General features: G+C 32.9%; 2 protein-coding genes and 1 non-coding gene across 3 annotated transcripts; 1 reads left to right on the top strand and 2 right to left on the bottom strand.

Annotated features, from left to right (window-relative positions):
- Positions 1-13841: 13841 nt before the first annotated feature.
- Positions 13842-15527, top strand: LOC131604324 (protein FAR1-RELATED SEQUENCE 5-like). Its single transcript, XM_058876770.1, has one exon. It carries the CDS (start codon positions 13842-13844, stop codon positions 15525-15527), a length of 1686 nt encoding a protein of 561 aa, XP_058732753.1.
- Positions 15528-25272: 9745 nt separating this feature from the next.
- Positions 25273-59221, bottom strand: LOC131604323 (protein DETOXIFICATION 53-like). The gene is made up of 3 exons (XM_058876769.1): positions 59147-59221; positions 32710-32937; positions 25273-26730 (listed from the first exon to the last, which is right to left on the bottom strand). Exons 1-3 carry the CDS (start codon positions 59219-59221, stop codon positions 25321-25323), a joined length of 1713 nt encoding a protein of 570 aa, XP_058732752.1. The 3' UTR covers positions 25273-25320.
- On the bottom strand, positions 41701-41843 carry LOC131608514 (small nucleolar RNA snoR135). The gene has a single exon (XR_009285769.1). It is a non-coding gene; the product is annotated as a small nucleolar RNA snoR135 (small nucleolar RNA).
- Positions 59222-72089: the final 12868 nt, after the last annotated feature.

Genomic DNA, 72089 nt, shown 5'->3' with positions numbered 1-72089 from the left:
CTGTGTCGATGGCGCCGTATCGTATGTCGGCATCTGAACTAGCAGAGTTGAAGAGTCAGCTAGAAGAGTTACTGGAAAAAGAATTCATTCTTCCTAGTGTGTCGCCGTGGGGTGCGCCGGTGTTGTTGGTAAAGAAGAAAGAAGGTTCTATGAGATTGTGTGTGGATTATAGACAGCTGAATATTGTTACTATCAAGAATCGGTATCCATTACCGAGGATTGATGATTTGATGGATCAATTGGTTGGTGCGAGTGTGTTCAGCAAAATTGACTTGAGGTCGGGATATCATCAGATTCGGGTGAAGACGGACGATATTCACAAAACGGCATTTAGAACAAGGTATGGTCATTACGAGTATACAGTGATGCCATTTGGAGTAACTAATGCGCCAGGTGTTTTCATGGAGTATATGAATAGGATCTTTCATCCTTACCTGGATCAGTTTGTGGTGGTATTTATCGATGATATTCTAATATATTCTAAGAGTGAAGAAGAACATGCAAAGCATCTAAGGGTGGTATTAGAACTACTGAAGGAAAAGAAACTTTATGCGAAACTGTCAAAGTGTGAGTTCTGGCTAAGTGAAGTAAGCTTTCTTGGGTCTTTAATTTCTAAAGATGGTATTGCCGTTGACCCAACGAAAGTAGAAGCAGTGTCTCAATGGGAAGCTCCGAAGTCAGTTTCTGAAATCCGTAGTTTCCTTGGTCTTGCGGGTTACTATAGAAAGTTCATTGAAGGTTTTTCAAAGTTAGCGTTGCCGTTAACTAAGTTGACTAGGAAGGGTCAAGCATTCATCTGGGATTCGAAATGTGAAGAAGGATTCCAAGAGTTGAAGAAGAGGTCGACTAGTGCGCCGATCTTGATTTTGCCGAATCCGGCGGAATCTTTTGTTGTATATTGTGATGCTTCGTTGTTGGGATTAGGAGGTGTACTAATGCAGAATCAACAGGTAGTCGCTTATGCGTCGAGACAACTCAAAGTGCATGAGAGAAACTATCCGACTCATGACTTAGAGTTGGCAACAGTGGTATTTGTGTTGAAATTGTGGAGACATTATCTGTATGGTTCGAGGGTTGAAGTGTTTAGTGATCACAAGAGCCTGAAGTATCTCTTTGATCAAAAAGAGCTGAATATGAGGCAAAGAAGGTGGTTAGAGTTCCTTAAGGATTATGATTTTGGGCTAAATTACCATCCGGGTGAAGCAAACGTGGTTGCCGATGCTTTGAGTAGGAAGTCTTTGCATATGTCTATGCTTATGGCGAGAGAATTGGATTTAATTGAATAATTCAGAGATTTGAGTTTAGTATGCGAAGACACTCCTGTCAGTATTAAGTTGGGTATGCTGAAACTGACTAGTGGTATTCTGGAAGAGATTCCAGAGGGTCAGAAAGCTGATGTAGAGTTGGTGGATAAGTTGACTCTGATTAACCAAGGCAAGGGAGGTGAATTCATAATCGACGAGAATGGTATTATAAGGTTTGGTAATCGTGTTTGTGTTCCTAATGTTTCCGAATTGAGGAAGAGTATTCTCGAAGAAGGACATCGTAGTGGATTGAGTATTCATCCTGGTGCTACCAAGATGTATCATGATTTAAAGAAGCTGTTTTGGTGGCCTGGAATGAAAAAGGAAATAGCTGAATTTGTCTATGCTTGTTTGACTTGCCAGAAGTCAAAGATTGAGCATCAGAAACAGTATGGAGCTATGCAACCGTTATTTATTCCAGAATGGAGGTGGGATAGTATATCTATGGATTTTGTTTCTGGTTTGCCGAAGACGGTGAAGAACTATGAAGCCATTTGGGTTATTGTGGATAGGTTGACAAAGTCTGCTCATTTTATACCAATGAGAATGGATTACCCGATGGAGAGACTTGCTCAATTGTACATTGAGAAGATAGTGAGTTTACATGGTATTCCTTCGAGTATCGTGTCAGATAGAGATCCAAGGTTTACATCCAAATTTTGGGAAGGTTTGCAGAAGGCTTTGGGTACTAAGCTGAGATTGAGTTCTGCTTATCATCCGCAGACGGATGGACAGACAGAAAGAACTATTCAATCGCTAGAAGATTTGTTGCGTGCTTGTGTGTTAGAAAAAGGTGGTACTTGGGATAGTTATCTACCCTTGATCAAATTTACCTACAATAATAGCTTTCACTCGAGTATTGGTATGGCTCCGTTTGAAGCTTTGTATGGTCGGAGGTGTAGGACGCCTTTATGTTGGTATGAATCTGGCGAAAGTGCGGTGATTGGACCAGAGATTGTTCAAGAAACGACGGAAAAGATTAAGATGATTCAGGAGAAGTTGAAGGCTTCTCAAAGTCGTCAGAAGAGTTATCATGACAAGAGGCGGAGAACACTTGAATTTCAAGAAGGAGATCACGTGTTTGTGAGAGTTACTCCTATGACTGGTATCGGGCGAGCTCTAAAGTCAAGGAAGTTGACTCCGCGTTTTATTGGTCCGTTTCAGATTTCCGAAAGAGTAGGAGATATGGCGTATTGCATTGTGTTGCCACCGACGCTTGCGAATCTGCATGATGTATTCCATGTGTCGCAGTTGAGGAAATACATTGCTGATCCGTCGCATGTGATCCAAGTGGATGATGTACAAGTAAAGGATAATCTGACAGTTGAAGCTTTGCCTATGAGGATTGAAGATCGGAAGGTGAAACAATTGCGTGGCAAGGAGATAGCGTTGGTCAGAGTAGCTTGGGGAGGACCAGTCGGTGGAAATGTTACATGGGAATTGGAGAGCCAGATGAAGGACTCCTACCCGGAACTCTTTGCCTAAGGTATGTTTTCGAGGACGAAAACTTTTCTAGTGGGGGAGGGTTGTAACACCCCATATATTTCTTTATTTAATTTAATTAATTTTTTTTATTAAATAATAGAATTAATAGAATTATTTGAGAAATATGGATTAATAAGGCTAATGGGCTAGTGTCGCAAGTAGCAATTGGGGGGTGTGTCAGTTGCAAAGCCTTTTTTTTTCTAAAATAAGGTTATATTTTCATAAAATAGAAAAGAGGAGGATTTTGTGAAAAGAGAACCAAAAGGGAGAAGAAAAGAGCTGAACGTGAAATTGGGAGAAGAGCAAGAGTGAAGAGCAAGGGCATCCAAGAATTTGACATCGAGGTAAGGGGGATTCTTCTCATTAACCTCTATTATGGGTTGTATGAATGATTCAATAGAGTTTATATGTTAGGATTCTGAATTGGATTGTATGTCGGGTTTGGGGTTTTGGGGTTTATAGAACTTTGGTTCAATTTATGTTGTGAATGATGATTGGTGTTGAATAATGATGTTAAGCATGATTAGAAGTATGTGTAAATGTGCAAATTATGTTGTATGTGTGGTTTATTTTCTGAAATTCGTACTGGTATGATTTTGAGGGCATTTGGGATGTATAGAATGCTGTTTTCTATAGGTTGGGGTTTCTGAAATCGCCGGTTCGCGCCGCGTGCACAGGGTTGGCGCCGCGAACAGGTGGGCAGAATGCCAGGATGTTGTGATACGCACAGGTCGCGCCGCGTACCTGTGTTGGCGCCGCGAAGGCGTAACTTTTTCTCGTTTCGCGTTGCTTACAGGTGTTTGCGCCGCGAATAGCTTGGCAGAGAGCCAAGGATTTTTGGAACGCTCAGTTTGCACCGCGAACCAAGTTGGCGCCGCGTGCTGTTGATGTTTGGGACTTTTTTTTAAAGTTTAACGATGCATAACTTTTTAACTGTTAGTCCGTTTGATGTGCCGTTTCGAGCATAGTGAAGCTAATTAAGCGATTTACGCAATAAAATAGTGTGTTGAGTTGTGACTCGATTTTATTTTAAAACACTTGATTTAATTGGTTGTGGTGGTTTATGCGTACAAATGCACTGGTGAATGTTTTGACTATTAACTCGTCTTGGTTGTGATTGATGATTAATATACATGTGTTGCTAATGTAAAATGTATATTTGAGATGGTTGAAAAAAAATAGCATAACTATTGTGTGGCTATTGTTATTGCATCGGTTGATGATTATGATTGTTCAGTTGTTTAGTATTGATGATTAGCATGCGGTATGTGATGCATGCATTTCATAATCATGTTGTGGGCTGTATCCCTTATGGTGGTGGGACAACGGTAGCTAATTCCCATTGTGTGGAATTGGTGAGAGAAGTAGCCGAATCTTTATGGTGGTGGATTGGTGAGATGGGTTATCCCATGTTTGGTACCACATGCATTTAGTTGCATTACATTAGGTTGTTGTGTATAATTGTAACATGAATGGAAGTAGTCCAATGTTATAATTTGTGTGTATTTGGTATGGATGATTGTATCTGATGAATGTTGCTATACTATCTGAATATAATTGAATTTGGGTGAATAATGTATGAATGAAGTTGTATTGTTTATATTCCTATAACATTTGTTAATGCGAATGAAACTCACCCTTACTGTTGTTATTTTTTCAGATTGAGTAGTAGCTTGTGTACTTGGTGAGGATTAGCTCGTCGGGTAATTCGTTAGAGTCAGTTGGATCTGTGTCATGCTCTGGTCGTGTAACACTGGGAGCGTTATTTTAGGATTGGTTGATAAATCCTTGTTTTGTTTATGGTTTATGGTTGGATCATGAGTCTCCGACTCTGGATGTTTAATTATTCAGTTGTTAAGAATATTCCGCTGTGTTAACACGATATCTGAATAATTTTTGGTTTATCGTTCCTTTATGGCATGACATGAATCTTTGTTTATTTTGTTGGAGTTGTAATACCCTTCTTCATGTTTTACTCTGATTTTTGTTAAATTTTCCGCGGGGTTTAGAAGGGTGTTACACCTCTCAAGGAGAAGAACAACTTTGTAGTTGGACACTTTTCCATTTGAAGCTTGGTTGAAGAGTTATCAAGGTGTTAAGTTGAGGTTTTTTCATTTGAATCAAGTCACAAAGCTGGGCAGATTTCTGGTCATACGTGAAGCATTTCATCAAACATGTGATGTGCCATATTTGAAGCTTGTTTCAGGGAAATTCAAGAACCCCACAAATGCAAACTTGGTATGGATATACTGTTTGCCGTGCCCTCTACACAATGAAACAAGAATTAGGTCAATTGAGTGGATATTGAATCAATTGTGAATCTCCAAAGTCACGCCCTCACACTGGCCAAGATTCAGCATTAGGCAGGCCAAAATCCAGGCCACGCGCGTGACATTTTGCCAAACACCTGGCGTGCCATTTTAGACATCAATTTTAGGACTCTAAAAACCTCCATTGGGGTCCATCTTTGCATCAAACCAGTCTTTGCCATGCCCTATATCTAATGGGCCCAAGATCACTAATTTTGAACATGCAATTAGCAAGATAGAGGCACTCAAAGTCATGCCCTCGCAAAGTCACGTTTTTTACAAAGACCCAGGCCAGAAGTTGTGCTGTGCGCGCGTGTCCAAATGTTGTTGCCCACCTTTGTTTCATACGAGTTTTCCTCCTCTGCCAGGTCTCATCTCAAGATGTCTCCAACACAAAACCTTTTCTATTCCATGTGTTCTTCATGTTGATGGATGAATCAAAGAAATTGGCGGCTTATGGTGAGAGTTGTAAGGTCTCAAACTCATGCACAAGTCTGAAACGAAAAGCCATAAAATATTTGCTACAAATGACATAACTTTTGTTGCATGCATGAAAGCTCACCTTGGAGCGGCCATTTATCACATAGCTTATTCACTAAGTCTGCAAATAACCAACACTTGCTTGCTAAGCTTCATGGGGAATGCTACTCTACACCACAACACACCATAACTTCCATGTAGCCCTATACTATATAAAGCCATACGCTTCACAAATCATGTTACACACTTTCACGTTCCACTCTTTCAAAACTCCCTCATCACTCTCCCTTTTTCTCTCTTCACTCTCTCTCACCATGAAAAAAAGTTTGTTACATTGTGTAACAAACTCTAACTAACTTCTTCATCTTCTTCACATAATCACCATAATCGAAACTTCAACTCTCTTCAACCACCATAACCACTCTCCTTCCATCGTCAACTATCTCTAACCACCATAGCCATCACTTCCACTGTTCCTCCAAGCTCTTTCACCATCTCACGTTGCGGATCCAAGGAGTCCTCACCATCTCAGCTCTGAGTATATTTCTCAGAGACTTCTCCCTCTCCGATTCTGAAATCACCACCACCATCAACAAGGCATAGAGATTGAAGTGCAACAGCAAGGACTCTCCTTCTCATATTACTTCTTGAAGAATCGGACAAGTAAGTTCCTCTGAATCTCTTCTTATGCCTCAAAGCATAGTTATATCCATGAGTCCATGTCATTGAGAATCTGAGATTTAGATGTGCTGCACGTATGGGAAAGATGATGATTCTTGAATTGCCTCGTTTTATATGCAATACCGATTATTCGTGTTCCTGGACCTAGAATTTGAGATGTATGAATGCTTAGGATTATCCTCAAGTAAGGTGCATAAGTTTTGGTTAGGTTCTTGAGAATTAGGGCTTTAAGTTTGTGTTCGGTTTACACGATAGAGAGAGAATTAGAGAAAACTGATACTAGATTCGAAATCTACGCGGAAAAACGAGTGAGATAGGGGTCGCATCTTTAATTTCTGGAAAATTGTTATGAACTCCGGCGGTGGTGGGTTACGAAGAAGACGACCGGAACAGTAGTTTCGGCGTCTGGTAGCCTCTTTCTTTTTTTTTTCTTTTTTTTTTGTTCGTACGTGTGGCCAGATATTATTGGTTCATTCTCATATTTTGTGGCTATTTTGTTCTCTTCCCAATGATTAGAATATTGTGTGTCGCGCTCTGATTGGTTGGTGTCCCTTTTGTCTTTTATGACTTAAATTTCTCTTTGACCAATCGATGCTATATGCATGTCAATGTTACGTTTTAATTCATGTAAATAAGTATATCACATGCTGGACAAAATGATAATAGAAAAATGAAATAAGATGTGGAAAAATAGTGTTGTGTAGTTGGGCCATAGCGCTTTGGGCTTTACCCTATTTCAGAATCACACCCCAGCTTATTCACACACGCGCTTGTAATGAGGATTGGGCCTGAGTGCACCTGCCATCTGCACCCCCTGAATCAGGCCCAGCTTCTGCCTATAACTAGTTTTTAGTTTATTTTACAATTACTTTAGCACCCCCTGGCAGTGTATATTTCCTTTTATTTTTGTTCTTTCTGATTTTCGTTCATAAATCCTTTTTAATTCAAACAAAAATACATAAAAATTGTTCATAGATATTTTAGGGTATGTAAATAATTGTCATGATTTTTGTTAATTTTTCTCAATTGTTTTAATCCTTTTAATAAATCTTTCTTCTTCACAATATGTTTGAATTTTCTTTGTTTAACACTTCTTTGTAAATAATTTGTTAATAGACTTAGGAATTAATTTTAGTCTCAATTTTTTTATAGATTTAATTGATATATGTGTGTTTGTGAATGCCAATTTGTTTGCTATACTTCTCAATTTTATTTGTCGTATATTGATTTCTTTTTACCTATTCCATATATAGTTTTTTTCCTTTAATAAAGTGTATAGTTCTTTTATTATTTTGATTTCTTTGTATAGACAACTTAGATTAGAATTTAGAATTAGTTCCCTATGGCATTCTTTTTCTTTTCAACTTTTAAAATACTTAATAAATAAAAGATGTGAATCACACGTTACTAATAGTGAGAGAGAAATGAGTGAGATTTATTCCCTAATCTGTTTCTTAATCACTTAGTGGGAGAGAAATGAGTGGGATTCATTCCCTAATCTGTTTCTCGATCACTATATAATGGAAGAGAGATGAGTGGGATTCATTCCCTAATCTGTTTCTCTACCGTAATACACTTTTATGTGATTCAAATCGCAAACAAATTCCCCTTAAAAAATACTCAACCAAAAACACACTTAAAACACCTAATAATGGTTCAAAACTAAAACAAAGTAGAGAAAGTGGTGAGTGGCCCGGTATTGGGAACTGTTCATCACTCATCTACGTTAAAAGACACAAACCAATCTCTTTTTTCCTTCTTTCTAAGGGCAATGTTATTTTTGCTCGAACGCATCGTAGGCGACCCCTTATGCAAGAGTGCGAACGTTAACTCCGCCCAACTAAAAAACACAAAAACAAACAGAAACACGTGAGCCGAGCTATGGTAACTCTGATTCCTGAAAAGGATATGTAGGCAGCGGGGTAGGGCCCGTGCGAGTATAATTCTTTCTTTTCCCTACATTTTGCATTCATTCGCATTTAGACATAGACATAGTACACACCCTTTAGATAGAAACAAACATAGGTGGATACCATCGAGTACGATGGGCGCGAGGGGTGCTAATACCTTCCCCTTGCGTAACCGACTCCCGTACCTAGATTCTCTGGTCGTAAGACCCTGTTCCTTCCTTTTCCAGGTTTTCTGATATTCCTTTCTCTTATGGGATAAATATATTGGTGGCGACTCTGTTCATTTTTTGCGAGCGTGCGACAATCTTCACCGACAATCATACTTCACCATAAAGAGTATAGTCACTTGAAGCTAAATAACTCTACGGATTTTCACACTGTCTTCGCCGACAATTATAGTTTTAAAAACTATCATACTCCACCTAAAGAAGAGTATACTTCACTTGAAGTTAAACCACTTCAAAAATTTTCACATGTCGAAACACAAGTTAAAACTTTATGGTGCAACTTTTATGCCAGTATAAAACTCTTTAACCATCGACATAATCTTATAGTACACATTGTGTATTCTTGATTGTATGAACACATTTTTTACTTGAATTTTTCCCAGGTCAAAAAATAATTCTTCCATCATTTTCCTCTATCCCAAACTGCACAACAGAGCCTGTGACCGCAACTCAATAACTCTTTCATAACACTACGTTTCTGCTTTAATATGGAAGATTAGATAAGCTATAATCACAAAGCACACTAAGAACTCCTATCCCCAGATCAAACCAAAAGCTCTGATACCATTTGCGGCAAAAAAAAAAAAGGCATAGAGAAAAAAGAGAAAAACAATAACAACATAAGAGATTAACATGGAAACTCTAAAACCGGAGAAAAAACTACGATCGTTGTCAAATACAAAGAAAAAGTCAAATACAAAATTAAAGTGTTATTGACTGGTGCATCTTGTAAAAAAAATTTTGAATCATATATATAGCCTTGGACTTCCTCTTTCTTCACAAAACTAAGCGATGTGGGACTTAGAAAAACTTGAATCCTATATATAATCTTGGACTCCTTCTTCATTCACAAAAATGTAAATAATGTGAGACTTTTTCAACATTTATATTTTCAATCAACGCTAACAATCAATACAGAGAGGACACGAGATATATATTGGATCAACAATAACCTTTCTCTAGATTAGGTTCTCTTTAGAGAAAAACCTATCATATAGAAGTTGTCAAGAAAAAATAATAATGTTGGATGGGGATAACTATCCAAAATGAACAAGAGGATCAAATAATCAGTGGAGTAAGAAAGGTTGGAAGAATTAGAAGTAGTAAAAAAAGCATGATAATAAGAAGAGGACACCGAAAAAAATAATAACTTTAGCAAATTTTTAATTTCACTTGTCTCTATCCAAAAAAAAAGTTGACCTTGAATTACCTAAAAAAATTTAACTACATCTATCTACCTACCTATTTCTCCCACGCATCACAATATAATTAAGAGTTAAATATATAAAATTCTCCCGTAATATTAGCGAGTTTCGCATTAAACCTCTGTAAAAAAATTACGATGCAGCCTTCCCCCAATTAGAAACTCATGAACTTCTCCATATAATTCAATTAAACTGCAACGTGGTTCTTTCTCTGCCGAGGTATCCTTCATTAAAAGCCTTTGCTCCATTGACTCTTCAAATTTGTTGGACGCAGCATGAACATTAAACATGCGTGGACACCTATCAAAAGCGTTTTGCAATATATACATTCTCATGCTTCCTACAAGACGATAGCAAAGACCCCATATAATGGCATCTGGTTATATAGGCATCCTGTTTATAGAGTTGGTGGTGAAGAAATGGGTTAGAAGAAAGTCCCACATCATTTATGAGAACAACAAAACTAGTGTTTATAAAAAAAATTCTCATTTAAAGTAATAAATTGAAGACATTGAGACACTAAGTAGGCTGGGCTTAAAATAAAAAAGAGTAAAACATAAAGAAAATTAAGAAATCAACGTGACTATAAAATATTTAATCAAAAATAAAATATTTCGCAATAAAATATTTCGCAGTATTGTATATTTAACTCTATAATATAAAAATAGTAATATTTTATTTGACAAATTATAATATAGGAAAAGTCGCAAATTCACAAATTATAATGAAGAAATATTCAATCAAATTATATAATTCAATTAGTGATAACTATTTAATATAATTGATTAAACTACAAACTATTAGCCCAATCTCAAACTATCTGCTAAGGAGAATCAATTATTTTTGGCTAGCTAAGGAGAAAATTAATTATTTTCGCTCAATTATAACTACAAACTATCAGTCTAATCTCAAACTATCAGCTCTCTCTTGTAGGCCAATGAGAAACCACTACAAACTCCATTTATAATAATGATTCATTCAAAATACATAATTAATAGAAAAATACTTTGACCAGTAACTTCATGTTCCCGCTAATATTCATTATTTTGATAAGTAACTTCGTATTTCCGTTAATATTTCAAATTTCTTCCCGTTAATTTTTAATATTTTGATCAGTAACTTCATGTTCTTGTTAATATTCATTATTTTGATCAGTAACTCCGTGTTTCCGTTAATATTCATTATTTTGATCAATAAGTTCGTGTTCTCGTTAATATTCCAAATTCGTTTCCCTTAATATTCAAAAAAATTATCAGTAACTTAATGTTTCTATTAATATTTAAAAATTTATCAGTAACTTCGTGTTTCTGTTAATATTTAATATTTTTGTGAATAACTCCGTGTTCTCGTCAACATTTATTATTTTTATCAGTAACTTCGTGTTCCCGTTAATATTCAAAATTTGTTCCCGTTAATTTTTAAAATTTGGATCAGTAACTTAATGTTTCCAATAATATTCAAAATTTTGATCATTAACTTTGTGCTCCCGTTAATATTCAATATTTTGGTCAATAACTCTGTGCTCCCGTTAATATTCAATATTTTGATCATTAACTCCGTGATCCCAGTAATATTCAATATTTTGATCAATAAACTTCATTTTCCGTTAATATTTAATATTTTGACCAGTAACTTCACGTTCCCCTTAATATTAAATATTTTGATCCGTAACTTCGTGTTCTCGTTGATATTCAATATTTTGTTCAGTAATTTCATGTTCTCGTTAAAATTCAATATTTTGATCAATAACTTCATGTTCCCGTTAATATTCATTATTTTGATCACTAACTTCGTGTTTCCGTTAATATTCCAAATTTGTTCCTGTTAATATTCAATAGTTTGATTAATAACGCCATGTTTTTTCGTTATTATTCAATATTTTTAGCATTAACTCCATGTTCCCGTTAATATTATATATTTTGCTCTGTAATTTAATACTCTCGTTAATATTCAATATTTTGATTACTAACTTCATGTTCTCATTAATATTCAATATTTTGATTAATAACTTCATGTTCCCGTTAATATTCAATATAGTTTGATCAATAACTTCGTTTTCCCGTTAATATTCAATAGTTTAATCAATAACTTCGTGTTCTCGTTAATATTCAATATTTTGATGAGTAACTTTAGGCTCTCGCTAACGTTCCATTTTTTATCAGTAACTTCGTGATTTCGTTAATATTCAATACATTTAATATTTTGATCAGTAATTTAATATTGCCTTTAATATTTAATATTTTCATTAGTAACTTCATGTACCCATTAATATTCAAAAAAATTCTATTAATATTCAATATTTTGATTAATAACTACATGTTCCGGTTAATATTCAATTTTTTTATTAGTAACTTCATGTTTCTGTTAATATTCAATATTTTGATGATATTTTTAAAACAAAAATAAATTAATTTTAACATTGTTTAAAAATATTTAATGATAATTAAAATATTTTATAATAACAAAAATCTTAAATTGACAAATTATAATGAATAAATATTCTATCAAATTATATAATACGATTAATAGTAACTATTTAATATAATTGATTAAACTCAATTTACAAATCAAATATATTATTCCATATATACAAATATTTGAATCAATAATTAATAATTCCTATATATAAATATTTTTGTTTTGTAATTATTTATAAAACAATTTAAATCAATTGTAAACTTATTATCGTTATTATTCAACATTTAATTAAATATGTTAACATCAGTACCATATGCGCGTACCATATAATTACCCGTGTGTATCCGTAATATATTATTTCGTATTTGGATGGAATAGACCCATTATCGTTTTAATGGTAAGATTTTAATTATATTATATTATATATAGATAAATATATATTGATTATTGATGAACGTGTCCAGTTAAAATTTTAAATTTTATAAATGACAAACTTGTATGATTAATAAAACATATCGTACAATTTTGATATTATTTATTCATATATTACTTATGTTTCATTCTATTACTATTTAGTCATACATTACTTATGTTTCATTCTATTACTATTTATTCATACAGTACTTATGTTTCATTCGATTACTCATGCTTATTAACACCCATAGTTATTTTTAAATATGTTTTTAAGAAAAATAGTCAATAGATCTAATATATTTATTTTATTTAATAATCTTTAAAAAATTTCATTAATATATATATATATATATATATATATATATATATATATATATATATATATATATATATATATATATATATATATATATATATGAGAAGGGATATATTTACTCCAGGAGTAAATTAAAAGTGTTACTCCAACTCTCTACCATTGATCTTGTTTTAATCTAATGATCCAAAATAAGCCTTAAAAAATCTCACGTGACCATTCTTAAACCATGTATTTTTAATTTGGATTAATTCTTAAATTAAGATCAGAAACTTAAATTGCATCAAATCCCATTAAAACAGAATCAAAAATCTCCATGGATGTACTTCGTATATGTTCTGGTATTATATTTGGTTTAATAGGTTTCTTAGTGTTTCATTATATTGATTCGAGTCACGGTCTTACAATAACGGACGGCGAGAAAATTAGAAAATCAAGGTGAGAACTTAAAAACTTTAGCAGTATATTTTTTGTGTTGTTTCCATAAAAAGTGAAATAGTAGCCTATTTTTTTTTTCCGTTTATTAACCTTTATCTCTCGCTCTTACTCATTCTATGTAAATTTTCTAGACACAACAACTAGCAATGGATGATTCAAACGTTGGTAAAGAATTGGATATCCAACCGGAAGTTGGTATGGAATTCGAGTCTATTAAAATGGTTAGAGAATTTTACACTTCATTTGCTAAAAAAAGGGGTTTTGAAATCCGTATTCGTTCGACTAAGTCAAGGAGAGCTGTCTCTGTTTGTTGCAATGAAGGAAAACACAAATTAAAAGAATCTACAAATGAAGAAAATCAAGATAACAATAGTCACACTAAAAGAAAGTGTTCAATTATTTGAAGTGGATGTCAAGCTTTACTTATTATTTCAAGAGGCACAACTGAGAGCAATTGGATAATTAAATCTTTCAATGATGATCATAATCATGCAACTCCTAGAAAAGTGTCTTATATGAGATGCCACAAAAAGATGAGTGATTCCGCAAAAAACCTTGTCGAAAAAGTTTGAGGAAGAGGGAATACCCACCGGAAAAGTTGCAACTATTTTCAATAGTGGTGACTTAAATTTTTCTAACAGAGATTGTTGGAATCATATGAATCAGGTTCGGAGAAAAAAATTAGATGCTGGAGATGCCCAGTCTATTTTTAATTATTGTCGAAGAAAGCAAATTGATAATTCCAATTTCTTCTATGCAATTCAATGTGACGATGATTCTCGAATGGTAAACTTTTTTTGGGTAGATGCTAGATCAAAACTAGCTTACCAACACTTTGGTGATGTCATAACTTTTGATACCACATATAAAACCAACAAGTATAGTATGCCGTTTGCCCCTTTTACCGGGTTAAATAATCATTGTCAATCAATTTTATTTGGTTGTGCTCTATTACAAGATGAGTTAGAAAGCTCTTTCACATGGTTATTTGAAACTTGGCTTGATGCAATGAACGGGAAAAAACCTATATCTATCATAACTGACCAGGATTTAGCTATCAAAGCTGCTTTGGCAAAAGTATTTCCAGAAAGTCGGCATCGTCTTTGCTTGTGGCATATTAGAAAGAAGTTTCCTGAAAAGTTAGCCCACATATACCATAAAAAATCTATTTTCAAACGTGATCTGAAAAGAGTTATCCGGGATTCTCCTAATGTCCAAAGTTTTGAAGAAGGGTGGAGACGCTTAATAATCGAGTATAAGTTGGAGGAAAATGAATGGCTTCAAGGATTATACAAGATTAGAGAATCATGGATACCAATTTATAATAGAAGAACATTTTTTGCCGGAATGAATACTACACAACGAAGTGAGAGTATTAACTCTTTTTTTTATTCTTTTGTTGATGCAACAACTACATTACAAGAATTTGTGGTAAAGTATGAGAAAGCGGTTGATAGTCGATTGGAGGTAGAAAGAAGGGAAGATTATGAATCACGACATAAATCACGGCATAAATCACGCATTTTGACTATTGGATCAAAACTTGAGGATCATGCTGCATTAATTTATACAAGAAATATTTTCGGTAAGTTTCAAGATGAGCTTGCAAAGATCAACAGATTCACTAAATTGAAGATGCTAAGAGAAGGGACGAGATGTAAGTATCAAGTTTCTAACAACTTTGTTCCTCAAGATACATTCATGGTTGATATAGATTTAAACTCAAAAATTGCCAATTGTGGCTGTCAACTATTTGAGTCCATGGGCATTCTATGTAGACATATACTAGTGATATTTCAATCAAAAGGTGTTCTTCAAATTCCTGATCATTTTATTTTGCAACGTTGGACTAAGGATGCTAACAAAGAAATTAATTTTAGTGATACTGAATATGATTTTGATAATCATTCTGATACACCAAAGATTTTAAGAAGGGTGCATACACAACAAGAAACAAATGTGCTAGTTGATCTTGCTGAAGAATCAATAGACATATATAAGTATATTATTTTGGAATTAATGCACATTCGTGTGTCTGCTCTGAAAATGAAAGCATGTTTATCAAATGGTGATGGACTGGATCCTTTAGAGTCTGGCCATAGTAATATGGATGAAATTTTATCAATTGAGGAAGGGAGCAAAGCTGCACAAATGACAATTGGAGACTCACACATATCACAAACAAAAGGGAGGAAAAAAGATGGAGATAGAATAAGTCAAAATAGTAGATTGAAGAGTGGACTTGAGATATCCCTTAATAGGTTTTTGGTAAAAAGGAAAGCATGCCACGAGTGTGGGGAACACGGTCATAATAGCAGAACTTGCAAAAAAAAGGAATATTGAAGATTAGAATGATATATTGGTAGTGATGGAATGAATCCATGTCTATTCATTTAGCATATTTTGTATTTCCTGTCAAGACTATTTTATTATTGCAAGAATTATAACCATGTTTATTTTATATACTCTAGTTATGTTTAATGATTCACTTTTGGATCAAATTTCTCTGTATTTCTATGTCTGTTTTGAGTAACTTTAATTTACATCCTTCCAATTTTCATTCATCATCCTTTACCGTTACACCTATCTTTCTATGTTGATATCAAAGAATGATTTAGTGTACAATGTATGTTAAACTAAAATAAATGAGTTTATAAAAAAAGGAGCAAACAATTTCTATGAGATGATTAAGTGAACTTATCATTAATATGGTAGTACTATTTGTTAGAAAATTAATTTAAACCGAATGGAATCGAGGCTAAATCGTGAACGGAATCACTTTCCTTATAAGTATTTCAAGCACACTCTCGATTATCTTAGAGTTGGAATGGCCTGAATACCCAGGATAATTCAGCCTTACTCGAGTCTGCACAAGACCGGTGAAGAAACTCGAATGCAAGGAAGCTGTCTGGAATAATATATTAGAGAATGATTATTTTATGTATATATTTTGGATTCATAAATGTGTATTTATAGGTCATGCATGTGTTGTTTCATAAGTTTGCAACTCTTGATGAAACAACACCTTTTCACCATATATTGCAATGGTTCATCTATAATGACACAAGGCACCCCTTCATGAAATGTTGTAAATTTGAATTCAAAAAACAAATTTATGCAACAACCAAAAATCTATTCCCATTTTTTGTCACATTAGAACACACTAAGGAAATTATTATTTTATAATTTCCAACAATCCCCCACTTGTTCTAATAATGACAAAATTAATAATTCCAGAAATGAGATATAAAGAGTGTTAATACAGTTAGGTATCTTTCGATTTAAAACTTAACCTTAGTGAGGACAACACAAAGTTTAATCGGAATATTAGGTAGCAAAGCTTTTAAACCATGAATCCATATGATTAGACCGGTGTTGCCTTACACACACTCTTTAAAGGTTCTTCCTCTGCATAACTCGCTTAACACTTATTTATGGCCATGTGCTATCCTGTTTCATGAATTTTTCATGAGAGAAACTCCAACTCTCACTTTGAGACGGCACCATCTCGAAATTCACATAGGTGAAGTTCATATTGTGTCTTTTTCCATGAGACACGTACCCTCGGTATTGAACTTCATTAAGAGTTTGAAATAAAACTCAACCCTCGTTTTAAGGTCAACATTACCAAGAAATGTTTGACAATTATCCAAATCAACGACTTGTTGTTACCCATTGAAAATCTTGAGGTTAATGTTCTGTTAACGTAAGATTGGGTTACCGCCATTGTCGGAACTCTTACTCAAGGAGTTTCAACCTCCTACATCTCGAGGTTGTTTTTACTAAGTCTCTGGCCAGTGGCTTAATAAATGAATTTCCCAAATTATAGATCGATCGTATATATATATGAGTAAGTGATTACATATTTAATCAATTTTCTCACGAATGTCTAAGGCCTCAGTGCCCAGACTTTCCATTTTACACTTATCTAAATTCTCTTATTAAATTGGCTTAGCTAACACATTTTGTTAACACCTTTGAAACACTGTGTTTAGCCAATGGAACTTCTGACAGAAGGTCCCTCAACCATTTAACTTCTTTGACCAGTGGAAGCGAGATCCACATACTATGGATCCATGGTCAAGAGAGGGTTGCATCTTTGTTTCTTGATCTTTCAAGAAATCTCACCCCCAACTAGTGTAAATATATGATCTCCAACACTCGATATCCAACTCATATTGGTATATCCTTCTTATATGGCAGGAAACCTACCATAACGGAGGTCAAGATTTTGGTTTTTAAAAGATAATCAAAATCCTTGTGATGGCCTTCCAATGTTCACCATTTGGATTTCTAGTAAATCTACTCATTTACTAAGTGCAAATGCTATGTCAGGTCTAGTAAATTATATTAGAAAACCAATTTCACTTGCGTATTCTAATATAGCCACATCTCTTCCGTCATCATTTTGACACTAAGATCAAATTGAATATTCACTTTCTTGAAACGTGATAGTTTGAACTTATCAAGAACTTTCTCAAAGTGTCTTTGACTAAGTTCATAACCCCCACTATTTTTGCATTACTTTGATCTCCAAAAGAGTGTCAACTAGTCCAAGATCTTTCATCTTGAATGTGGTTTTCTCAACCCTCACTTTTTCGCTTTACTTTAATCGAAAAGAGTGTCCACTATTTCAAGATTTTCATCTTGGTTGTGGAAGCTAGAAACCTCTTTGTTTCTAAGATTCCATTCATCTCTTTGATAATGATCAACGTGTAATCAACATAGAGACAAAGGAATATCACAATATTCTTTCACAACTTTGTGTACAAACACTTATCACAAGAATTAGATAAAGAAGGTTTTTAGATAATCATGCATGATGATGTAAGAAGGTTTTTTAGACAAAGTGAGAGATAAAATTATGAGCAATTTAAATTAGTATAGTATAAATTGCAATGAGTACCTTAGTTATGTTCACTTCTCTCAAATCTTCTCTTGAACTTCTATGTTCAACCTTCTTGATCAACCACATCATTGATGTACATGACACTTTAGATCCTTTTCTTATTTGATAACCTTTGTCTTCATCAAAACTAAATATAAGATATATTATTCACAATCTCCCCCTTTTTGATGATGACAAACTCTTTGAATTCTTGTTTTGATAATATTGAAAATTCTCCCCCTAACTTGTGTGGTTCCTCCTTAATCGGAGAATCTTACAATGACAAAGTCAAACTTTTAATGTCATTGTTTCGGTGCTTGTTTTAATCCATACAAGGATTTAACAAGCTTATACACCTTTTTGTTCATCAGTAGGAACAATATAACATTATGATTGCTCCATATAAATCTCCTCATTGAGATTTCTATTTAGGAATGTCCTTTGACATTTATTTGATGAAGCTAATGCAAACAAAACTATAATTTTCATTATGCTTGCTTCTAGTGCTTATGTGTCAAAATGATCAACATCTTTATTTTGTCTAAAACCCTTGGTTACTAATCAATCCTTGTAGATGTTTTAATGTACCATCACTATGATACCTTTTCTAAACATCCGTTTGCATCCAAAGGAGTGTGATTTGACATTGTTGATTCCATTTCATCTTGGATAACATCATTCCAAGAGAAGTCCCTTGAAATTACATCTTCATTGTAACTCTTTATGATCATCTTCCACTTGAAGAATAATAGGAATCTTACGAACAAATCTCTCACTATTTTCTTCTACACAAGAGAAATATGTCGAAAAACGATTTTGTTCGGTTTTAGATCCTTAGCATTTTGGACTATCTGCTTATTCTAAGTTTGATTTGTTTTTCAACAATCATTGACGAACTTTCGGTTTTTGTTTCAACGATTCATTGAGAACCTTCCTCTCGAGGTTCTTATCTTGTGGAAAAACCGAATTCCTTATCCTCCGCGATAAGGTTCTCAAATTCCACATCTTGTGATTTAAGAGTTACATTATAATCCAAATTCATAGATTTATAAGTCATTGCCCATCTTTTAGACTATCTTTATATGTCTTATAATTAATCTCATTGAACACAAACATGTTATTCACATAACATCTTAATCATAAATCAATCACATGATTATTCTTATTATTATTATTATATATAAAAATAATAAACTTTAATTGTGTACCTTGTCCTATTATAGAAAGTTGATATTGTCTGTTTTAAAATTGCATCCATTCAAACTTATCTATAAAATCGCATTGGTCTGGCGGTACATGCTCAATTGTGTATCATTGAAGCGGTGTATCTCCTGTTTGAATCCGGAAGTAGTAACTTACACGCCACTTGAAGAACACCGGTTACCTTTTAAAAAGTTTAAGTTGTACCCATAACCATCCGGATTCACATGATGATGATTATTATTCGTGATTCTTGATACGAAAACCGCCTCGGCTACCATTAATTGATATACTTATAAGATTGTTAGAAAATTAATTTAAACCGAATGGAATCGAGGCTAAATCGTGAACGGAATCACTTTCCTTATAAGTATTTCAAGCACACTCTCGATTATCTTAGAGTTGGAATGGCCTGAATACCCAGGATAATTCAGCCTTACTCGAGTCTGCACAAGACCGGTGAAGAAACTCGAATGCAAGGAAGCTGTCTGGAATAATATATTAGAGAATGATTATTTTATGTATATATTTTGGATTCATAAATGTGTATTTATAGGTCATGCATGTGTTGTTTCATAAGTTTGCAACTCTTGATGAAACAACACCTTTTCACCATATATTGCAATGGTTCATCTATAATGACACAAGGCACCCCTTCATGAAATGTTGTAAATTTGAATTCAAAAAACAAATTTATGCAACAACCAAAAATCTATTCCCATTTTTTGTCACATTAGAACACACTAAGGAAATTATTATTTTATAATTTCCAACACTATTAAGTTTGTACAATAGGAATGAGATTTATCCTTGCAATTCTTTATTGCTTCTTTATACAGTAGCTACTCTTTACAATATACAAAAATAAAATGAATGCTAAGTATCCTAAAATGGTACAAACAAGTATTCGACTTTAAGCTTCTCCATAGCTTCTCCTCAAAATTAAAACTTGATATTGGTTATGTGCATAAAGTAATTGTTGAATGCCATGATCTATATTCTGCACCATATTGCTAAGCTGCACGAGGCCAAAACAAAATATAAAAAATTGTTAGCTACATATGTTTATAATTATGTAAAGAAAACTACTCTTATTGTTTAATTTAAAGACATATAAACATGAAATGATTCCATCCCGATGAACCAGAAAAATCAATAAATATTGGCAAAAATATTGTTTAATTTAAGGACATCTTCACGATCATAGAAAGTGGAGAAATGATGCTTTAAAACTATAATCAAATGTAAGAAATTGTTAATTATATTAATAGAAATCCACCGTGAAGTCTTAACAGAGCACAATTATCATTGAAACTATAATTCACAATGATAATAGAACAAAAGGTAAAATGAATGCAATCTACCAAACTATCTAAATTCAATTACGGTGCTTTGGAAAGAAGAACAATTACCAATATATTTCTCTAAGAATTCAAATGGATAAGATTCGGATGCCATTGTCCCCTTTGCTCGTTTGAAAACCTAATTCACAGGTCACCATTTTCTTCTCCCAATTGTATCTTCAGGAGTGCAAAAAAAAGTTTTTGTCAAATTTGATTTAGTTTAAGATTGATGTTAATTTAAGATTTAATCCAAATTAAAAATATATGGTTTGAGAATGGTCACGTGAGATTTTTTAAGGTTTATTTTGGATCATTAGATTAAAACAAGATCAATGGTAGAGAGTTGGAGTAACACTTTTAATTTATTCCTGAGTAAATATATCTCTCCTCTATATATATATATATATATATATATATATATATAACTTTCAATTTTTATATTTTAAAAAATTTAATAGTATTAGTAAGAAATCTTATTAAAGTGAAAATAGAAAATAGTAGTTAGTTTTTCTATACAGAGAATGACGATAGAAAATAGTAATATATTATTTTGTATTTGGTTGGAATTGACCCATTAAAGTTTTAATGGTAATATTTCAATTGAATTATATTATATATAGATAAATATATATTAATTATTGATGATCTTGTCCAGTTAAAATTTTAAATTTTATAAATGACAAACAAATTGTATGATTAATAAAAAATATTATACAATTTTGATATTATTTATTCATATATTACTTATGTTTCATTCTATTACTATTTATTCATACATTACTTAAGTTTCATTCTATTACTATTTATTCATACAGTACTTATGTTTCATTCGATTACTTATGCTTATTAACACCCATAGTTATTTTTAAATATGTTTTTAAGAAAAATAGTCAATAGATCTAATATATTTATTTTACTTAATAATCTCTAAAAAATTTCATTAATATATATATATATATATATATATATATATATATATATATATATATATATATATATATATATATATATATATATATATATATATATATATATATATATATATATATATATATATATATATATATATATATATATATATATATATATATGAGGAGGGATCAAATTACACCCGAAGAGTTACACCACGAGTTACACTCAATCAATAACCACATTTCGAATTAATATTTTTTAAATTCAACCGTTTGATTGAAACATAATATCATATAAATCATACCTATAAAGTTTGAGCTTAATCTGTAATGATTTACTATATTATCAAGATATCCAAGATTAACGTTAAAATGAGCTTTCATATAACGTTAATTTTGATGTAATTCAATGACATAGTAAATCATTATAGATTAAGCTCAAACTTTATAGGTATGATCTATATGATATTATGTTTCAATCCAACGGTTAAATTTAAAAAATATTAACTCGAGATGTAGTTATTGAACGAGTGTAACTCGTGGTGTAACTCTTCGGGTGTAATTTGATCCCTCCTCTCTCTCTCTCTCTCTCTCTATATATATATATATATATATATATATATATATATATATATATATATATATATATATATATATATATATATATATATATATATATATATATATATATATAACTTTCAATTTTTCTATTTTAAATAATTTAGTAGTATTAGTAAAAAATCTTATTAAAATGAAAATAGAAAATAGTAGTTAGTTTTTCTATACAGAGAATGACGATGGCACATGTTGTAATTTAAATATTTTGAAAATATACTTTTATTAACTATCTAAATAGAAAATTATTATGTATTAAATACTTTTATTTTTACTAAATATTTAATATAATGTAAATAAGAACCAAATATTATATAAATAAATTAACCATAATGAATCTACCTAATTAAAATAAATATATCATATAATATATATTAAAATATTAAAAAAGTATGATATCTTATTTGAAATTTGTAATTATTTATTTGTAATTTTATAATTATTTAAATTTTAATTAATGTTAATTATTATTTTATATAAAATATTCTTAATTATTTTGTAAAATTCACTATAATTAGATTACAAAGAATAAATTGTTTGTTTGGTGAACCTCCTTACTTCGAATTTTACACCAGAATTATCCTTCACCATGATATGAATTCTTAAAATAAATACTTACAACTTATAATAAAAGAGAAAGTAAAATCATATTATTTATGTAATTTAATTTAATACCAATACCAATAATGTGATAACTTTTTCATAATAATAATTATGTATTTTTTTATGAAGAAAATTCATACAATATATAAAGGCAATGATATGCCTAAAAAACTTTATTTTTATAATAATAATTATGCGATTTTTATCAAAAAAATCATACAATATATAAAAGCAATGATATGCCTATAACACTTTATTAAAATATATATCTAATAATATTTATCCTTTTGTTAAAGAGGTTAGAAATCTTCTAACCATATGAAATTTGGTTTTAAAATTATGTTGATAAATTCATTATTTTGAAAGAAATCAAGTGAGATAAATTATTTTTATTAATTTTTAATGATAATTTGATTCACTCCATTTTTGGTGATACAACATACCAATTAAGATATTGGTAAGTAATTGATATGATTTTAATGTATTGATTAAATATCAATTAAATTATTTCCAACTTAATGATTTTAAGTTATGGCTCGTTAAAAAGGCTTTTATATCTTAAAAAATTAGATAATTTTCTCAAATCTAATAATTTAAAAATACATCAATCTAGCCGTCACCAACCCACTAAAATATATATTTTGATCTTGTAATTTTTAAAAATTAAAAAATAGTTTTTAGAAACTAAATCATGATAGCAGGTGACAGCATCAGGGCTTGTCCTCAGATGTAATTTCCATGTCCTGGCAGATAATGTTGAAGAATATTATTCAGGAAGCTTACCTTAACCAATTCAGGCTTCATTGGCATCTGTTTTAGCATCATTTCAGAATATCTTCATTCAAATCTTTCATTTCTTTTTGATATCCACGTTAGAATGCATGATTGCCCAGGGACATGATTGTTCCTAGGGACAGTAGTGAGGGGAGAAAAAAATGAAAACAAAAAATAAGTAAATCCATAAATTTGATTAACTTTAATATCATATCATTGCCACTTCAGTATGAATCAATTTTTAACAAAGTAAAATTTGATCAATAATTAAACAAAAATTTACCAATGAAAACCTTAGCCTTATTCCCCTTTTTGATTTCATGTTATTCTTCGATCACATATCTACCACTTTCAAACGGCCAATCGAAGAACCGGCCAATCGAAGAACCGAAAATTGTGATCCTCTGACCAATCTATTAAACATTACGGAAAGTTAGTATGAATCAGTTCTTAAAAAAAGTAAAATTTTTGATCAATAATTAAACAAACAATTTACCTCTTCTTCGATCACAGATCTACCAGGTTGAGGCCGCTGACGTGGACAGTACCATTCATCAAGAAAAAGGAGACTTTTCTTATATGATAGATTATAACAAAATTTTTTTTTGTTGGTGTTGAATGGGTCATCATATTCGTACTACGTGTCCATTTGTGTGGTTATGAAATTTATTTTTGATTTCTAGATTATTTTTTGATAGTGATATTTAAATTTATGTTTCGAATATAAATTTTAGTATTTCCATGTTGATGGAATTCGTATATTTTAAAAAAGTGAAGACACACTTGTCGAAATCAAACATATAATATAATAAATAGAAACGGATAATTTCAAAGTATTTACACATATTTAATTCTATTTTGTATAAGCAGAGTATGTAGTTTAACATGTATGAGTTAATTAAATTAAATAGATGTAAATTATTAATATATGATTTAATTGGCTATCTTAACACAAAATTAACTTTACAAGGACTAAAATGAAAACAAAACAAAACAAAAAAACAAATACCAGAAGTAAAATAAAAAATAATTTTGAAGATCAAAATCAAACAAAATAAAAAATTAAACAAGACTAAAACAAAAATAATATATATTTTCAGGACTTAAATGCATATTTAAACCTTTAAAATATAAATTTAACCCTAGAAAATTCAGTTCCCAAACAAGGAATCTCTTCAATATGAAACTAATATGAATTTTAGGAAGGATCTTAATGCCTGAGAATTCAAGGTATCTTCACACTACCTCAGAGAAAGGAGTCAAATAAATTCTAAACAATCCAAAAACAATTCATTCAAGCCATGATTGTGAACGACCTGTTCACAATGTAACTTGCTTTTCTTATGAACACAAGAGTGAATAAATATATATGTATCATGGAAAAGAATTAATAACCAGCAAATCTGCTAATTGCAGTGCCTATTACAAAGAATGAACAATAAATAAAATTACTCAAAATGAAAGAGACTAATACACTTACAAAAAAAAAAAAATTCAAATTTCAAAATCTCATTCACTAAATTAGATATCTATGTTAAAAGCAAACTCTTCAAATTCAACACTTTATCATAAGGAAAATTTCATGAATTTCACTAAAAACTTGAACTTAGTTTTATTGTAACGAAATTCACATGAAATTCACCAATTAATAAAATTTAACTTGAAGGGAAAAAATGTGTTGCTAATAGCATTATCAACCTTACAATATGTTTTGAACCGCGGCGACAAACACTTCGACACGCTGACAATGTAGCTTTCACGGCGCGAGTATGCGCTGATCAAGCGCGGATTCAAACAATCACTTAGAGAGTTTCAAGCAATACACTTTCTTCTTCATCAATGACACTTTCTTGTTGTTGTGTTGATTTCTGAGCTAACTCCAATGCTCTTCTACTTTGTTGTCCCCAATCAGTTTGAACCAAAGTATACACCATCATACAAACACATGAAACTTGTGCTGCCAACATTCCATACCACAAACCTACCAATTCAAATTTGTACCAAAATGTAGCAAAAATTGAAACCGGTAACCCAATTAAATAAAACGCGCACAAATTAATTCTAGCACCAACGTAAGGACGCGCGGTCCCAGCTAAAATCCCACACGATACCGTTTGTGGCCAGTTGCTTATTTCACATAACCCTAAAATCGGAAGAACTTTTCTTATCATATCAATAATTTGTACCTCGTCCGTAAACAATTTCCCCCAATTTTTCCTCGCTAAAATCAATCCAAAACAAGCCGATACTCCAAGTAAAACCGCTATCAAAATCCCAATTATAGCTGTTCCTTTTGCACGCGAGGCTTGCCCTGACCCTAACGAATGACCGATTCTTGTTGTCAAAGACGCACTAAGTGAATACGGGAACACATAAAGAAACCCAAGTGTTTGAATAAGTATTCCCATTGTCGAAACCGAAGTTTGAGGATCACTCAACAAACCACAAAGAAAAAGCATTATCTCATACCACCACCATTCTAAACAAACCGAAAGACAACTAGGAATTGCAAGACTAAGCAATGGTTTCCAACCATGACAAATAGAGTCAACTATTGTAACATCTTGCCATGGCTTAAGAGGTTTATTTGAAAAAACAATATAAACCAACATTCCCAATGTCATATTTATCGAGTTCATTCCGGTGGCTAACGCGATACCTTTTACACCTAGTTTCAAATAAGTAGCTAGGAAATAATTTATTGGTAGGTGTAATAGTGCTGCAAATGATGCAGCCATAGTAATTGGTGGTGTTAAGCCTTGAGTTCTCAAAAAAGTTCTCAATGGATTGAGAAATGCTTGAGCAAATAATTCAGGGATTGAGTAAAGCATATAAACTTGTGCAACTTTTGTGACACTAGGATCTTGACCTAGTAATTGAAGTAGTGGTTCCATGTTAAGCCATAAAAGTGAAATTGGGATTGTAACAAGAAGGAGGAGACAAAGTGTTCTCAAAAGTGTTTGGTTTAGAACTGACCATCTTTTGGCTCCATATGCTTGACAACAAATAGGATCCATTCCCATTGTTAGACCTTTGAGAACTGAAGTTGCGGTGATGTTGGCGAAGCCGAGGGCTAGGCAACCCCCGGCTAGCTCTGCTCTTCCTTGACGGCCAAGGAAAAGCATCGAGATTGCCGACCGAGAATACATCATTAGGCTTGTCATTGTTATTGGACCTGCAATCTTTGCAAGAGCTTTCAACTCTTCTTTTACCTGCATATATGCAAAAGTACATTATTATTTCATGTTTCAATAAAAATTGTGTATATAAATTATTTATACTGATTTTCTATTCTAGGAAGTAATTTCTAGGCGTAACAGATTGCAGATAATAAGTTTCCTTTTCCAAGAATTGTATAGAAATAATGATACTACAAAACTATGTTAAAATTGTTTTAGTTTTTATGATCATTTATACCTCTCAAAATTTTACAATACATTTTTCTTTTGGGATTTTGATAATTATGGTAAAGATGGATTTTATCCTTATTCTAAAAAGTATTAACAATAAATGATACACATAGTTTTCTAAAAATGACATCAATAACATAAATAAATATTTTAGGCGAAAAGTGAAGAAAAATGCAAGCAATCTTGATTTGATAAAAATCTGCGGAAGCATTAAAAGATGAGCTATTTTGCTAGTTATGTTCATATTGTGCTTGCATAAATGCTCATATCACACGTGTTCAAAAAGCATGGAAAATTTTGGGAGTTTGGAGAGCTAAAGAAGATGAAGTTGTTGGACTCGTAATACCAAGACTTGAAAATTTCATGGTATTGGGACAATTTAGCTCAAGAAGTTTGACAATCATGAATTTCAATTACTGCTAGGGAGTAGGGAGGATGAAGCGTAAATAGTACACATTTAATATTGTGAAAATCACAGTAAAAATAAGAGGTATTTTTGTCTATTTTGGTGGTTGTTATGTTGGGGGTGCACAAAAAGTTTAGGCTTATCAATTTTCTTATCTCTTTTACTCTTTTTATGTCATTATATAGTTTTGCTTAAAAAAATTGTTTATCATTTTAAAAATTTGTAATTTTAAATTGATTTATATAATTTTTCATTTTTTACAAATTTTTATAATTAATTATAAAAAGTTTTTAAATTTAAATAGCTTTTTATAAAAAAAAATTTTAAAAACATATTATTTTGAAATTTTATATAATTTTAACTATATGAAAATTTGAAAAAAAAAATTAATATTTAAGTTACTATATATTACATAATGTGTTTAACATAATCTTTAATTATTTTAATACAAAATTTATATAAAAATTAGTTTTAAAATAAATAAATCCAGTTTTTTAAATTCTAGAAAAGGGGCTACACATTGAATTTATATGATATTTTTTTTGTGTTTAATCAATAATATCATATAAAAATATTCAAAGATTAATAGTGACTTATTAAAAAATTATTATACTAGCTAGTAGACGATAATTCTACAAATTTTTAAATAAAATACAGGTTTAGTCTCCTATTATTTTCACTACTTTATACGTTGAATCTCCTTAGTTAAAAAAAAATCTACTACTGCCTTTTTAATTTTGAAATTTAAGAAAAAATTCTAATCATTACATGTAAAAAAATTAAAAAATGGAAGACCATAATTAATCTAGAAACATATGAAAAAAACTTTCGAATTAGTAATAGTAGTGTTACAATATTCTCTGCCACTATATTTACAAAGTATTATCTATTTTGAGTATTAGAATCATTATGACTTTATCTTTTAGAAAAAAAGCATTGTTGGGTTGATAAATATAAGTGTTGAATATAAACTATGTTTAATTTTGATTCTCATGTAATGTTTAACTATTTTGATGAGTTTAAAATAGTTTCCCCCCGCCAAGGTTAAGTGTTTAGCGTTCGAGCATGTGAGTCTGATTCCTCATTCTAGCATCAATGTTTTAGTCAAACATCGTCATTGTTATTATGATTACGAGTTATTGTCTGCTTTAAATATGAAAAGATTTACACAATTTTCTATTTTAACAAATGTGATTTATTTATTGATTCTTATTTTGGAGGATGCATTTTGGAAAAAGTGCTAAAATACACTGGCTTAGGGAGGGTGGTCTGACTACAAATTTCTATCATCCGCGACGGCGAGGAAAAAGTTTAAAAAGATTGATATGCTAGTTAATGAGGACCAAGTGAAAATTAGAGATTAAACAGGACTATGTGAAGTGGCTAAGGATTATTAAAGCCAACTTTTCTTATTGAAACCGGGAGTTTATGATATTGTCCTCTCTTTAATTCAGCAGAGGATATTGAAGTAAGACAACGACAAGCTGATTGCATCAATATCGAAAGAGGATTTGTACGAAGCTTTTTTTCAAATGCATCCAGATAAACCGCTAGGACCAAATGGATTTAATCCGACTTTTTACCAGCGATTTTAGGGTATGTCTAGTGATGACATCTTCAATGCCGTGCGAAATTGGCTAGAGTGGGTTTTTTCCATCCACGCTCAATGACACGACCATATGCCTTACACCAAAATGTGAGGATCATCTATGAAGGATCTGCGCCCTATTTCTTTGTGTAATGTGGTGAATATGATAGTTTCTAAGCTCCTACCTTCAATGGTTGAAAGGAGCAAAAAGGAAATATTTGCTTTTGTTAAGGGTCGTATTTGAAAGAGAATTAACTTTTGGAAAGGGCGTTCATTGTATAAGGCAGGTAAAAAGGTAATGATCATATTAGTTCTTCAGGTTATTCCATCTCATGTGATGATTTTCTTCATCTTACCAGATTTCACGGAACGATATTGAAAAAATGTTAAATTCTTTTTGGTGGGAAGAAGGGAATAATAATAAGGGTATTTGATGGCAGGCGTGGGATAGATTACCATGTCCTAAGAATGAATGAGGTACATGCTTTCGTAATTTTAAGGAATTTAACATGGCTATGGTGGCGAAGCAAGGGTGGAAGATTATGATCCATCCAGATACTTTGGTAGCTAGAGTTCTCAAAGCTAGGTGTTTCCCTTGTTCTTCATTTTTTGAAGCTACTCTTGGAAATAATCCTAGCCATGTATGAAGGAGTTTATGGAAAGAGAGGAATGTTCTCATTGTAGGGTGTAGATGAAGCATTGGTGATGAGAGCAAGATTAATGTTCTATTTAAAGCATGGTTGAGAACTGAAGGGAGAAGTTGTGTGAGTGCTTCGCAAGGCCAGGATGTGTATAATATGAAGGTTGGAGATCTTATGCTTACGAATGGTAAACAATTGAATGTTCAGAAAATAAAACAATTGTTTACTCATGAGTTAGTTAAGGAATTTAAGAAGAGGTCCCTATAAGAAGATGTTAGTGAAGATTGTTTGGTTTAGAGAGACAAACAAACCGGTATCTATAGTTTAAAAACAGGATACAAGTTGTGGTTGTGCGTGCAAAGTAGTCATATAGGGGGAAGTGTGACAGGTGATTGGAGTAGTTTATGGAATATAAGAGCTCCACCAAAGGTTAAGCATTTACTTTGGCAGATTTTTCGCAATTACCTACCTACTCGAGTCAGACTGCGACAACACTATGTTTCGTGCCCTACTATATGCCAGTTATGTGAAGAAGGTAAGGAAGATGAATGGCATGTGTTCTTTGGTTGTACAACAACATCATAGTGCTAGAATGTGGCAAGTTTGGGTGACATCATCAATCATTGATTACCAAAATTTCAATGAAGCAAGGACACTAATTTAGGATATTTGTAGTAAAGAGGATATGATGGTTGTAGGTAGAGTTGCAGTTATGTTATGAGATCTTTGGAACAATATAAATAATTGGTTATGGAATAATGAGAAGAATGAGGAGAATAAGTTGGGGATGCAAGCATTCCATAGTTGGAAGGATTGATTCTTGGCACAAAACTTTCAACTTGATAATGATAATGAACAACAAAGTCAACAATTAATAGGATGACAACCACCTAAGGTAAAGTGGGTGAAATTTAATGTTGATGCTAGATTTAACAACCAAAAAGGGAACAACAAATAAAGGATGGTGTTATAGAGACAATAATGGAAGGTTCATCATGACGGGAATATCTTGGGATGTAAGTCGTTACTCCGTAATAGAAGCTGAGGCTTTAGCATTAAGGTTGTCCTATGAGCCATTTAGTTACAAATGGAATGTGTTATTGTAGAGAGTGACTCTCAAATGGTTGTGCAAGATGTGCATGCCGACTATGTTGGTACTTCTGAATTTAGTTTGATTATTTTTAGTATTAAAAACTTATTAGAAGTTCATTCTGATTTTGAGGTAAAGCTTGTTAAGCACCAAACAAATTCGGTTACCCACTTGTTAGTTAAAGCGGCTAATTCTTAGACTAGGTGTAATAATTTTTATTTGATTCATCCTTATTTTGAATAATGAAATTAATTGAGTTTGCTTATGTAAAAGAACAACTGCAATTTATGTAAAAAAATGTGATTGTTGTATATAGATTGTTCTTAATATCAATTCTCAAACAATATATAAACAACTATTTTGGTCAATTGAAACAACAATTAAGGTGACTAATCTTTATGTCACCCTAAATTATTGAAAAAAAGAGGACATGAAACACCATATAATAATTACTTATTTATAAGACAAGAAAATAAAATATTCACAGGTCCTATGTTAACACCATGAATCAGAAGAAATGGTTTATTATATGATGATGAAAGTTAACACACGCACGCGTAGAATATTATAATAATAGATTATGATAGTTAATCTTACATAATTGCATATTAGAGTATTAATAATATGTAATAGTACAATGCTGACTCAGCTATCACAAGTTCACAACAATGAAGCTGAAAACCGAAATCAGATTTATGGGCATGTCTGCCATTTGTGATATCTGGCTTTATCGAGGCATATTCTATCGTTATAAACTTTTTATTATTTAATATTGACTTTAGTTTTATTATTAACAAAAACTTATTTTTTAATTTTAAATAAAAGAAAATTCTTTATTTAGCTATGTCATATATTCTTTATTCTTTTAATAAATAATTGTGTTGTTTTATCTAAATATAGTTTAGAGACTTTAGTTATTTAATTAATTTAAAATATTAGTTTTATTTATAAAAATTAAAATATTTTCTTTTAAATTATAGCAATAGGTTTTGAAAAAAGAAATACTCCAATAATTATCTGTTATACTTTAGCGAGGTATTAATTTTGTTGTGCACTATTCAAATACTATTAGTTTAATTTATTTTTAATTTTCTTATATGTTTTGATTATAATTGTTAAGTTTAATTATGTGATATTAAATTCTATCATACAATTTTATAATTAATTTCAGCTTTATTATTTTATTGCATATTCATAATATTATTACTAATTAAAAATATATAATTTATATACCTAAATATTTAAAAACGTACATTAAATTAGCTCGATTCAAATCTTTACGTCAAAACTAATTTAAACTGTCCCACAAATACCTCTACAAGAGAATATAAATAGTTTCTTATGAATTTCCTTTCAATATTTATTATGGATATTTTTCCATAGACAAAGTACAATCAAGTTCGAATTAAGTTTGAAATATTTAACTTATCAATATTGATATTGTTAATTAAGACGACAAAATCAATATTTTAGACTTAAATGCACTATGACCTCATATTTAATTGGAACAAAATTTCCATCCTATTGTTACATGTTTTATAATTTTTTTTAATATGATTTAGTTATAGTGTTATGATTTTTTTCTAATAATATAAATATATTTAATAATATCATATTGTTGATTTATATTAAAAAAACAATAAATTTCACAAGAATAATATTTGATAATTAAAATCGAAAAATAAAATGTTGCAACAACTTTACAAGTCCAAATTAATAATGTCACATTATCAAATTTCAAACTGTCAAATATAATAATTCATTCAAAACTGAATTTTAAAAAAACAAATAATTAATACTTATGAATTTTGGGAATTAATATCTCATATTAGAAATGAGGTGATTAAATTTTTTGTAAAATTAAAATAAGTAGACAAAAATGCATTGAAACAAATATTTTAAATTTTTATAATATATAAATTTTTTACTATCATGTTTCTTTCATTGTAATTTTTTATAAGTATTTTTTAAAACCCTTAACAAAGAAAAGTTTGTTTTTTGAGAGAAACATAGTTAAACTCACATAACTAGAGGGAGAGTGAAAGAAGATACCAACCTCAGATATTGAAATGGTAGGAAGAAGAGCATTGAGATGAAGATGCAAACGTTGAAGAAAACTTGTGCCACAGTTACAAACTCTTTCAACTTCTATATTTCGCATTCTCTCTTCATGATAATTCTCATCCTTTGATATCACAACTTCACCATTTATATTTCCTCGAGATTCAGCACCATTGCACATGCTTCTCCCAAACCTTTTGCAAAATAAGATAGAAAAAATAAACTAACTTCATAAAGTACAATACAACACACTTATTTCATTCATGGATAATATATATTGCATGTCAACATTATAAAAACCACTTTAGGAAGCTAAAAAACAACGGCAAAAAACATCTCCCAAAAAGAGAAAAGGCAAAAAGAATTATGAGAATGTCTTAAAAGTGATGAAATGTAAAGTAAATTAAATAAATTATCAACTTGGTTTTGAAATGATTGAATGCTTAAACTATCGAGTTTTCATGTAGCCAAAGAAATTTCATAAAGAAAAGCTTTGCTTAAAATAATAATAGTAATTACCTATGTTTTCTTTTTTGATAAATAAATATTTTATTGATGAAAGTACAAAAGGTACTCAAACTCATTAAGGAATCTAGGTACTCAAACTCATTAAGGAATCTAATAAATAGAGTATAATAATTAGGATGAATTGTTACCAATAAATAGAATTTCTCTCGATCAAAGCTTTAATTTAAGCGCATCATGTAATGCAGTCGCAATATTATTGTTACAATAGTGTTTGTTCCTTGACGTTGTAGAGTTAGGTCCAAGGTGGAGATTTGTGAGATATTGGATCGAACTCTAGTATTGTCGAAGGGTAGTTTCTTGGTTCGACAGTTCGACAGAGTTAAGCATGAAGTCGAAGGATTGTTCACATGCTGGTGTCGAAGTGTGCATGCTGTAGTCGAAGATGGGTCTAGCATGCAGATGTCGAAGATGCTAGAGTTGTTAGCATGTTAAATTAGGTTTTAGTGTTTAAACCCTAATTTGTTAAGTTAGCTTGTTTATTAAGTTGGCTTGTGTAATGGGCCTTGCTGAAAAAGCCCATTAGTTAGTATGTTAGGTTTTATTATAAATAGCATACTAGTCTCTCATCATTGCTAAGCTGCAAATCCTAATTTAGGGTGAGAGAGGTTATTTGTTATTCTTGTAAACTTGTAATCTTGTTTTAAGAGAAAGTAAAAGAATAGCAGTTATAACCAATTCTTGTGTTCTTCTTCTCCCCTATAATTCCCTATTATACTTTGTTATTGGTATCGTTTTTCACAACAAATTGGTGCGGTGAGCGTGGAGAAGATGCCGTCAACAAAGTATGAGATTGAAAAGTTCACCGGAGTGAATGATTTCGGTCTGTGGCGCTTGAAGATGAAAGCCCTACTGGTTCAGCAGGGTTGTTTGGAAGCGTTGAAGGGAGAGGCAGCCATGAATGCTGCATTAACGGCAGCGGAGAAGACGACTATGATTGAGAAGGCACACAGCGCAATTTTGTTGAGCCTTGGTGATAAGGTTCTCAGGCAGGTATCAAAGGAGACGACGGCATCAGGGTTATGGGTGAAACTTGAAAGTTTGTACATGACCAAATCGCTGGTAAATCGACTCTACCTGAAGCAAGTTTTGTATTCATTCAAGATGATTGAAGACAAAGTATTGGCTGAGCAGTTGGATATGTTCAACAAGCTGATTCTTGATCTTGAAAATATTGATGTGAAAATCGATGATGAAGATCAAGCGCTGTTACTATTGTGTACTTTGCCTCGATCACATGCTCACTTCAAAGAAACTCTCTTGTATGGAAGGGAGTCCCTGACGTTTGAAGAAGTTCAATCAGCCTTGTACTCTAAGGACTTGAATGAACGAAAGGAGCATAAACCTTCGACTGTTGGCGAAGGTTTGGCCGTTAAAGGAAAACTCTTACGAAAGGATGGTAAGTTCGACAAGAAGAAAGGCAAAAGCCAGTCGAAGACTTACAGTGGCGAAGCATCTGGCATTCGATGCTACCATTGTAAGAAGGAGGGTCACACAAGAAAGGTGTGCCCTGAACGCTTGAAATATCATGGAGGTAAGGATAATGGCAACGCTGCCATTGTTCAAGATGATTTCGAATCATCTGATGTTCTTGTGGTTTCAAGCAGTGACTCTAAGAAGGAGTGGATTATGGATTCAGGTTGCACTTGGCACATGACTCCAAACAAAGACTTGTTCGAGGAATTATGTGATCAAGATGGTGGATCAGTATTGCTGGGAAACAACAAGGCTTGCAAGATTGCAGGTGTTGGATCTGTGAGATTCAAGCTCCATGATGAGTCAATAAGGTTGTTGACTGAAGTCAGGTATGTTCCTGATTTGAAGAGAAATTTGCTTTCTCTTGGTGAATTCGACAAGAAAGGATATGTTTTCCAAGGAGAGAAAAGCATCCTAAGAGTCATGAAGGGGTCGAAGGAAGTCTTGAGAGGCGTGAAGAAACAAGGCTTGTATACCCTTGAGGCTGAAGTTGTAAGTGGTTCGACAAATGTTGTATCCACGAAACCTTTGTCGAAGACAGAAATCTGGCACATGAGATTGGGCCATGTCAGTGAAAGGGGTCTGGTCGAATTAGGGAAACAAAATCTGCTTGGTGGAGACAAAATCGAAAAGCTGAAGTTTTGTGAACCCTGTATACTTGGAAAATCTTGCAGAGTGAAGTTCAACAAAGGCAAACAAAGAACACATGGATCCCTTGATTACATCCATGCTGATCTTTGGGGGCCTGCAAGGTGTCCATCACATTCAGGAGCAAGGTATTTTCTATCCATAGTAGATGATTATTCCAGAAAATTATGGGTATTCATCCAGAAGACTAAGGATGAAACTTTTAAGAATTTCAAAAGTTGGAAGACTCTGTTTGAAAATCAGACTGGCAGAAAGGTCAAGAGGTTGAGAACCGACAATGGCCTTGAATTTTGCAATGAGGCATTCGACAGTTTTTGTGCTACCTCTGGTATTGCAAGGCACAGAACTACTGCAGGTACTCCACAGCAAAATGGTTTGGCTGAAAGATTTAATCGAACTATTTTGGAGAGAGTCAGATGCATGTTGACTAGTGCGGGGTTAAAGAAGGTGTTCTGGGCTGAGGCTGTTGCGACAGCAACATATCTGATAAACAGATGTCCTTCGACAGCGTTAGATATGAAGACACCTGAAGAAGTTTGGTCGGGACATCCACCAGATCTCGACAAACTGAGAGTATTTGGCTGCATAGCCTATGCTCACATTAGGCAAGACAAGGTCGAACCTAGAGCTCTGAAATGCATGTTCATGGGATACCCAGAAGGAGTCAAAGCTTATAGGCTATGGTGCCTAGAGCCAGGTCACAGGAGGTGTATCACCAGTCGAGATGTTGTTTTCAATGAAGCTGAAATGGCTTTTAAGAAAACTGATGATGTTGGTCGAAGTACAGAAACATCTGACGAAGAGCTGGAACAGGTAGAGATTCCTGTTGAGGTGGAGCATGTTGATGCTGAATTGCATGTCCCTGATGAAGTCGAAGAAGAAGCAGAAGATGCTGAGGAAGTTGAGGAAACTGACGATGACTACCTATTGTCGAGAGATAGGTCGAGAAGAGTCATCAAACCACCTCAGAGACTTGGGTATGCAGATCTTATAGCTTATGCATTAATCTCTGCCAGTGAGGTTCTTGATGATGAACCTAGAGATTATAAGGAAGTTATGAGGAGTCAAAATAAGACTGAATGGCTGAAGGCCATGGATGATGAGATGAAATCTCTTCATGATAATCACACTTGGGAACTGATCAAGAAACCTGCTGGGGCAAGGTTAGTCAGCTGTAAATGGATTTTCAAAGTTAAGGAAGGAATTGAAGGAGTGACGTCGAAAAGATATAAGGCAAGGTTAGTCGCAAGGGGTTTCACTCAGAAAGAAGGTGTCGACTTCAATGATGTGTTTTCTCCTGTTGTGAAACATAGGTCCATTCGAATGCTGCTTGCCATGGTGGCACAGTTCGATCTTGAACTGGAACAGATGGATGTGAAGACTGCGTTCTTGTATGGTGATCTAGATGAAACGATCCTGATGAGGCAACCTGAAGGGTATGTCGAAAAGGGGAAGGATGATTATGTGTGTAAGTTAAAGAGATCCTTGTATGGGCTGAAACAATCTCCTCGACAGTGGAATAGGAGATTCGACAAGTTCATGGCACGCTTAAGTTTCATTAGAAGTCAATTCGACCACTGTGTTTACTTCAGATTTCGACCTGGTAATTCATTTGTTATTTTGTTGCTTTATGTGGATGATATTCTCATAGCAAGCAACAGTGTCGAAGATGTGATGAGGGTGAAGGCTGAACTCAATAAGGAGTTCGATATGAAGGATCTGGGAGCTGCTTCCAGGATTCTTGGAATTGACATTCGAAGAGATAGAAAGAAGTCGAAGTTATGCCTATCTCAAGAGGCATATCTACGGAAGAATCTTGAAAAGTTTGGTATGTCGAATTCGAAGCCAGTTGTGACTCCAACAAACCCTCAATTCAAGCTGAGTATTGATCAGTGTCCCAGTACTGATGTGGAAAGAGCCTATATGAATAGCATCCCATATGCTAATATAGTTGGTTCTTTGATGTATGCTATGGTTTGTACTAGACCCGACATAGCATACGCAGTAAGTCTTGTAAGCAGGTACATGGCGAATCCTGGAAAGGCTCACTGGCAAGCATTGAAGTGGATTTTAAGGTACATAAATGGGTCTCTGAATAGAGTCCTAATTTATGGTGGAGCCTTGGGTGAAGATGGTAAAGCAGTAATCGAAGGATATGTCGACTCTGATTATGCAGGTTGTATGGATTCCAGGAAATCTATTTCTGGATATGTTTTCACTATGTTTGGCACTGCAATTAGTTGGAAAGCAACACTTCAGAAGGTTGTTGCTCTATCAACCACTGAAGCGGAGTATATTGCCCTAACTGAAGCTGTGAAAGAAGCATTGTGGCTTGAAGGTTTTGCGAATGAGCTGAAACTTCAAGGTCGAGGTATCACTGTTAAATGTGATAGTCAAAGTGCAATACACCTATCGAAGAATTCAGCCTATCATGAGCGAACTAAGCACATTGATGTGAGGCTGCATTTCGTCAGAGGAGTAATCGAGCGTGGAGAAGTCCAAGTGCTGAAGGTTTCGACTGAAAACAATGCTGCTGATATGATCACCAAGACATTGCCGAGTTGCAAGTTTTTCCACTGTATGCAGTTGATAAAGCTGCATGAAGAAAGCTAGTTTGTTCCTTGACGTTGTAGAGTTAGGTCCAAGGTGGAGATTTGTGAGATATTGGATCGAACTCTAGTATTGTCGAAGGGTAGTTTCTTGGTTCGACAGTTCGACAGAGTTAAGCATGAAGTCGAAGGATTGTTCACATGCTGGTGTCGAAGTGTGCATGCTGTAGTCGAAGATGGGTCTAGCATGCAGATGTCGAAGATGCTAGAGTTGTTAGCATGTTAAATTAGGTTTTAGTGTTTAAACCCTAATTTGTTAAGTTAGCTTGTTTATTAAGTTGGCTTGTGTAATGGGCCTTGCTGAAAAAGCCCATTAGTTAGTATGTTAGGTTTTATTATAAATAGCATACTAGTCTCTCATCATTGCTAAGCTGCAAATCCTAATTTAGGGTGAGAGAGGTTATTTGTTATTCTTGTAAACTTGTAATCTTGTTTTAAGAGAAAGTAAAAGAATAGCAGTTATAACCAATTCTTGTGTTCTTCTTCTCCCCTATAATTCCCTATTATACTTTGTTATTGGTATCGTTTTTCACAACATTCTTCAATTGACTTAGGAATTCTATCACGTGTCTTAGTCAATAGATCAAGAGTTCTGACATGCTCTAGAGGGTTCAATGGTATGGGTGTTACTAGCGATTTTTTTGGTCTGTTGATGGTGGGTCTGGAGTCGGAGCTCCAATTGGTTTTCTGTTGGACGGTGCTCCGTTGTATTTATGCATTGTACGAGAGATGCTACTTTTTAGGAATTTTCTCTAGCCTTGGTGTTATATATATATATATATATATATATATATATATATATATATATATATATATATATATATATATATATATATATATATATATATATATATATGTATAACCTTTAAAAAAAGAATAACATGAATATTACATGAAGATTAAACTAATCAACTAGATATAGGAGCTCACCCATAACTTGTACAGCTTCTCCAAATGCATATGTTTTATAGAAATTTAAATTTTATTTTGATATGCTTCAAATCTTATAGTAAAAAGTAGACAAAGATTTTGTCTTCAAATGAAATTTTTTCACTTTCTTAAACAATTTTCACGTGGATCTCTTATTTTTCTTGTTGATTGATGATTTTACAATGTCTTGATCGTTATTACTTTATGAATGGACGAAAAATATCTGTCACTTAATTTTTCATCGAATTGGACAAAAATTTTCCCTTTGGTTATTATCTCATATAAGGGAATAAGTTAAAAATAAATAAAAGATGATAAAATGCAGTTGTTGGGATTCAAATGGGAAGGGGGTTGATCAACACTTTACCCTCTATTTTCAACACAAGTGAGAGAATAAGTCATAAAAAAATATTTTAAAGGCACTAAATTGTAGTTTTTATGGCGTAGTTCTAAATACTTTCCCTTGAGTTGTCAGACCAACTGAGAAAATAGCTCATAAACAAAATAAAGAAAATGCGTTAAATAGCAGTTGTTGCGATTCCAAGGCGTGTCCCTTGAAGAATTTTCTCCTCGATTTTCAGCTCAACCGAAAGAATAGGTCATAAATAAAAATAATAATAATAATAATAATAATAATAATAATAATAATAATAATAATAATAATAAAAGGCGCTAAAATGCAGTTGGTGAGCTTTGAATGGGGGTTGATCAATAGTTTTTTCCTCGGTTGTCAGCTTAACCGAGAAAATATATAGTAATTTATATATAAAAAAAATAAAATGTAGCGTACCTATAATTTATACCTGGTTGGTGGTTGTTCGAGCTGAAAACTTTGTTATAAAATAGTACAATAGATATTTTGTTCATTTTAAGTCTCAAAGACATTATGAGGTGAGCAGTCTAATATGTATTTAATATTAAATGTAGATCAACCTAGAGAATCTGGCTCAAAATCGTAAATAGCATATTTTAATTCTCAATGATACTATATGGTGAGTTCATTTAGAGGTATTCTCACCCGATTGATATTGAATATAGATCTACTCAAAGAATTTGACTCGCAGTAATCCATAACAGATTATATTAAATCAACTAGAATTCTTTTAGCAAAAATATCAAACTTTGGTGGCGTATAATTTCTCCACCACTAAAATATAAACATAATGATCAACTACTTCATAAATATAATAACTCAGTTAAGAGCAACCAAAGCCAGTTTCCATGTTGAATAAGTATATGGACAATACATTACCCTAAGGGGTCATTATCCAACATAAATATGGTTTTGAACCAAGCAACTAACTTTGATCTATTGTATTCATTTTCATTTACTACTCAGCATCATATTTAGGGTCTTTGGACAAGCTTGAGTTACAAACTTTTTATTACATGGATGCCAGTCAATTATCATACTTGTATTAAGGTCAATCATGACATATGCACTTATCTTAGGGATGGCAACTTGGTCCATGTCCTATGGCTATTGCAAAAAAATACTCATAACATATAGGGTAAAAAACATACAAAATGGGTATGGGTACGAGCACAAGTAACTACTCATTAAAATAAACATACATGAGTGCGGACACGGGTACCTTACTACCCACCCGCCATATACCCATACTACATATTTATATAATTTCATTTATATTATTATATAAAAATGCACGTTTATAAATTTTAAAAAAATATATCGCCTTAAACTATTACACATTTTAACAAAAGTGTTTATTTATTTCTTAACATCCATAATTTTTTAATATTGTTAAAAAACTTAAATTATATGATATTTTATAATTAATTTATTTAATTTTACTTCAAACGGCGGATATAGAGACGTTTATTATATAGTACCCTGTCCAAATCCTACCTATTGCCGTGATTTTTATCTATAATTGGCCTATGATTTTTATAGCCTTCTAATATATACGTCTCCATTCAAAATAGATAAATTTTAGAATTTCATATTTTAATTGATTTGACTAACATACATCTTGTCATACTTGAATTTCTCTCAAAGTATTTCCAAAATTTTGTTTTCTAATAATCAAACCTCTCCCAAAATTCTGTTTTCTACTAATCAAACCTCAACAGCTCAACTCCGAATAACTAATTAAAAAAATGAAACTGATTCGAATTTAGATAAACAAATATTTATTGGAATGATTAAGATATGTAATTTACTAATATGATTCTTGTTTTTACAAGTAAATGTCATAATCAATATAGTTTCATGAGACCAACTTGGCATAATAAATAAAACCAACTAGAATATGACATGTTGCGCCCACGTGTTTAATCTATTTTTCATATTTTATGCAATTGAAATTTTGAAAATGATTTTTTCTATATGATGTATTGGTGTAAAATTAAATTGTCTCTCAAAAAAGTAAAATTGATTTATATAAATGATATATGACTATTAAATTTTAAATTTTATTATTCTAATGTTAAAAAAAATGATATTTGAAATAATATTCTTTTGTATTTGTTGGAATTTGAACTTGTGATCTCAAATAGAATCTAAATATGTGATCTTATCTTTTGAGAAGTGGTGAATTTTAAGAAACATACCCAGCTAACTAAGTATATTTAGTTGGAGTGATTTTTGTGTTGTTAGAAATTTTAATCCAAAATAAGTTTTAAATCCATATCTTTCAAAATACTTCTTATAATAAGAATAAAATATTGTAGTGAATTGAATTTCAAGTATGCTATTGATATATAAGAAAATGATATATGAATTATATTGCATTTTTTCCATCTAAAATTGTTTAAAAAAACATAAATGAAATGAAATATGTAGGGAAACAGATAGTTGTGATTCTCAACATAAAAAATGAAACACAACTGTCCATTTTATCAACTTAATTTAACAGGGAATACATTCGGAAAAATGTAATATACACATAATAACACCGATACACACTATCACTACTTAGTATCAAAACAACAAAGATCTCACATATATAGTAAAATAAAACAAATAAAAAAATAAATACAGATGAAAATTTAGGGTAAAAATTGTATAAAATACTTGTAGATCTTATATTGTAAAAATTGTTTTAATATCAAATGTTAAAACTAATATAAACATTGTTTGATATTATGTAGCAAATATAGTGGGAGTCTATATATATATATATATATATATATATATATATATATATATATATATATATATATATATATATATATATATATATATATATATATATATATATATATATATATATATATATATATATATATATATATATATATATATATATATATATATATATATATATATATATATATATATAGGGGACGACTCAAGTGAGAACACTTGGTTATTATGAGAAATGAGAACAATGAATCACGACCATTAAATTTTGATTTTGTTGATTTTAATGGACTGGATTGGTTTCTCTCTCTATGATCCTTAGTATTTATTTCAAATCAACATAGAAAGAGAAACCAATCCAGTCCATTAAAATCAACAAAATCAAAATTTAATGGTCGTGATTCATTGTTCTCATTTCTCATAATAACCAAGTGTTCTCACTTGAGTCGTCCCCTATATATATATATATATATATATATATATATATATATATATATATATATATATATATATATATATATATATATATATATATATATATATATATATCAAGTCTATTTTTCACAAAATTTTGTCTAATGTCCGTAAGAATCTCATTAAATAATGTTAAGGAAGTAGTTGTGAGGCCTATAATCAAAAAATTATTGCAAGAAAAATATAAACATTGTTTTATAAGGTTTATTAAAATAAGTAAGAAGTTATTAGTTTAATATTTCTTTCTTGCATTTTTCAGGATTCGAACTCGCGACCTCAAGTAAATACTTTATGTGATTATAAATTTTTAAAAAATGAAGATAAATTTTAAAAGATGCCACATAGGATTAAGAGTGATGTGGTAAAAATAGTTTGATGTGTCAAAAATGATTTTATATGGTAAATATAGTGGTAGTCTGTTTATATATATATATATATATATATATATATATATATATATATATATATATATATATATATATATATATATATATATATATATATATATATATATATATATATATATATATATATATATATATATATATATATATATATATATATATATATATATATATATATATATATATATAATAGACTTGTACCCTACTTTTTTTTAAGACTATTCTAGAGACTATTTCATGTAAAAGTGTGTCTAAGTTTTATTAGTTCAAGTTTCATCTTAAAACTATAGGAATAGAGAAAGTTAGCATGAAATTTCCAAGAGTAATCACATATAAACTCATAGACAACATACATGAATTCCATTCTTCAAATAGAAACTAATATTTCTTAAATTATACTTAACTTATTATAGTCCTTCCAAAATTTATTTCATGGAAAATGCTGTCTATTTGCTAATAATTCTGATTTCACTCTTAAATGATCTTTCTTAGGCAAAGTGATTGTTGTAAATGTGCCTTAAAACTTTTGTTGATGAAGAGAAAGAAAACATATTTTGGAGATTGCATTTACCTCGAAAATTGGACGAAAAGTAAAAAATAGAAATCGAGAAAAAAGTCGGCCAGTGAATAGTGTCGTCCGTACATGTGAATAATTTTGTCTGTATGGTGAATAGTAATATTCGTACGGTGAATAGTGATTTCGGGTTTTCGGGTTTTTTCGACAGTTTCTCATTTTACATGTTTCGGGCTCTTTCGATTTAGTCCATGAATCCATGTATAATTGGATTGGGATTTTGGGCTTTGTTTGTTGGGTATTTGCTATTATAAATATGTATCTCTTATATGCCTGCAGGTGTGAAAATCTTAGAGCTTACATCAACAAGGGAGAGTAAGGGTTTAAGGTATAGCATAAGGTTTTGGCTATTCTCAAGAGAAACCTTAGAAAGGCAAGAGTTTTGGGAAACCCTTGGAGTTATCTAAGGGAATTGGGAATTGGAAAACACTTGTTTAGACCTTGGGTTTGGGTTATTCATATTGGGTAAACAAACCTTCGTCTTTTTCTTGCCTTATTCTATTATATTATCTGTGTACGAATTATTAGTGTTGTAGACCTTTTATTTTAGTTGCTACTATGCTTTGCCTCACAAATTGATATTGAATTTTGTCGTGATTCACAATAGTGATAAACAAAACACTGACAAGGTATCCTAAATACGAACTGTAAAATTTAACTTCCAAGTCATACTCAATCATTCAAAATAATATAAGGTCACATCTAACATCAATTGTAATCATTCTAAACCACCTATTCAAAACAACATATTCATTAATATTCTTATAACCTAGGGTTTGTACTGTTAATTCTCTGTATTTTGATTGGCATTATGTTTGATAAAACTAACTTATGAGAACATGTTGAACAAGATATTCAATTCACTTCAACTGAAGAAGATGTCAAGAAAGATGTCCTATGCATGTTTCATTCGACATCGCGTCTGCTATGGTACAACTGGATTTGTTGAAGTTAATTGGTGTACTAGTACAAAATATTTTGGAATATTATGCAATCCTATATTTATTTAAGGTATAAGAGATTGTCTTTGTTTTCAAGATATTTGATTAGTTACTAAATATGGAGAATATTTAGAAATCTAATAATTGAAGCCCTATCTTCATGGGGAAGATTGTGAAAGATTTCCTGGAGTGCCATGCAACAATTTGAAGCCCAAATCTTGTCTAGAAGATTGACATAAATAGCACGCATCACTATCTCTCTCCAAACAATACAAGATAAGCTTTAGTGAGGTTTTCGATAGCCTGTTATCATCAAGGGTATCCGTTTGATCCTGGAATTACAGTGCAGCTGGCTGGTGTTGGCCCATGATGTGTTTAACAATTTAACTATATGCTAATGTATGTGTGTGGTTGTTTTTCGTTGGTTACTTACAAACTTTGCTTTGTCCTATTATGGCTAAAAAGGGGGAGTAACATTGTGTGTGCTTTTACACTAACCACTAACCACTGACTGAGGGGGTGAGAATTTTGTCTCTCTGGTGTGTTGTTGATCAGTTGCTGCTATTGATGGGGAGATCCTTTACAGGTGGAAGAAGCGCTGGATTAGCATGTGTGCAGAGATGTAGGACACAATGTTTTGACATAATGTAACACCCTTCTAAACCCCGCAGAAATTTATAAAATAATTCAGAGTAAAACATGAAAATAAGGGTGCCACAATTCCAATTAAAACAAATTTATCATAACTTCATTGTCATGCTTTCACTAAGGAACAATTCATCATAATACATAAACATCTCATGTTAACACAGCGGAAATTCATCATACGGATAAGCATAACATCATCTATGCAATATCTCACAAAATTACTCCAATAACAACAAAATAGAGTATCATCATCAACTCTAAACTAGCGTTCCCACAGTGTTACAATATCAGAGCATGACACCGACACTATACTAAACGAACTAACTCATGAGCTAATCCTCACCGAGTCAAAGCCGCTATCCTCAATATGAAAATATCAACAGTAAGGGTGAGTCTCATTCACAATTAACAAATATTATCGAATCATAAACAATAACACATCATAGTCACATTATTCATCCAATTTCATTATATTCAGATTGTCAGGAAGTACTCATCAACACACAACAACAAATAGCATACATTACTAAGAGACAACACCATAATTCACCCAAACAAATCATAACCATTACACAATCATCACATATTATAACATTGGACAATTCATCTCGTTAGCTTTATAACAAAGTTCATCTTGTTAGCTTTCCGACGCTTCAAACGGAACTCAAATCGGATGTCCAGAACTCCAGTTATGAATTTTCAAAGTCCCACAGCTATTCAGCAATTTTCCTGCGTTTTTCTTATGAAAATCTCTCTCCAAAACTCATTCTCTTCAACTCTATCACTTTCCAAACAGCCCCTTATCGTATCTCTTCACTTCCAAACATTCTTATGACTTGAGCAACACATCCTATTGCCGAAGTGCGATTTCTGGAACATTACGACAACAATCCTCTTTGCAAACTTGCAGCTGAATCTCTTCCGAGACGTAAAGCTACTCAACTGACATCTTCACAGTACACCAGTAGAGCTGACACATCGCAACTTTCCAATTTCCTTCTCTTACAATAACTGTCAATTACATCTAATCATCTTCCTTCAAGATGTTCCAACTCAATTCCCAGTGAAGTCTTAATTCCAAGTCACCTTCAACTCGGGAAACAACAAACTCCGACAACGCTCGCACTGTTGCCAACAACAGCATTACGGGATTTACCCCAAAATCCCCAAAACCCAAACCAAGTTATGTCATGAACCTCAACACCACCATATCAGCCACATACATGTTATAACATAAATATAATGCACAAAGAGGATCATTTAATCACCATAACAATCATATAATCATACAATTCATCAAATCATACAATTCCCTTCAAAATCATCCCAAAACCCCAATCTAGCATATAACCAATTGACACAAACAATGCCTCTAAATCAGTCCTATTATCTATAATACGATAAAAGATGTTAACCGGAAGAGTCCCCCCTTACCTTAGCCAAGGATCTTGATTAGCCCTCTTCCTCTTCTGTTCCTCTTTCACGTATCAGCACTTCTACTCTTCTGCTTCTCTTCCACATCTAATTTCCTTTTTTCTTCAATTCCTTATTTTTATGAAAATAGATTTAATTTAGAAAAAGGCCTACTAATATAGCACCCCCTCTTTACGAACACCACATCAAGCCCAATAACCTCTTTTTCCATAATTCTTCAATTAAATCCAATCAAATGCCAAATAATTATAAACAATAATTTAATTTCTGATTAAATTAAAATTATAAAATATGGGGTGTTACACATAACATGTGTGCAGAGATTTCTGACATAATGTTTTGACATCATACATATTCCATTGTATAACTAACATGTGTTGCATGTTTGTTTTATTATATTGCATCTCTGATTATGGAATTGTGTTGTTTATTATATACAGGGATGATAATTGTTTGTGTGTTTGATTTATTTTCAGACAATGATTTGGTAAGTTGTTTTAGCCAAAATAAGCCAAAGGGGGGAGATTGTCAATTCTCTGTATTTTGATTGGGATCATGTTTAGTAAAACTAACTTATGGGAACATGTTGAACAAGATGGTCCATTCACTTCAAGTGAAGAAGATGTCAAGAAAGATGTCCTATGCAAGTTTCATTCGACATCGTATTTGTTATGGTACAACTGGATCTGTTGAATTTAGTTGTAACACCCCAAATCTACCCCGCAATTATAAGCGAAAATCATAGTGCAATTAAAAATATTCATCAAGGATGGTATGTCACAATTCGACTTAAACCAACAAACATACTCATATTGCAATCAACACGTATACATAGCATTCGGAAAACAAGACTTTATCCAACATCTTCCAATTTCAACTTATAAACATCTTTATATTCAACTTAACACAAATGTCATCATAGAATACAACAATCAAGTAATAACGACTAATCCCCCCGAGTGCTACGCATCAGAGCAAAGGACACCGACTCGACTTGCCATAAAGCAACATCAAGACTTCACATAAATAACCTCGGACCTCCACGACTAATCTTGAGTACCTGCCCATTTCCCATGGTAGGGGAAATATCAGCAAAGGGGGTGACATATCTTACAATATAAAGGAATGCATGATAATCAATATAGGAGATATAGATCATACATAATTTCACCACTTCACATCACATAACATCTCACAACATATTTTCATAGCAAAATAACTTATCAATATAATACAACTTTCAAAAACGGCGATAATGTCATTAATCAATTGAGACAACATATTCAAATTCACAATTATAATATCGTCATATCACAACAAACAAATCATCATCTCAGCAATGCAAATCACCTAATCAACTCAAGAAATGGCATCAATGTCAACAATCAACCATGACAATTTATGCAATTCACAAGTAAGATTCCAACACATCACGACAAACATTTCATCATCAAGTCAACACATCACCACGAACATAATCAAATAAGACTCAAATGCAATTCACATGTGACTCGACTTATGCTAATGCATGTGGTACCATTGGAGTAAAACTCCCACCGTCTCAAAAGTTGCCATTGGGCACACCGTCGCTATTTGCCATCAAGGCCACCGTCACTTTTGCCATTAAGGCCACCGTCTCTTTATGCAATGGATGTGACTCAATAAATGTAACATCCACACAAACACAACACACATAATTAATACGTCACAACATCGTCTAAATCACCATCGAACATTATCAATATAATGTCGAACTTCCACAACAACCAAATCATCATCATTCATAAGAATGCATCACTTCTCAATCACGTCACTATGTTGTATCATCATACAACAATAATTCACCTCAAAATACATCACAATACAACTTATCAACATTGACCATGGGGTCTACGACAACAACAACAATTTCCACATACTAGCGACAACGACAACAAATTCATCATGTTAACAACAACCACAAATTCATCATATTATAACAAACATCAACGATTCATCATATTGCCAAAAACATCAACACATTCATCATATTCCTTAATTCAAGTAATCATCATAATACGTTATATTCAATTTCATATATATTGTTAAGTCATCGCATGGCATCATCGTCGACTCATACATATCAAATACGCACAATTAATCGCATATAGCATACAACATCTTTATTAATCATGCATATCATCACATACATCATTATCTCCTTCATCATAAGGAAGGTACTTATCATCATCTCAATAATATTGTATCATCATAAGAAAACATACGTCACGTTATACTACAACACAATTATGTTAATTCATCGCAAAGAGCATACTTCATTTGTTAACACAACATAGTTCATCACTTAATCCTAATAAACATAATAGGAAATTATATCATATCGATCATTTTATTTCATCATGGTATAGTTCATTGCGTTAGCTTTCCAATGCTTCGAACGGCGCCTAAAACGGAGTTACGGATCAAAAGTTACATCATTTCAAAGTTTAGAAAAAGTTCTGCAAAACAGGGTTCGCGGCGCCAACAAAGTTCGCGGCGCGAACTGAGTGAATCAAATATTCCTAAGTTTATGCCAAGAAGTTCGCGGCGCCAACAAGGGTTCGCGGCGCGAACTGAGCGAATCCAATTTTTCCTGAGTTTCTGCCAGGAAATTCGCGGCGCCAACAAAGTTTGCGGCGCGAACTGGCGATTTTCAGAAAACCCCAAACACAGAAAATAGCATACGAAACCCATCCCAAAACCCCTAAACTCAACCCAATCAAGTTGGAAAACACCAAGCATCACGAATAACAATAGAATACATGTTATAAACACAATTATAACACCTATTATGGGTCTTCTAACATCATAACATCACCAAACATCAATTAAAACACATATCAAATCATAAATTCATACACTTGTTCATAAACCCTAACTTTTCTAAATTCTTGAAATTGAAGAATAGAAAGCATACACAACATCATCAATTCCACATTCATCAACATTGCAACACAATCATGGATTTCAATTATGAAACCTAATCTCTACCATACCCATCATCATGCCAACCCTTAGAGAGTAAGAACCCCACCCTTACCTTAGCAAAAGCTTCACTTTCTTCGATGGAGCTCTTCCTCTTCATGCCATAGCTTTCTCTTCTTTCTTCCCTTCTTTATCTTCTTTCTCTTCTTTCTCTTCTTTCACCAAATGAGAGTTATGTCTCTAAAACCCTAACTCTCTTACTATCCTTATTTTCTTAATTGGGCTTATCCCACAATCCAACCTCATATTCTATATAGGCCCAATTCATAATATCTATTTAATTACTCAATTAAGCCAAATAACACACATAAATAATTAACCATACAACATAACCGAATATTATTTCCAATAATATTCCACATTTACCATCGATCCATAACTTTAACAATACTAACTCGCAATTGTACTTCTCTGACTAATCCGACTAATTAATCTGACCATAACTTAACTGCTCAAATCAACATATTAATCCATTACGTTTGTAGAATAATACCGATAAACCTCGACTTCAACTAATTCCAATGAATAAATCCTCGATCAATTTAATTAAATAATTAATTAAATTCGGGGCGTTACATTAGTTGGTGTACACATGTGAATATTTTGGAATATTATGCAATTCTACGTGGCGCTTGATTTAAGGGATAAGAGATTGTATTTGTTTTCAAGATATTTGATTAGTTACTAAATATTGAGAATATTTAGGAATCTAATAATTGGAGCCATATCTTCATGGAGAAGATTGTGGAAGATTTTCTGGAGTGCCCTACAACGATTTGAAGCTTAAATACAGTCCAGAAGATTGTTTTACATAGCAAGCATCAAACCTATTATTTTGTGTGAACTTACATTGTAATTTGTGTTAGGGTTTGTGCAACCTTGTCTATTGTGGGCCACTCTAATATCACATTGATAGAAGAGTTTGGTGTTTCCATTGAGTTGTAAATTCTGTGTTCATTCATAAGTTTTCAAGCATTGGATGACTGTGTTTTAGAAGCGTGTCTTCTAATATTTGTAATTATATTGAGGGGGATTTGAGGAGGTCCTCATACCTAGGTGAGTCTTAGGTAGAAGTTAGAATTGGTAGTGATTAAGTGAGAAGTGAATAAACCGGAAGTTGTTTACGTGTGAACCAGAGGTTATTTACATAATACTTTGAATTGATACTATCATAATGGACTTATCCCTGGCTTGGTAGCCCCGAGAGTAGGTATTGTTGATATCGAACTAGGTGAACAACTACTTGTGTTCTTAAAAGTTTCTACACTGCACTTTTATACCTTGTCATTGTGTGTTTAGAAAATGGTGTCTCAACGTCCTTTAGGACATCTTTAATCAGAATGCCAGAATTTCATGTTCCATTCATAATCATCATTAATCAAGCATAAATTCACCACATTCTTCAATTCTCCTAATTTCTCAAACATGTTTCATTAAACAATTATCAATTCATCATTTATTCATTACAACCTAAATCCATAAACATGAAAGTTAAAAATTTAATAGCCATAAATTCATCTATCATTGAGGCTTGATCCATTTCTAAATCCCTTCTTTCTTATTAAATTTCCACCTCTTGTCTTGCCAATTACCTTTGTCTACATCCATTTTATCTTTAGTTGATCATCCATACTATTAGACAAGTGACTCAAAGTACAAGAGGAGCAAGGGGAGAGGTTGAATTATGGTATTTAAAATTAATGATTAATTTTAAGGTTTTATGACTTAAAAATCATTTTTTGTTAGTATGCACAAATTTTGAGAGAAAAGAAGCGAAGTGCAATAAAAGAGTAAAGTAAATAACATAATTTAAAGAGATATGGTTATAGAGATGGAACCAAGATTTATACAGGTTTGGCCAAATATTGGCCTAGTCCTATCCCCAAAATTTTGTCTTGAGATTTAATATAATATTGAGCTTTTCTAGGTTATCCCCACAAACCCTTCATACAAGTGATTTGAGATATTTGACACTGGCTTATCCCCCCATAACCAAGAGAGAGCTTTTCCACTGATGAACTCATGAACCAATTAGAGATTTCACTGAATAATTTTAATAACCAAAAAGAACTTTGCAGGCTGAGTTCTATAACCAAAAAGCGATTTTCCAATGGTTGATCTCAAGAACCAAACTCAATTCTACACGTGTATCACACTCTTGAAAATAAAACACTGGCTGGACACCAGTACAATACTTTCCTCACAAGTAGTTTTCACCTACAAGGAACTAAGGAAACTTTGATAAAAGAAAATATTTAAAGACAAAGAAGAGAGTGATAAAACGTAAAGAATAAGGAAATATTCATATTCTTGTGTGATTTAAAAACAAGAGAAACCTCATTCATATAGGAGAAAATGTGGCTTAAAAAGGAAACAATCCATATGCCGAATGAATGCTCTAATCGATAATGAAACGTGAATAATCTATTCTTAATGCCACAAATGGAAAGTTTTGATATATATATATATATATATATATATATATATATATATATATATATATATATATATATATGATTTCAAGTATTAAAAGACTGTCCCAATCAATTATATACTCAACCAGACAAGTCCTAATCAATTAGTTCATTTGTCTAATCGATTGTTTAGTTGAAAGTTTCCATCTAACCACTTAGTTATTCTCATAATCAGTTGGCAAATATTTGAAAACATTTTTATGTGATTTTGTTAAGAAAATAGAGGCCTTAAAAATATTTTAAGTTTATGTGTGGGAGTTTCCTTATTATCTTAGGAGTTACTCTCATACTCTCACAAGACTCTGGTGACCCAGACACGCATAACAAGGGGATCTTTCACACTTACTCACTTTCATAACTTTAAATCGTTCAAGTTCCTTTGCCAAATATACCGATCATATAAGCACTTCACTAGAACATTTAATCTTATTCTTGATGAGGCTTAAGATATTTTCAAGTTAATAACCATCAAATATTTGGAAGGATATAATTTCCGACTTTAATAATCATCAATGTTATTGTCAGCAAAACACCAATAGGGTTATCAATATCAAGATTATGAACTTTTTAAATGCAAGCACATCAATCCATGTTCTCCCATTTTTTATAATGAAAACACATCTCTTAAAGAGGTGGTAAAAGAGAAATACAAATATAAAGTTTTAAGTGGTTAAACTCCCTTTCACATGAGTTGAGAGTATACTCTACTCCCTCTATGAGTATACTTCTCCCCATTTGGCTAAATCAAAAGGCAGGAAAACACCCATAGCACATAAATCACATATAATCATTTAAATAAAGGGATGGAGAAGAATGAGAAGAGACAATTAAGCATGCTAATTCATGAATGATTGACTTAAGATTCCTAGTTCAATTCTTATGAAAAAGAAGATTTACTTAGGAAATTATTTTGTAAAAATTTCCTAGAGTTGATTCAATAAGATAAAAAATTTCTTACGCATTAACCACCCACAACAATTTATTCTACCTCAAATATTGATAATGCGGTTCTTGCTTGTTTATTGATATGCCAGGAGACAAACGGGTTCCCAAGCAAGTGACACGTACCGCTGGTACTTTTCATATCCAATTTGCACCCAACAAAATCAAAATTGGTGTATTATACTAAGTCATAATCTGCTCCCTTGGGGTACCATAAACCTATTTGTTGTGCTCTAATGCAATATCTCAGGTTGCATTTGACCGTGTGATTCTTTTGGGGATGCTTTAAAACAAGCACAAAGACACACAACAAATATGACATTAGGACATGATGCATTGAGATAAATGAGGGAGCCTATCATACCTCAGTATTTTCTTTTCTCAATTGGTTTTCCATTCTCGTCCTTGTCTAGGTTGCATGAGGTTGCCATTGGAGTTATTGTTATTTTGGATTTCTCCATGTCAAAGCTCTTTAATGATCTTTTCAATATTTGGCTTTAATGAAGGTTCATTCCTTAGATTCATGACTTTGAATCACTAGGAAGTATTGAATCTCCTCCATCATTGGCATTTTCGAATTCGTTCTGCATCATTTTAGAAAAATCTCTTAACAAGGATTCGTTAGTAGCACTGAAGATGATATCATCAACATAAATTTGAACCACTAAAATATCATGTTCGATTTTCTTGATAAAAATAGTTTTATCAACTTGTTTTTAAGTAAGAACTCGCTTAAAAGATCACACTGAGCTCTAGGATCTTATTTCAATCTGTAAAAACCTTTCATAAGGTTGAAAACATGATCAGAAAAGGTTGAGTTCATTAAACCTAGAGGTTGATCAACAAATACCTACTCTTGGATGTATCCATTTAAGAAAGCACTCTTTACATTCACTTGAAAGAGTTTGAAATTCATGATGCAGAAAAAACTAATAATGTCCTTATGGTATCTAATATAGCTACAAGAGAATATATTTCATATAAATCTATTTTTTTTTTTGTTGATTGGTACCCTTCACAATAAGAATAACTCTATTTATTAATACTAGGGGAAAAACGAGTCTGGCCCTTCGGTCATTCCTGTTTTTCCTACACTTTTTTTGTGGGAAATACCAAAGTTTTATGCCTGCACACTGCACTCTCTAATATGTACGCCTGCCCCGCCCTTTTTTTGTAGGCCTTTACGGGTGTGAGTTTTAACATGCAAATTTTCAATTTTTAGGCTTAAAATTTGCAATGCCCGCAGGCTTAAACGGAACAGGCATGCCTATTTATCACCTCTAAATAATGCATTGTTATCTTCATCAAGTTATTGGGAACGAGTTCTTAAACATTGCTTTATTCAAATAGATTTAACTCCTCTTGCATGGAAATTGACCATTGTTCATCAACGATAGCCTCGTCATTTCCTTTTGGCTCAATTTCTGAAACAAAGTCCACAAAGTTAGGTACCTTGTTAAGTGATTCTCGAATAGTGACTCCCTTAGAGATATCTCCAATAACATTTTGAATAGGATGGTCCTTGGTCTTCCTCCATAATTTCGAAGATCTTGCTTATCTGAATGAATGTATTCATTTGGATCTTGAATAAGTTCTTAATCTAAGACTTGATTTTGACTTTGTTATAGTTGTTGATCATTTTCTTCCATTTATGTATTTTCCATAATTCATGCATAATCAATTTCTTATACTTCTAATGGTTTAGGGTTAGTTTCATAAAAATTAACACGAAGCAATTCTTCTATAGTTAGGGTTCTTTGGTTTAACAGTTTAAAAGTTTTGCTTGAAGTTGAATATCCTATGAATATGCTTTCATCAGCTTTTGCATCAAACTTGCTAAGGTTATCCTTCTATTGTCAAGGATAAAGCATTTGCCCCCAAAAACATTTAAATAAGAAATATTTGGCCTTCTTCCTTTATATAGATCATAGGGTGCTTGCTTTAGAATTGGTTTTATCAAGACACGATTCATAACATAGCAAGCAATGCTTACTGCATCACCTCAAAAGTATTTTGGAACATTGGTCTTATTGAGCATCGCCCATGCAAGCTCTTCTAGAGATCTATTTTTCCTACTTACTACCCCTATTTTTTTGGGGAGTTTGTGGAGTGGAAAAGTGTGTCACATACCATTCTCATTAAAAAGTTTTTTTTCGAATTCCTCATTTTTTTAAATTCTCCATCATGATCACTTGTGATGGATGCAATGTTTACTTCTTTTTCGTACTAGATAACCTTGGCTAGTTTTCTAATGGCAGCAAACACATTTTTTTAGATTAGAATAATGTCTAGGTGTAGCGAGAGTAGTCATCCACAACTACAAGGGTGTATATGTTTCCACCAATAATTATAGTTCTAGTTGGGCCAAAAGGTCCATGTGAAACAGTTATATGGACCGATACATGAAAATAATATTTTTTGCTTTAAAAGAGGCCCATAATTGCTTACCCTTTTGGAACACATTATTTAATTTGTTCTTTTCATAATGCAAGTATAGAAAATCTTCTACAAAATCCATGCAAAACAACTTATTTAAGTGGTCCATGTGAATGTGAACTAATCTCATATCCCATAGCCAATATTCGTCCTCTTAACTCAAGAGATATACATCACTTGAAGAAATTTTATTTAAATTCATCATGTATATCTTTCCAATTCTTAAGCTCGTAAATAAATTATCATTTGATTTAGATTTTAGGGATAAATATGTTTTTTCCCTATAAATAAACCAACATTTAATTTTAGTCCCTAAAAAATTTTCCTTCAATAAATGATCCCTTCAAAGTTTGTATGCATGCAGTTTTAGTCCTTGCTATTTTCTAAAATTTTGAAAACTGTTTAATTACCCTTTAATTTTTAAAATTATGTATACATGTTTAGAATATTATAACATATCTATTTACCAAACTTTAGAATTTTTTAAAATGAGAAGAATTAAATATGAATTTTTCAAATTTCAAAAAATTATGATAAAAGTAATAAAAATCTCGACCTAGAAATCAAATTTTGAGTTCCTTTTTTTTCAAGGAACTTTTTAAAACGTTCTAAACATGTCTGTAAAATAATCATTCTAAAATACACATTGGTTTAACAGTAGGGACTAAAACTACGTGCATAATAATTTTGTAAGGACCAAAACATGTCATTTGCTTTTATAGGGACCAAAAACAAAATTTGGTATTTTATAGGGACCAAAAACATATTTAACCCTAGATTTTATTACCATGCATCTAGAAGAATCAAAAGTTACACTATTAATTTTGTCACTTAATTGACTTATGCTAAGTAAATTATGTTTTAACCCTTAAACCAATTAAAATTCCCTAATCGTTGGAGTGGGGGACATACCCACGGTACCAAAACCTGAAGTTTTCCCCTTATTATTATCACCACAAGTCATATACTTTGAAGAGCCACCATGAAGGTGCCATTTAGCGTTTGAAACTATAAAGCATTCTTGCAATAAAAACTCAGGTCTTAACTTTAGGTACCCATATCATCTTGGATCCTTTATTTTTAGTTTTATAAATATTATTATCATTAGATTTTATATTAGATACACAAGCATTTGAAGAGGCGAATGTATTTTTTATTTTGCACTCACAATGGTTTTTATAAAATTCTGAAGAAGGATATCCTTCTTTGCTTTTAAGAATATTTTTTTAGATGAGACATAATATAGCAATGTGACCTTCTTTATTACATTAATTTCATTTTAAGGTTTTGTAATGAGAGGTGGATTTTTCATTCCAAATATTACTAAAGTTTTTACTATTGTTGTTGGATTCATAGCCATGATTGGCTCTATTGTACGAAACTCTTTGTTTCCCCAATAAAAGATTAAAGTTATATCTTCCGTTAGTAAACTTGCCAACTGTTTTTTGAAGATCACCGATTTCATGTTTCAAAATTTTACATTCATCGCACTTGACAGGTTCATCCACTTCTTAATAAGAGGAAAAGTTTTTACCTATATCCTTTTTATATCAGTAATATTTTCTATTTCATTTACTAGGTTTTTATTTTTATATTCAAGCGAAGAAATATTATCCTTAGAGATGGAGACAATTTGTTATAGTCGTTTCTTTTATTAGTTTCTTTCAAATGCGAAAACGATCTTGATAAGATAAGTAACAAGTCACCTCATCATCTTAATGAATGAGAGAAATGTTGACTTCTTATTTGAGTTACCTTTTTCCCAACAGGACATTTTAATTTGATGTGTCATTTCTTATTGTTGTTTCTCATGCTTTAAGAATTTTCTGAAGTTTCGCACCATGAGTGTCAGGTCTCCATCGAAATCAGAATCTTAAGCTTTAAGATCTAAACTTTTGCTTTTCTTTTCTTCTTCCTCATTTATGGCAAGCCTTTCTAGATCCATTTCATGTTCCTGTAATTTTCCAGAGAGAGAGAAAGTGTGTGTATGTGTGTTAGTGTCAGTGCGTGTGTCCATGGTTGCTAAATCGCTAGATTCACAAATCATAGGGATTTTTGGTTTCCACCTACGCTTTAGGCATCTCATAATTTTCACAACCAATTATTCATTTGAAAATGTTTTCTATAGATTTCTCATATGACTCACGATATGGGTAAACCGAGTTTGCATTTGATGTATGTTCTCTTCATGTTTCACTGTGAAAAGTTTATACTCGTGAGTTAATGTGCCCAACCCTGTTGTCTTTACATCAATAGATTCCTAGGGGTAATTTGGAGGAAGTCCCAAATTTCTTTTGCAGTCTTGCAGTGAGAAACTCAAAAAAGTTCATCAAGAACTCCAGTGCTAGTGATGACAAAGTTTTCCTTCAAGTTGCGTTGTAAATTTTCTTTCCTATCTTTACTCTATTCCTTTCTAGGTATGTTTACTACAACGCTATTAATTTTGTGTGTAGGAACAAATGGACCTTCTTCAGAGTCTTCCAAATAGCACGATCCATCCCTTCTATGAAAAACTTCATTTACTTTTTCTAAAAATTATATCATTGTCATTAAAGCATGAGGACTTATTTAGTTAATATCTTGAAGCCATTTTACTTATTGGACGATTACTCTTTAACATAAGTTAGACTCTGATACCAATGATATCTTGAAGCCATTTTCCTTTAGGAACGATTACTCTGTAACAAAAGTTAGGCTCTGATGCCGTTGTTGGACAAGTGACTCCAAACACGAGGGAGGGGGTTGAATCGTAGGGTTTAAGGTTTTATTACTTAAAAAAAATTGTGTTAGTATGTGCAAATTAGAGAGAAAATCAGTAGAAAGAAATAAACAATAAAGTAAATGACATAATTTAAAGAGATAAGGTTAGAGAGATAACACTGATATTTATACAGGTTCGGCTGGATATTCGCCTATTCTTTTCTCAAAGAATTCTTCTTGTGATTTCACTATAATCTTAAGCTTTTATCAATTATGCCCATGAACCCTTGATACAAAATGAATAAAGATACTTTACATTATATTATCCCTCAAACCAAAAGAGATATATTCCACATGATGAACTCACGAACCAATTAGAGATTTCTCCGGCTAATCTTAAAAACCAAACAAAACTTTTGCATACTAAGTTTTTTAACCAAGCACGAATTTTCCAATGGTTTACCATAAGAACCAACCCAAATTATTCAAGATTATTTCACTTTTGAAAATACAAATAGTGGCACGACACCAATACAACACTTTCTTCACAAGTAGTTTTCACTCACAAGGCCCTAAGGAAACTTTGGTGAAAGAAAATCTTTAATGGGGGGAAGAAAGTGATTAAGTGTAAAGAATTAGGAAAACTTCCAATTTTGTCCTGATTTCAAATCAGGAGAGTTCTCTTTTATATAGAAGAAAATATGGCTAAAAAAGAAAACAATCCATGGGCCGGATGAATTATATAATCAGTTACGCAAGCTAAATAATCAATTACTAAGGCCGCAAAGGGAAGGTTTTGATATAAGTTTGTTACCAATAATTAAAATGCCATTCCAACTGATTATAGACTCATCCATGCAAATCTTAATCAATTAGGTCATTTGTATAATCGATTATTCAATTGATAAATTGCTTCCACCTAATCAGACATTCTTATAATCAGTTGGATTGGCTCTAAAAGTATTTTTAGGAGATTTTGTCAAGTTTAGACAGGCCTTAAAAGTATATAAGTGTGTGTGTGTGTGTGTGTGTGTGTGTGTGTGAGTTATTCTCCTACTTTCACAAGACTAAGGTCACTCAGACAAACTCGACCATACAAGCTTTCAAACTTCCTCTCATTCATAATGCTAAAGCTTTCAAGTTCCTTTTCCAAATATACCATTCATATAAGCACTTCATTGGAATCTTGAATCTTATACTTGAAGAGTTTTAGATATCTTCAAGTTAATCACCATAACCAAAGAATTGGAAGGATATCACCACCGACTTCAACAACGATCAGTGTTGTTGAAATTTTGTTCTTTTGACAGAAAGATGTCAAACACAATGTCTGGCATAATGTGTATGGCATGTTAATGATATAGGAAACATAATAATAAAAAAACACGAATTTGTAATCCATTTTGGTGCAAAATTACCAATGCCTGGAGGCGTTAACCCAATCAAAGGAAATTCACTCTTAAAAGTCAGAAGTACAAATCGGTCTTAGTTGAACCCTCCCGATTCAATACCTTTTTTCCTAATACTACCTGTGAATTTTTATTCAGGTCTACCTATAGAAAGAAATCCACTCCTAATAGTTAGAAGCACAATTTCTCTTATCTGACCTTACTTTGTCCAGTGCCGCTTTCCTAATACTACCCGTGAAGATTCAATCAGGGCTCCCCTAAATCTGAGACACCTCTCACTTTCACTCAAACACTCTCACAATTTTTGTACAATTACAAAGTATCAGAATGATGAAACAAATTAAAACTTAAAACAATATTTATTCCTTTATTTAGGAATGACTCAAACGAATAGAGTTTCACAAAAAAAAAAAAAAACCAGAACGAAAAGACTCAACTAAGACTCTCCTATAGAGTAGATTTTTTGTCTGAAGTTCTAAGTCATCACTAAGTAGATTGTGTCCTTATTTAGCAGCATAAAGTTCCATTCCAAAGCCTTGTAGGATCTTCATCTTGAATATGGGTGATCTTCTAAAAAGCACAAGATATCAATCTTGAATAATGTTGATTTCCAATATTGATTGATCACTTCCAAAATTAATCTGAATTTATAAATCAATCTTGTTGCATTTGATTCTTATCATATCTCCCAAAAAATCACATAATCAATCAAACTTTTATTATGAAGAATGAGATCTTTGATTGATACAAATCTTGAATAAATAAGCACTCTAAATACTATCTTGCTAAAAATAGATATTTTCCATACTAATTTGGATAATATAATTCGCAACTAAAATAAACTTCTGGTAGAATTAGTCTTGAAAGAATCTTGAGTAAAATCTGAAGAGAATCAGAAACCAAAATATGTGAAGCACGTGCGCCTTGATGTCGCATAACATTTTGAGGACATCTTTCTTAAAAAGTTGTCAAGAAACATTAGCCATTCAAATCTTTCTTTCAACACAACTTCAACAAAATCTTATACTAAACAAACCTAAACCAAATCTTGTAATCACCTTTGGAATCAAACAAATATGTTCCAGACATCTTGGTCAACAATTTTGCTTACAACCAAATATTATTTTCCAAGAAAATTCAGCAGAAACTTGGACTGAACAAACTTGAACACTAAACAAACCTAAACCAACTATTGAAATAACCTCTAACATTAAACACATAACCAAATGAGTCGAGATGTGCTCCATAACTTTCACAACAACTTGCTTTTCATTTTGCCTATACAAATAAGGCAATCAAAATATAATAATAGTTGTTGTTATAAAAACATCAAGAGGGTTGCCAGCATCATGATTGTTAACTTCGTACCTGCAAGCACATAGACAGACACATACAAAGTTTCATGTGGAAATATTGATAACAACACAAGAATGAGAATTATGACAAGAAAGATGCACTTGCAATCACCCCAATGAACTCTTATCCCTTTCTTCCTTGTAAAGAAAAGGATGAACTATAATTTTATGTTTTTTTCTGGCCAAGCCTTATATATGTAGCACTCATGGTAAAATACCATCGTGCCCTTCATTAAATAATATGAATTTCCAAAATCATCTTTGTGACTTCATCAATTTTTCCAATCTACCTACCGTTCTAAATTAATGGTTTGATGACCTAGCAATATTTCCTTAACCATAATTATTCATGTTTTGACATTGAAGTATCATATAATATTCGTGAATTAAAGAAAATATATAAAATGACCATTTTGATCTACACATGAATTAGTTTTTCAAAGGGAAAATAAATATATATTTATAAAAAATATAAGTAACCCCATACAAGATCCAAAAGGACAAAATAAAAGAGACGTAAATAGAGGTACGAAGTCGGCACAAGATGTGCCTAGAATGCCATGATCATAAGAAAAACTAAAAAACAAAGAGAAAATACGAGCAAAAAATCATAAATAACCACCAACAACTCCATGTAGAAAGAAGTAAGAGCCCCTGAATAGGAACCACCATTGACATACCATATTAGAGTTACTATTGTTATTATTGTGCCTTTTATTTCTTTTCTCTTTGTATCGGGCCCATTGTATATTCCAAGCCCATTGTAAACATGCTTTATATTGTAACTTGTTCTCCCAATAATGCCAAGTCAAACATTCAGTTTAAACACTTTGTTTTACCGCCTCCTATGGCTTCTTCATCTTCTTTGTATAAACTGTAATATGGTATCAGTGATCAAAACATCATTCCGCATTCATCTTTTCCTGCATTAATCTTCTTGTTTTCAATCTTTTCCACAAACATGTCATCTTCATCAGAAGATGAACAACCTAAATCCAGAGAACCCACACCAAAATCTGACGACCCCAGCTTGAATCCAAGAAACCCTTATTATCTCCATCCTGGAGAAAATCCAGGTGCCACCATTGTTGCTCCTCCCTTGGACGACAACAATTATCGCAACTGGAGCAAATCGATGCGTCGAGCATTGACCTCGAAGAACAAATTATCTTTCTTCAACGGCGCTTTACCAAGACCTTCATCCAAGAACCCTGACTTTGAGCTTTGGGATCGTGCCAATAGTATGGTTCTATCATGGATTACGCGTACTCTTTCTCCTCACATTGCTCAGAGCACTATATACTTTGACTCTGCATACGATCTTTGGGAAGATCTCAAGGACCGTTTCACGAAAGGTAATCACTTTCGCTTCTCCAATCTACTGCGTGATTTGCATTCCATTCAACAGGGAGATCGCACCCTATCAACATACTTCACGTATTTGAAGATTCTTTGGGATGAGCTCGAAGATTTGCGTCCAACGCCATCTTGCTCGTGTCCAACACCCTGCAGCTGTGACCTAGCCAAAGTTGTGCGTACATACAAGCATATGGAGTATGTCACATGCTTTCTCAAAGGTCTCAATGACAATTACAACAAAATTCGCACGCAGATTTTGCTTCTTGATCCTCTTCCTAACATCAGTAAAGTCTATTCCTTGATTGCCCAGCAACAAACACCTTCTCCTTCTGCATCCTCCACCAACCCTACCATTCTTGCTGCAAATTCCTCCACCAAACCCAAAGGCAAATCCAATTCAAGAACCCCTATGCTAGGTACCAATTGCAGCAAGACCAACCACACGATTGACAGTTGCTACTTCAAACATGGGTTTCCTCCGGGTTATCGTTCCAAGAATTCAAAGGCTTCTACTGATGCTAAGTCAACAAACACACCTGATAAGGATATTTCCATCACAAAGGAAGAGTACCAACATCTCATTCAGCTACTTCAACAGTCAAGGAAGGACAATTCAACTTCCAAGTCAAATAACTCTGAGGCTGCAGTGATTTCAGGTATTAACTCAACAGGTAACTCTTTACATAAACCTTCTTCATGGATACTGGATTCAGGGGCTTCACATCATGTGTGTCCTTTTGCTGAAAATTTCTCTACTTTAGATCCTATTGACCTTGTCAACATACATTTACCTAATGGTGCTACCTTTACTGCTAAATTTTCTGGTTCTATTATCTTTGATGACACATTTCATTTGCATAATGTTTTTTATATGCCTGAATTTACATTTAGCCTAATTTCTATTTCTAAGCTATGCCTGACCACACCCTACACAATCACATTCTCACACACTTCCTGCTTCATTCAGGATGTGTCTACCAAGCTAATGATTGGACGGGTGACACAGCTTCATAGTCTCTACATTTTGGACAGACTTCCCTTACAAAATGCTAAATGTAATTCAATAAGTCATAAGAATTCTATGCAATGTACTTACCCCTTGTGGCATCATAGATTAGGCCATCCCTCTCTTGATGTTTTACATTCAATGTCTACACAATTTCCTCTTGTCAAGTATGGTAAAATCTATGATTGTTCTACATGTCATTTAGCAAAACAAACAAAACTGCCATTTCCTACAAGCACTTCTGTTTCTGCTAAATGCTTTGACTTGATTCATATGGACATTTGGGGGCCTATATCTTTTCCTTCTATGGATGGTTTTCATTATTTTTTTAACCATTGTAGATGATTTTTCAAGATACACATGGACTATTTTAATGCATAATAAGGCTGCTACTAGACAACACATTAAGAATTTTATTACTTACTGTCAAACTCAATTTTCATGTACTATTAAGAGTATTAGAAGTGATCATGGTTATGAGTTCATCATGCCATCTTACTATGCATCTTTAGGCATCACACATCAGAGAAGTTGTGTAGAAACCCCACAACAAAACTCTACAGTAGAAAGAAAACATAGACACTTGCTAAATGTTACTAGATCTCTTTTATTTCATGCTAACCTGCCTAAGTGTTTTTGGTCCTTTGCCCTATGCCTTGCTACTTTTCTTATTAATAGATTCTGCAGCCCTCTGCTACAAAATAAGACACCCTATACACTGCTGTTCAATTCTGATCCTAGCTTTATTGACCTAAAAACATTTGGCTGTTTGGTATATGCATCTATTATTACTAGGAACAGAGACAAACTTGACCCAAGAGCTACAAAATGCTTATTCATAGGCTATCCTATGGGGGTCAAAGGATACCTTCTCTTTGATTTGAATACTAAAGCTACATTTATTTCAAGAAACTGTTCTTTTAATGAGCAAATCTTCCCTTATAAAATAACTGCTTCCACTCATTCAACTGATGTTTCTAATCTTGAGACTCACACATCAACCATCCCATTCCTGTTTGATATATCTTGCTCCTCACCACAACTATCTCAGCCTAATGCTATTCCCACTGCTGAGGCACCACCCTCTCCCATCAACACAGCACCAAACACTCCTCTCCAACCTCAGCCAAACCCTGAACCTGCTTCTATACCATTGCATGAAACACAGGTTTAGATTCCCATTTCCACTTCTCTACCATCCCCTACACAACAACCTCTTAGAACTTCAACTAGAATCAGATATGCACCTGCACATCTAAAAGATTTTGATTGTAATATAGTCTATTCATCCACATTGTATGATATTTCTCATTTTATTTCATACTGCAAATTATCTCCTGCTTTTTTCTCTTATATCTCTTCTATTACTATAAATTGCACACCTAATAATTACAAACAAGCTAGCCAAATTCCTCATTGGGTTAAGGCAATGGAAGATGAACTCACAGCCTTGACAACCAATAAGACTTGGCAAATAATAACTCTTCCCCAAGGTAAGAAACCTATTGGTTGCAAATGGGTTTACAAAACCAAATTCAACTCAAATGGTTCAATAGAAAGACATAAGGCAAGGTTAGTAGCTCAAGGTTTCAACCAAATCCAAGGTATTGACTACTTTGAAACTTTCTCCCCTATTGCAAAATTAATTACAGTAAGACTGATTTTATCTCTTGCTTCCTCTTTAAATCTCCATTTATTCCAATTAGATGTACATAATGCTTTTTTGCATGGTGATTTGGATGAGGAAGTCTGTATGTCTCTACCTAAAGGCTTACACTCTACTATCCCAAATCCTGTGTGCAAATTGCTTAAATCCATCTATGGTCTGAAGCAATCTAGTAGACACTGATTTGGCAAGCTTTCCACTGCTCTACTTAACCACAGTTTCTCACAATGCACTTCAGACCATTCCTTATTTATACATAATTGCAAGGATTACTTCACTTTCATTCTCGTTTATGTTGATGATATTCTGATTGCAGGAAACAACCTTGACATCATCAATTCCATTAAACAAACTTTACATCATCATTTCCACATCAAAGACTTGGGTCATATGAGATATTTCCGAGGTCTGGAGCTTGCAAGAAACACTGAGGGCATCAACATATGTCAAAGGAAATATACACTGGATTTACTAGATAAAACTGGACTCTTAGCCTGTAAGCCAGCCTCTACTCCCATGACACGTGAAACAAGACTCACTTCAACAACTGGCACTCCTTTAGAAGATCCTACTCCCTACAGGCGGCTAGTTGGTCAGTTAATCTACCTCCTCAACACAAGACCAGACATATCATATGCTGTCCAACAACTGACTCAGCATATGAACAAACCAACAGACATCCACTATTCTGCAGCCCTGCGTGTTCTTCGATACCTCAAAGCTTCTCCAGCACAAGGCATTTCATTTCCAATAAAATCTATTCGGCAACTTAAGGCTTTTTCATATTCTGATTGGGCCACATTCCCTGAAACACGACGCTCTGTCTCTGGCTATTGCATCTACTTAGGTGATTCTCTCATCTCATGGAAATCCAAGAAGCATCAAACCATCTCTCGCAGCTCTACTGAAGCAGAATATAGGGCTATGGCTTCTACTGTCTGTGAACTTCAGTGGCTTACGAACATTCTCACTGAACTACGCATACCCTTCACCCAACCTGCTGTCCTATACTGCGACAATGCCTCAGCTATACACATTGCAAATAACTCCTCATTCCATGAAAGAACAAAGCACATAGACTTAGATTGCCATTTCGTCCGTGAGAAGTTGACACAACATCTGTTCCATCTTCTTCCTGTACCTTCTACACAACAACTTGCTGACATTCTAACAAAACCTTAAGATCCTAAGCTGTTTACTGTAAATGTTTCTAAGCTTGGTCTCTACTCCATATACCCCAAGCTTAAGGAAGGGTATTAGAGTTATTATTGTTATTATTGGGCCTTTTATTTCTTTTCTCTTTGTATCGGGCCCATTGTACATTCCAAGCCCATTGTAAACATGCTTTATATTGTAACTTGTTCTCCCAATAATGCCAAGTCAAACATTCAGTTTAAGCACTTCGTTTTACCCATCCTATGGCTTCTTCATCTTCTTTGTATAAACTGTAATATACCAACACCCTACAAAAGAAACTTATGACCACAACCCCAATATAATCCGATCAATAAACCACTGTTGGCTCAAGAACAGGAAAGGGTTCATAACACAATTAAGGAAAAAGCATGAGTATGTTGGTGACCTACCAAGTAACCATTTCCACCCAAGAGAAATGCTTATATCTTCCATGTCCTCCTAGTTTATCGGCTTACCTATAAAAATGCTATCATTTCGAGATTTTTAAATAGTCCATACAATCAAATTCTAAATCATAATAAGATCACATATAATATTTGCTAAATTTCTTAAGGAAAAAAATTCAAAAAGTGAGATAGATTCTCCAAGTAAGACCACTCGTCTCCTGAGCTAGCAAAAAAATCTCTTACCATAGGTTTGCTACTATATTACGAGTGAAAAACAAGTAAGAGATAGAGTCTATAGGCGCAACACACAAAACACACAAAAGATTATCTGGATTAAGAATAGCCCTTCTTTTGAACATTTCTTGAAGAACTTGCCAAGAAAAGTTCTTCACTTGAGAGGGAGTCTAACTAAACCACATATTAGCAAGAAACTATTGCGATAGGAAAATGTAATAGAGTATACACCACTATTCCCCGTAGAATAATATCATCTATCTATATCTAAGGAAATGGTAATACCCTCAAATAAGGTTGTCAGACTCACAAGTTTACTCAGACTCGTAAAAGGTTTATAGACTCAACTCGCATACTCGACTCGCAAACTCGTATAACTCTATGGAAAATTAAAAAATGACTTTTAAAAATCAGTAAGTGGCATATATATGACGCACACATATATTTAAAAACCTGGAAATATCTTATATATATATATATATATATATATATATATATATATATATATATATATAACTTCTTAACAAAAACACTCGATAACAGAACAAACAAAATAACAAATTATGTAGTTAAAGACTTAAATATTAATTCCTTCTTAATTAGATACTGCATAAAAAAACATAAAATAGACGTGCTAATGGCTTCAAACATCCTTGTAACACTTGTGCATGCATGTTCTTTTATAATTATTATTAGGGTTAATAGCTATTTACCCCTTGCCATATGGGGCCTTTACGAAAAACCCCCTTAAAAAAAAGTCACATGGATGACCCTATAATTTTGAAAAAGTCACTATTAAAATATTTCCCATGCCAAGTCATCCAAAATGCTGATGTGTCATTGTTTTTCTATATTTTCCATTTTCTTTAAATACCACATGTGCTTATATTAAGATGTATCAAAAGATTAAGATGTTATGAGATCTTTCTTAACATACTTCAAGCACCATGTTTTAGGAATGTTCTTCCAATCCTAAAATCATAGATCAAACACTTCTGAAATAATATATGTTCGGATGTCACCTACTCTCTGATCTTGTCGAACCTCATAATAATATGGTAGGTCCTTGCATGATACACATAATTGTCGCCATATAGATAACACTATAACTATCACAATGCAATTGAACTCCATCTTGCTTAACACTTAACTCTTTCACTAACCCTGCAAGCCACGATACTTCCTTGGTAGCTTTTGCTACTACCATGTATTCAACCTCAGTTGTAGACATAACTATTATGGATTGAACTGATGATTTCCAGCATATAACCCTCCCCCCATACAAGAGTAAAGACATACCCTGTTGTAGATCTTCTATCATCCAAATTATTTGCATAGTCATAATTCACATATCGCATAATTGATGGAACACCTTGCCCCATGTTGAATATGATACCATAATCTATTGTACCCTTTAAGTACCTTAGGATCCGCTTGACTATTTCCCAATACTGCTTTCATGACTTGTACTTGAACTTGCAAACTTGACTAACTGCTTGTGCCAAATTCGATCTAGTGCAAACAATAGCATATATCAAACAACCAACTATACTGGACTATGAAATTTTAGATTTACCGCCAATCTATGAGTTTGTCTTTAGACAATATTCCAAAGAGAGCTTAAAATGATTCGCCAATGGAATACTCATAGGCTTTACTTTACTAATTTCAAATCTGCTCAAAACACCTTTAACGTAGCTTTTCTAAGAAAACTATAATTTATTAGCTCATTTATCCCTGTGAATTTCCATCCCAAGAATCTTCTTTGCAACACCCAGATCCTTCATATCAAACTCCTTATCCAACTTGGTCTTCAACTCATTTACATCATGCAAATTGTTGGCAATAATTAACATATCATCAATATAAATAACAAAAAAAATAAAAGAACCATCATCAAGGCTCCTCACATAAGCACAACAATCATAATCACACCTTCTATGGCCAATCCAAAACATGTATGAATCAAAATGCTTATACCACTTCCTTGGAAACTACATCAAGCCACATAAAGACCTATTCAATTCGCAAACAAGTATGCCATGTCTTGTATCAGTGAAACCCTATTGTTGCTCCATGTAGATTTGCTCCTCTGGATTACCATGAAGGAAAGATGTTTTCAAATCCATCTGCTCAAAATGCATATCCCTACTGGCTACTAGGGAAAATACTGCCCTGATAGAAGTGTGTCTAACAACCAGAATGAAAATCTCATCATAATCAATCTCCTTCTGCTGTGAATACTCCTTTAAAACTTGGTGAGCCTTAAACTTTCCCATTCTTTTTCTATTACTGCTAAATTTTTCTTGTAGAATCACTTGCAACCAATAGCCCTCTTTCCCTGTGGAAGTTGAACAAGATCCCATGTTTCATTCTTTTTCAATGACTCCATCCCCTCTGCATTGAACCCATCCATTAATCCTTCTCCTAGCTAGCCATAGCCTCTCGAATAGTAGAAGGGTCTCATAAACTATTAAGAAAAGCATATGCTACTAAGTCTTCAAAATCATATGCCATTAGAGGTGTAATACGATGAGGCTCCCTATCACTCACAAGTGTATAACCTTGTAGTCCACCTGAATCTTGCACTCCACATAAATAAGAGCCTGGTTCATCTAGTTGTTGGGCTACAATCTTCCTTTGACTCACTGGTGGCTCCTCAATGTCCACCTAAATCTTATCCTGACAAGAATTTTCTACCTTAGTATCTGGCATAACTGTCACATATGACTATTTCAATATCGTCTGCTTATTGAATACATCATCTTTATTGACAACCACATTCCTCTTAATCGGATCCAACAACTTATACCCCTTCACACCTTTATTGTAGCCAATAAAGATGAACTATTTTGACTTGAGGTCAAGTTTAGATAGATCCTCACTAGAAATATGCACATATGATGGAAACCCAAAGATCCTCAAATTATACAAATCAATAGGGTTACTTGTCCATACCTCCTGAAATTCTGGACTCAGACACGCGATGTCTTACAGGATGTCACGACATCACTATCTGAATGTTTTTAAACAAATGAACAAAGTGCAAACAGAAAAACAACACAGGAAAATTGTTAACCCAGTTCGGTGCAAACACACCTACATCTGGGGGCTACCAAGCCAGGGAGGAAGTCCACTATAAGTAATATTAATTCAAGGTAATACAACTCAATATTACGCCTTTCACTTAATATCTACCCAATGCAACTTCAATCTAAACCGCTAGACCAGAGCTCCTACTCACTCCCCCTCAATCACAGCAGTGATGAAGAACTAACAGATGAAAAACAAGAGAAGACACTCTTCAAAACACAACTTGATCTTGCTTAAAAGCTTTGATCAAGTACAATAGTACTCTTGCTTAGAAGCTTTGAGTACTTCTTACAACACAAAACAAAACACCTAGACCAAGACAATCATCATCATGATTGTTTGGCTTACATGAAAACTACAACACAAACGAAAAACACAACCAACTTCTTGACGGCAAACCCTAAAAAAAAAACACCCTGCAGCAGCTTCTTCAAATGTTATAAATAACCTTGCAGCAGCTGGGCCTTGGATCCAATATTAGTTTTAAACCAATTTAAAACCATTTCCATAAAACAAAGATCCTATGAATAAACATCGCATAACGTTGTTCTGAAACAACTCAACATCCAAAGTTTCCAAAAGAGGCGCGCAAAGTTTTTAGCAGATCAAACAACCATGCTGAGAACATAATAAAACACATCAGCTTCGGATGTCATGACATCGGTCTTGACATCAGGTAAAAGCCTGCACAAGAAAAACTTCAAAAACAATGCATATCATGACACCAGGTTTGACATGATACAGACACTATTTGTTTTACCAAAAAATACAGCCAATCAAAAACATCTACAAACTCTCCCTTTGGCGAATTTTTGGCTAAAACAATAATAGATGATACCATCAGAGAATACACACAGCAGCCAATAGAAACAAGAATCCAGAGAAAAAAAATTCTGTCAGCCAACAACATCCTGCTTGATTAAATATAGTACAACCAAGGAACCAAAAGTATCACAAGCAACAGCCAAGTCATCATCTATCACTTCACTTCTCCCCCTTTCTAGCCACAAAAGGAGCCAAACAACATTATCTTCAGTATCCTCCTTACTCATTTCCACTTCACTGGAACTACTAGTCCGGGCATCAGCATCCTTAACCTCATCAGCCATCAAAACCAACAGTATGATCATCACCACCATCAGCAGAGTATACTTGACATGCAAGTGAGTTATAGTGCTGGTCGCACACCCAATTAATTGCTATAATCCTTCACAAAGACAAATGCCCAGTTCGCTTCTTAGATTTTCAAATTGATTTGCATCCAAGGCTTTTGTGAAAATATCAGCTAGTTGAAGATTAGTAGCAACATGTTCCAAGACAATTGTTTTATCTTCAACAAGATCTCTAATGTAATGATGTCTAATATCAATGTGCTTGGTCCTGCTATGCTGAATGGGATTCTTTGAAATGTTGATGGCACTCAAATTGTCACAATATAATGTCATGACATCTTGTGTGACATTGTATTCTGTTAACATTTGTTTCATCCAAACAAGCTGAGAGCAGCTACTTCCTGCTGCAATGTATTCTGCCTCTGCAGTGGACAGGGACACACAATTTTGTTTCTTGCTGAACCATGAAATAAGATTATTACCCAAGAAGAAACACCCTCCTGAAGTACTTTTTCTGTCATCAGCACTTCCTGCCCAGTCTGCATCACAATATCCAGTGAGAATGGGTTCACACCCATGAGAGTAGAGCATTCCATATTCACAAGTACCATTCACATATTTCAGGATCCTTTTGACTTGATTGATATGGCTGGTTTTGGGTTCTGCTTGATACCTAGCACATACCCCAACAGCAAAGGCAATATCAGGTCTACTGGCTGTAAGATACAACAGACTTCCTATCATGCTTCTGTATAGACTTTGATCAACACTGGTTCCCTTTTCATCTTTGGACAGCTTCAAATGGGTAGGTGCTGGTGTCCTTTTGTGAGAAGCATTTTCCATTCCAAACTTTTTGACAATGTTTCTAGCATACTTGCTCTGAGAGAGAAAGATTGAGTCTTCCATCTGTTTGACTTGCAGCCCAAGAAAATAGGTTAATTCTCCAACTAGACTCATTTCAAATTCTGATTGCATCTGATCAACAAAATGTCTAGTCATCTTGTCTGACATCCCGCCAAATACAATATCATCCACATAGATCTGAGCTATCAGAATCTTCCCTTCTTCATCTTTAACAAAAAGAGTTTTATCTATCCCTCCTTTCCTGTATCCATTGCTAGTAAGAAACTCAGTTAGTCTCTCATACCAAGCTCTAGGAGCTTGTTTCAAACCGTAAAGAGCTTTTCTTAATTTGTATACATGATCAGGGTGG

This window comes from Vicia villosa, linkage group LG5, assembly GCF_029867415.1.
Source record: "Vicia villosa cultivar HV-30 ecotype Madison, WI linkage group LG5, Vvil1.0, whole genome shotgun sequence".
Lineage (NCBI taxonomy): Eukaryota > Viridiplantae > Streptophyta > Magnoliopsida > Fabales > Fabaceae > Vicia > Vicia villosa.
The sequence above is the reverse complement of the archived record's forward strand: the minus strand, read 5'-3'. Positions and strand labels throughout refer to the sequence as shown.

Bases quoted from the DNA above. Each gene is read 5' to 3' on its own strand.
- LOC131604324 (XM_058876770.1), top strand. From the start codon at position 13,842: ATGAATCAGGTTCGGAGAAAAAAATTAGATGCTGGAGATGCCCAGTCT.
- LOC131604323 (XM_058876769.1), bottom strand. From the start codon at position 59,221: ATGGTATATTTGGAAAAGGAACTTGAAAGCTTTAGCATTATGAATGAG. The intron at 32,938-59,146 runs GTTTGTCTGAGT...TTATGAAGTTAG, and splicing joins TTGAAAGCTTGTATGGTCGA to TTTATTTTTTCTATCTTATT. The intron at 26,731-32,709 runs GTTGGTATCTTC...GCATATATGCAG, and splicing joins CTACCATTTCAATATCTGAG to GTAAAAGAAGAGTTGAAAGC.